Below are 67,407 nucleotides of genomic sequence, written 5' to 3' on the forward strand. Positions count from 1 at the left end.
GTGCAGTAAAATGCAATCGGTACAAAATACAATAAACAATAAGCATGCATCCTGGTACAAATGAGCTAACAAGTGCAGACAAAATAGTTAAGTCCCAGGTATATACTAAAGTAGCATAGGAGAAGTGACAGTAAAATTATAGAACTGCTAACAATACATGAGTAATCAGGAGCATGGTTTACATAAACACATTATATAGGATTTCCCATTCAAAATAAATCAAGCAGGATCTTTACATAACCGTTATTGCGAAAGCTTCTCTGTAACCCATATCATATGACTTTCAGAAGGGATTTCGCATGTTATTCTTTCACATACGGAAAGTCATAACCATAAACAAATTAGGGACCCTGCGGTGACAGTTTTTATAAACGTTATATGTAAATCATGAGAACAGGTGAGCGATTACACAGGTCAGGCCTAGCGACTGACTGAAACCTGGAAACTTGAGAGCGTGGGTGAGTTTTGCATAAGTACTTTCCCCCTAGGTCTCTGTTGAAGAGCCACTGACCCTGGCAACTGGATACTGTTGAATGGCAGTACCACTGAAAAGATATTAGTGCATGTTTACCAACAAGGCAGCATTGGCTAAATGGAAGGATCTATCTTGAATTGTTTCGGGGAAGCAAACATAACATAAAAACTTTATTTTTTTGATTATTTTTTTTTCTCACACTGCTGACCTGCTGAATTTACCAACTGAGCCTTTATTAATACAATAAATACAAGTGGCAGGATATGGATCATATTTTATTTTGAAGACTTAGAATTCCAACAGAATGACAGAAACAATACCTTTAAAGGCTTTAAGTACTTTTATAACACCCATCATAACAATGGCAAGTGTCAACCCCCGAAAATACCATACTAATGATGCCTGAGCATTCGGTATTGCACCACAATTTCCCACAAATGATTTATAAACAAAAATCAAGAAGACAGAAGGTGTTACAAAATACAGTAGGCCCTGAGGAAAATAACAGTATTATTTTGTAATAATATTGTGAAATAGCACTTTCTTTTACTGACTCTCCATTCATGCTGAAATGAAAGTTAAAGTATATGTTAACCCTACATGATTTAGTATAATCACAATGTTTTTCAAGCTATAATGGATTGGATTTTGTTTTTTAAAAACCCATTTAAATACCTGCGATTTTTCTCCTGATTCAGACCGAGCCACCCACTCTTTCACTGACTGGGAATCCTCTGAAAGATGCACCCAGACAGAAACCAGTGAGTTTGGATTGTGTGTTGCAGTGGATTCTATCAGGAAGATAATTACATGTGGCATTTATGTGCTGAAAGCACAAAACAAAGATAAAATGTAGTAGGACTGTTTACACACTTGGCACATCTTGAAAATATGTATATCTTAATAAATGTGAAACCAAAAATGAATGTATTATATTAGGTAAATAGTGAATGGAAAAAAAAAAATTGGATTGTGAGGAAGTGGGATGGGTACCCCACCCACACACACAGCTGGGCAGCCTTCAGATATTAAAACACAACAAATTGAGTAACATGCTACAACACACTGAAATCACCCCATAACGAGACATATGAGGAGGGCCCTGCTATCATGAATACAGATTAGGATATTAGGATATTTTGAGGGGAATTCCTCCTCTTCCTCTAGACTGAACTAATTCTAAAAATGTCAGACAAGAAACACCAGATCAGCTTTGAAATGCACTGAAGATTTGAGTGGGCTGGAGAAAAGTGCGATCTGATCTTAATTAGTGGGTCATAGCTCTTTGTTCTGTGACTCACTGTGGTATGTTCCACCCTTGTGTAACCCCTTGTATGATCAGAAACTTCAAAGTAATTGCTGTACATTTTTCTATCAAGTCCTATATAGACCAGCAATACTAAGCCCAACCCATCCAACAATAAATAAATGCTTTATTTAATTATCTTTGTACTATCTGTAATAGTTTAGTGCATATCTTCTCCAGTCCACAATATTCAATAGTGTAAGAGTATTGATTAAAAACAATGTAAAAGAAACAATATTTTTAATAGGATATTTGTGTTTTTTAAAGGAATCATTTTTATTCTTACATTACATATATAAATACTAATACATTTGAGATACATAGATTATGAATTTGGAATAAGTCACTTCCAGCTGTAACCTCTTCAGACTTCACTGGCAAAATGTGAGCTTCAAATCATCCTACGTTTTCCCACGCCAAGCGCAATGATTTGATTCAAGTATTAGGATGAGGCTTTAAGGAGCGAGACTGAAACTTCTGTACACACACAGTTGTGAGTGTAGGGAGCAAAACTGCTGAACCATATTCTTGTCGCTGACTCCTTTGTGATCCATTACTCTTGCTAAAACTCCTGGTGCCAAAGGCAACGAGCAGCAAGTAAGACAGATGGGTGGAAAGACCTTTTCGCAGCCTTTCAACTGTGAAAATATCAGCTCTGAATTTATAGGAGGTTCAGTTTAGAACAATTGTCCTTAAACATGTAGAAAAATTAATTTAGAACTTCACATGGTAATAATCTTTACACCCCAATATGTGTTTTGATTCTGTTCAGTTTGTAGTGCAAAAAAAACAGTGCTGTTTAATCTGTCCACTATTTTATTTATAAACATACAGAAACAAACACAAAGCAAATACAGCTGTTGGGCTGGGCTTCCGCAAGCCAAAATTCAGTTGAGGTATGTGTGCCAAAGATATATGCGGGCATGCCCTTTGTCAGAGTGACTGGTCAAAGTATTTAAAAAAAATAAGGGTTTTGGACTCCTGCCACTTTAAAATGCTCAGCCTGAACACTGAGATCATATGTGTCCGTTATAATACCAAGCATAAAACGGAGCAGACACTAACAGCAGTATCCACTCGTTTTTCACAGAATTACATTCTATAGCATAGACTCGGGAATATTTGGGACAACTGAATGAATCTGCTATTTTGGGGGCTGAACATTTTAATCTGACCAAGCTCCCCATTTTGTGGAATTTGAGGTTATAACCTTTGTGTCTTTCAAAATTGATTACAATTAAAATATCAAAATGCCACATAGATACCACACCCTCACCGTATAATTTGGACCTATCCCAGATAAAGAAAAACAGTAAGGAATCAAATTAAATTAAATACAATCCACTTGACTCTGTGTGCTAAAAAGAGCGTTGCTGACGAGTCTTAAGATACAACAGAGATGCCTGGCTGGAATTAAAGTGCTGGTCGAGGAATTAAAGTGCATCTTGTGAAGAATACAATGGCAGAAACAGAGGTACAACAGCGCTTTCGAGCGTGTGGGGGAATCCATTCGACTGCTCTCCAGCAGTGTTGGGAAACATCGCCCTCTACAGTCTAGAATCTGCTACAGTCTCATCACAGGCGAGAAGAAAACAACAATCAAACATAATAGAAACATTCCAGTATTCCGAATCTGCTTTTGAAAAGTGCACGTATTAAAGACTTCGCAGATACTGTCTGCCAAGACTATTACTAATTGCAATGTGTGGGGCATACTGCTTTTTCTTCTGAGGCAGGTACCAATATCTGTCCTTGTAATAAAATGTGGCTTTCCAATCTACCCCCTTTCTGACACACTTCTTCCAGTGCTCTCCACTGCTCTGTGAAGAAGAAAGGGCTTTAAATGGGGACTTCCTGAGGCACGTTGACACCTAATCACATCACCAGAGCACAGCTAGGACTGGATAGAGAATGGCAACTAGAGAAATGACTCTCAAATCTCTGATAGTGACTGAGGCACCTGTGCAGCAGGTAGGCATTTCTCTATCAGTTGGAGGGGATTGTAAGACACACACCAGGAGAGCAGAACTGTGTGAAACTCAGTCACAGAGATGCTACGTTTCTCAGAACTCTGCTAGTATTTCTGAAGTGTGGTGAAATGAAGCATGGGCTTGTGTGGTTTCACAGTGCTGTGTGTGTCACAGGTCGCTGTTGTTGTGTTTGCTGTGGAGGTATCTGTCTTCAGCCCTGGATAGCTGGCATACCAATGCCTTTGCCACATTGAAATGGGTCAGGCTGAATTGCAACAGCGGTGTGACACAGACAAGTCCTTGGAGTTTTGTCCGGATGGGCTTGCCGTAGTGCTCTGGGTAAGGTTGAATAATGGGAAACTTACGTCTGACGTGCTTTGAACAGCTGGCACTTCCCTGATGACTGTATTCTGAAAACATGAACTAAAACATAATAAAAAACATGAACATGTGAACATGTTTAGTGCTGCTCTGTTGCACGTCGTTCATTAATGGCACCGCTTGCAGTGCATTCTAAGAGCAATCTGCATGGCAACCACACTGCATAGCAAACACAGTTCTTATACAATACAGCAAGCCCTTCAGGACAGAAATTATAAGTACTTGTCTATGGAGCACTGCTGTTGTAATTTTGCCTTACTCATTTCAATTTGACACTTTAAGCACAACATTTGGCATGACTGACACATGCATGAAAACACAGCCACTGTCCTCAAAACACTGATTACTAACTGCAAACCACCGACTGGATTACTACTGACTGGATACCCTCGGAATTTGAACCCTGACCCAGGTCCATTTGTCAATGGCATATTCTGCTGGTCAGGCCACCCCCACAGTAATTCACATTGCTAGTGTGATGGTTGTTATCTGCACAGCCAATACCCAATACCCAGCTAACAAACGTTGTCAAAACATATCATAATGTAGATCTAAGGTTAATTAATTATTATTATTTGCAACACATCTGTAATAAATACCCATTTGAAATAGTTGTAATCAATCAGTACTGTTTTCCACCTTGTTTAATCATATACTGTATACGATTTTACATTGTCCCAACTTCAGCTACACTGTCACAGCTTCACTGTAATGTCAATGAAACGTTGTAGTCATGTTGCAACAACGTTCTATTTTTTTGGGAACGTTGTGACAAATTAGACATAATGTTAAAGTGTTAGCTGGGTACCAATTTATAGCCGACAGTATTCTACCCACAAGAGACATGGAATCAAGCCCTGAAGAATGTAGACATATTGCCTGTTAAATGCCACTAGCCCACAAATTGAGCCCCCCCCTAGTGCCATGCCACTGGGTTTATTGAAGAGATACATAAAAAATTGTCTGTGTGACATCAAAGATTCTTGTCAATCACAGCGATGTCACTGGCTCCTCAAGCGTCGAGTGGCTGAGGTCCATGTGGATCTCTAGAGTGCCCTGTCTCCCCCTGGCGGTCTCCACTGGTGATGGGGGCCGGACAGTGGTGGTCTGGCACCGCCGGCTGAAAGAGGACGTGGGACGTTCCCCGAGAGAGCGCGCAGAAGCTGAATGGGCTGAGACACAGACAGAACGGACACAGATCACTCGCCAGGCCAGTACGGACACAGGCACACGGACAGCACAGAAACACATCCTGCAGCCCTTAGCTTTTCCAAATACCATTTCAGTCCAAAATTAGTTACTAATACAGCTGCAGGACAATGTTGTCATGTATGAGGCTATCCTACACAGAATACTTTATTTTCTCCTTAGTGCTTGCATATCATTTTCAGTCTTTCAAGTTGTCATGGTGGCTTTAGAAAAATATCTAATCCAAGGATGATCCTTACTATTTGACAGAAGGCTGCATATTTGAAAGGAGGACGGGAATACTTTGTTGTACTTTTCTTATGTTACCTGAGTGGCCGCGCTGAGTCCTGGCGCTCTGTTGCCGGGTGGGCAACTGCTCAACAGTGGTGGGTTTCTGGGATGATGAGAGGTCCACCTTGTCTTTGCTCCTGCGTGTGCCTGGCAAAAACAAACCGATGCAGTCACACCTTGGCCGCTTGGGTAGGCTGTATAACACGAGTGCCCGAGATCTTCGCCACAATGAGGAAATGTACACACGGGCACATTTAAGTACCAGCCAGCAGCGCCTGGGATCAGTCAGTTCACCAATTAAAACCGCAACCCTGACAATCAGTCCATTCATAAGAATCAGTTTCAATTCACCACTATCGTGAGTTCCTTTCATTAACATGAGAATCGTAAATTTGGTGGGAACTAGATTTTATTTGCGTGTGCTTCTCTTATAATCTTCTGCTCTGACAGTTGCCTCAGAGCTCAGCACAGGCGCATCAGGGCTGGAGTCACACCATTACTCTGCAAAGCCCCTGGTCCTGGAGCCCTTGGCGCCTTGTTGTTCCACTTTCTTGCTCAGCATCTGAAGAAGGACTTACTTGGACCAATTACATGTTATGTTCACTCGCTTGTCTCATTGAAATGATCCAGAAAACCTGCAGGGTTGTTTTATATACAAACTACCATCGAATTTTACAGAACTACAGAACTAAAATCTGAATGAATAGTTTATAGCATTATGTGTTACCCTCTCACAGTGAGCATCATACAAAAGCACCATCTGCAGTTTCCTTCCAGTAGAGCATGATACATATACCGAACAAGTAAACCAATATCAGATAAATAAGATTCAATGAAATACAAAATACATTATCAACAGGGGAGACCTAAATACTGTTTTGTACCTCAGTCTGTAACACTTCCTCTGACCCAGTTAAACTCCAGACAGCAATAGCATTTGATAACTTAAAACAGGTTCTTCATTTACATTTTTTACAGGGCTTTATAAAATAGAATTCTCTTTCATATATATTTTTAATACAAAACAACAAAATCAAAAGCTAATACATGAAAAAAGATACCGCTTTCCAGTATGTTCTCCCTTGATCTGTTTCCCCTGCCTTTCCCTGCTTTCCTCGGTTTAAGTTCAGAGTCAATTAAAATAACAACAGGCCCTTTAAAAGGCTTACATAAGGAGGGTGTAGCACTCACACTGTGTCCCAGAGGGTGTTAACCGCCCCCTAATCCTCGCTGTTCAGTATGGCGCCCATCCAGAAAAGCCTCACAGAAAATAGACAGGGCCAAGGACACAGTTGCACAACGCAAACAGCATCGTCTCAATAAGGCTGCATCCCAACTAACCAAATAACACTGCAGCACCATTGCAGAGTGGACACAGAACAATAGGACTTTGTTGCCATGCAAATTTGCTGTTGAAACTTTATAAGATGGCACTGCATTCCAGAGAAGAAACAATATTCACAATGAACAAAATACAGAGAACAAACTAAATCTGACCATTTGGGGCTACTCTCTATTCAGCTAATGAAGAAAATTAATTGTAGTTAAAACGAAAGGGCAAAATCTGTCAAGATACACTGAATAGATGCAGGTAAAATAATACAATTGCACTTGATATGTGCTGACTGCAGAAACGTGCGAAGGGGGAAAAGGTTGTTACTGTGCGACATTAAACATTAAACGACGTTGTGGTCAACATAACAAGTTGCTACAACATATTTGTTACGTCACATTTATCAGAATACAACAACTGTTAAGCCTTACACAACATTGCCAGACATTGCCAGAATGAAATGTGTTTAACGGGGATACCAAGGGGAGAGGGAGAATAAGAGCAACTAAAGAGGAGGCCAAACCGCTTCATACCCTGGTCACACCAGGCCCGTACGTGTATGTTGTGTTGGACTTGCACAGCTTCCAGGTCTGTAGAAATGGTTTTAATACACACAGGAGAGGTTGGACTGCATTTGTAACAAAACACGGATTACAGGATCAGAACTGCGTTGTCATAACAACTGCCTATGTTCCAGGAACAAGGAGAGAAACAAAAGCCTTTGTGTGGGTTCGTTCTGTCCGCTCGACCCTTGCACAGAATCACATTGACACACTCTGTTAAGCTGTCTAATGTGCTGTGAAGACCGCATCATACCGAGAATGGAGCAATTTCAAAAGGATTGTTATCAACCTGAAATGTTTATTATTATTGTTATTTCTGTCACTCGGAATGCACAGTTTTTTTTTGTATTTACAAGAACAAATACATATTATAAATACATCAGTGCTTCTAAACATATTTGAACATCAGGTGGAATGGCAGTATTTTTTTGTTGATCACAATTCATTATTCATACAGCAAAGCTTGTTGTTGCTTCATAATCTCTTGCTGGTGTCAAACAGACTTTTAATCTTGCAACAACTCCCCAGCAGTGACTGAAGTAACAATTGTGGTACAGAGCCTTGTCTTACTAACACAAGACCTCACATAGGGAAAATACAACTGTGACACAACACCAAGCACAAAACAGAGGAGATACAAACCCCTCAGGAGATGAAAGCTGGGGCTTGAGCGTCATGCTTGGGCCTAATGTGGAAAGGCTGATATGTATACCACAAGTACAGATGTACTTTGTCTGAGGGGGATGTTAATATTGTACGGTTCTGTGTAGCTGTGCATGCTGGGATTAAGCTACTCACTGTCTTTGGGACAGATAGTAGGGAGCTTGGAGTCCATCCGGGAGCACGCACGGGGGTCCATGCGGCCTCTGTAGATGCGTCCATCCAGACCCAGGATATCAATCTCCTCGAACTGAGGGAAAGAGAGAGGAACTAGTTAGAGATATGGGCGTATGTTTCTCATTTGCTTTCAATTCGATCATTTTGTGTTTTCTTGACTAGACATGGGCAGACTTTTGCTCATGATCAACAAAAGCTAGATCACTTCATCTCCACCCACTTAAAGGAGAATGCTGGGGGGGAAGGCTAGGGTGACCATAAATATGGTATTTGTTAAAAAACAAAAGTGTACGTTTCCAGATATCGGTTGTCATTTAATCTAGTTTCCTTTATTTTTTTAGCAGCGCGTTTTTAAAACTAACATGTGTGTGACTTCTCCCAGTATCATGATCCCGATTAACATTGACAAGTTAAGAATTCTACATATTTTCCATTATTATTTCTCTGTGGGAGAATTAAACTGCGTTCCAGCATTAAAAGTGCATGTTTTTGTGGCTCAAATCTGTCCTGTGTATATAGCCATGTGTGTTTGCGTAGCAGTATGAAATATACAGTCGCAGGCTATATGTAGCTTTAACTGATTGTAACTAACTTGGCAGAACTGATTCTTAAGAATAACTAATACATTTATATAGTATTATGAATATGGCAAAAACACTCTGGGATCCATAACTTACTCAAAATCTTTCACAAATTCAGTGTCATTTTTTCCTGGATAACATCCACATAAGCTTGATCAATTACAATAAGTGTCTGTTAATGAAATCAAACATCTATAACATTGTGTGTAGCATCAACTTGTATTTTGTATGGGAAAGCTTTAAAAAATATACCTTGTCCTGAAACGGTTGTCAATGGTCATTGATTGTATTCTGCTGTCGTAAATTTAAGAATCATCTGCCTATCATTTGTCAAAATGGCATTGGTTTCACATGCAGCTGGACGTCTCTGTGGGCACACAACTTTAAGCTTTGTTTATGTTGTCATCCAGAAAACTGTGCTAGCATTACTGTATTATATGTAGTTACCAGTAATGTGGGTTTACCAATACAATTAAAATGTTCACTTCTTCCTGCATTTTAATATTTAATTTAGACAAAGGTTTTTCATTTATAAAATACACATACATTTTTTCTTTCATTCTCAGAAGTATTTGAACTAATGTTCTTACTAACTAATTACTAATGTCCCTTTGAATATTCAAATATTCAAATACTCGTGCTCATCCCTACTGTACATACCCCAAGGAGAGCTCTCCTGTGTTTCAGGATGTGATGTTTTAAGACTTTCCAGATAACAGAAATAACTATAGCTACAAGAGGGGATTGGTCTACCCTGCGGCAGCTCAGGTTATAATGACGTTGTACTGCACTTTCTCCTTTGGGGTATTTACAGCAGCACTGATTGTGATGAAGGTTACACTTTAAAGCATTAAAATTAGCTAAAATGATGGAATTGAACATATAAATCTCAGAAACTATTCTTATACACTCCTACTTACACATTATAACATATAAATCAATAATTTAATGGACTGTGTTAAGTCCCCTTTAATGTCATTTCAGGATCAGGAAAAAAAATGGATTAATTAATCTAGATGTGGTCATTCTGTCACCAGGCTGTTAGCACAAAGACCACTAATGTCTATAAAATGCATAGGGATTGATTGATTTTAATTATAAATGTATAAAACGGTCTGTTTTTGTTGAACACAAAACTGATGTCCGGTGACTGTTCCATCTGAACTAAAATAGAGAATACACGCAACACGGGTCGTTGACAGGAGCACAAGACCCAGGTGCGGACAGAGACAGAATGGTCGATCAAGCGGAAGGTCAAAGAAATAGGTACAATGGAGGTAAGGCCAGAGTCCTAGTCAAAGGCAAGCAGAAGGTCAGGCGATCGGGGAAACAAACTAGAACATGTAAGCCAGGAACCAAAGGTCGGAGGAACAGGCACTGGTGAGAATACAAAGGGCAGAACAAGTAGATAAGGCTCTGAATTGACACAAATGAGTACAAGACAAGGAATGGTATATATAGTGACGGGAAGAGCAGGTGTAACTGTAAACAGGTGTGTAGAGAGATGGGAAAATTATGCTAAATTGGGATGATTAAGATGAAGGTGAACAGCAATCCAGGGGGAACTAGTAACCTCTGGTGGTGATCCAAGGATGTTCATGGTGAAGACATCACACCTGCCCTTAGCTCAGACATAGAGCTGCTGTATTGTGGACTACCTGTGAGCTCAGTGGTGGCTGGGCCTCTTCTTCAGCCTGTATGGTTTGTGCGACCTGCTGCAGGCGGGTACCGCGGCGGTGGGGGTAGGTGAGCGTGTGGCTGCCCCCACAGCTCCGGGACACTGCCAGGTAGTCGCAGTCTGACACCTCTGAGATCTGCTCGCTGTGGGATGAAAATTGAAATTATAATTGAATATATAATGGAAATTATAACATTTGGTGCATTGTTTTTTGGCCTTATCCCAGAGTACAGCTGAGACGCACACGCATTTCCACACACAGGTCATAAGGTGCATATCTGCCTCACTGAGGGCCTGATTTTCCAAAGGAATTTACTAATGTATTAAGGCATACGATTATAGTCACTGTATTAAACCTCTTTTACCAACTTTGGAATAACCGGCCTTCACTATGAGCAGTGCCTGCTGGGATTCCCGATTCCTGTGGGGTCTTCACAAGGGTCAGTATGTGTTTCTTCTTTTCAGGACTAAAGCAGGGTGTACAGTTCAATGTGAAAAGTCTTATGGATATGCCCCCGGAAGTGTTGTATATATTAAGAGGTTTCGAATGACCAAGAAGGGCTCAATGCTACCATCCTGTTCTCCTTCAAATGGACAGCACTGCGATGACACGGCACCATTGTGTTCATAGTGTGTCCAAATGTAGACTTTTCTCTTTTAAGTTGTTAAACTGACAATTGTTTTAATTATATCACTTTCTAACACAACTAACAATGTTTACCGCATTGTTCTGGTGTTTGTATCTTGAGGCTGCACATAGATTTATTCCAGTTAGCGGCAGATGACAGAGCGGATTGCAATCAGCTCTGGTTACATATACCGATCAGCCATAACATTATGACCAGTGACAGGTGAAGTGAATAACATCTCATTATCATGGCACCTGTCAGTGGGTGGGATATATTAGGCAGCAAGTGAACATTTTGTCCTCAAAGTTGATGTGTTAGAAGCAGGAAAAATGGGCAAGCGTAAGGATCTGAGCGACTTTGACAAGGGCCAGATTGTGATGGCTAGACGACTGGGTCAGAGCACCTCCAAAACTGCAGCTCTTGTGGGGTGTTCCCGGTCTGCAGTGGTCAGTACCTATCAAAAGTGCTCCAAGGAAGGAAAAGCGGTGAACCGGCGACAGGGTCATGAGCGGCCAAGGCTCATTGATGCACGTGGGGAGCGAAGGCTGGCCCGTGTGGTCTGATCCAACAGACGAACTGTTGTAGCTCAAATTGCTGAAAAAGTGAATGCTGGTTCTGATAGAAAGGTGTCAGAACACACAGTGCATCGCAGTTTGTTGCGTATGGGGCTGCATAGCTGCAGACCAGTCAGGGTGCCCATGCTGACCCCTGTCCACTGCCGAAAGCACCTACAATGGGCACGTGAGCATCAGAACTGGACCACGGAGCAATGGAAGAAGGTGGCCTGGTCTGAAGAATCACGAGTTCAAGGTGTTGAATTCCCCAGATCTCAATCCAATCGAGCATCTGTGGGATGTGCTGGACAAACAAGTCTGATCCATGGAGGCCCCACCTCGCAATTTACAGGACTTAAAGGATCTGCTGCTAACGTCTTGGTGCCAGACACCACAGCACACCTTCAGAGGTCTAGTGGAGTCCATGCCTCGACAGGTCAGGGCTGTTTTAGCGGCAAAAGGGGGACCTACACAATATTAGGCAGGTGGTCATGATGTTATGGCTGATCGGTGTATTAGTGTGGGCTATAATGTAAGTACCTGCTGACAGCCTGTGTTTTTACAGAGACTGATAAAAATATTGAAAATAGCAGCTCTCAAAATGTACGGAGTAAAATAAATGTGAAGCAAAAAGGTTAATCCTATATAACAGGTGCGTGAAGGAAGAAAATTTTATGAGGAAAGTGTAACACCAAAAATGTTTCATGAGAGCCTTCATGTACACTTGGCATTGTGTTGTTACCTGGCTTAAATCAGGTTGATATTAAATCTGTATAAATCAATCTTGCAATCAGTCAAAATTAGTGAACACCAGTACACAGTAACTTCAGTTTGAATTAAAGCATTAGTGACAACTGTTTTAAACATGCAAACATAAAAAACTACATCAATACTTTTCTTTATTAAACTTCCATGTACATTCAACATGCAAATGTAAAATAGAGCACAACGTTTTAAGTTCTACGAGTCAATCCATGTATAGTCAATATGCTCACTTACTGTCAAAACATCATCATGTTTATTCTCTTCAAAACAACCAAGTATAAGTTCCTACATCCTTAACCTAGTAAATGGTGACGGTCTTTATGTTATGGAATCTCCATCAGCTATAAATACTTTGCATTAGTATCTGCTGGTCTCTGCTATTTTGTTTTTTTAATGGAATTACATTATCATAATTGAATACGAATACTAAACCATCAACATGTCCACATACCGCCAAAAAATATATATATTTTGCAAATACTTTGTACTGGACAAATTATTTAGTTTTTGCTAGGGTTAAGCGATTACCTAATTTTAGAAACTTTTTAGTTTGTTTTTGCCAGTGCCAGTGCTGAATGACACTCCTCCCCTGCGAAGGTATCATTGTCTTTTTCTCATTGTGTTGCGGTTGTTCTACCAGTATGCTTATTGTCTGAAAAAGCATATTCTATTGATCTATCTTTCTAGTAATTTAATTCTAATTAAATCAATGTTTATTGACTGTATTTCATGTACAATGATCAATTGAATACACATATGCAACAGTTATTATTATTATTCTGTCTATTGGTTGCGGTTGTGCTTATTGCTGTTAATGTCTGAAAATAAAGGCTTATTCTGTCGTATTCTAGTACTTTTATTGTAATCAGTATGTTCAGTACCTCTCTTTCAAAAGGCAGCATTCCGGCATATTTGAAACAATGGGCACTGATGCCGCGCTGTCTCAGCGGCTCCCACTCGCAGCCCGTCAAAACACACTGACAGATCAAACAGGAGTCAAACAGGGCCGTGGCACAAAGCAATCAACTGGCTCTCTCCAACCACTGTAGTTATATCCCAAAGATAATTAATTTAATCAGATTGCTGATTTATTATGACAGTAATTAGCAAACTTAGATAAATTACATTAACAAAATTCAAGCATTTTCAAGGATTTCAAGCACCTGTACGAACCCTGTATTTAAGAAGAAACAAAGTCAACAAAAATGCATTATCATAGACACCACATTCTATTTCTTAGTGTAATCTGGTCTTAAAGTGCTCAAAAGTGTTCTAGTGAAGACATTTTTGTTGACTATGTTTCTTCTTAAATACAATGTGCGGACAGGATGTGGACAGTATTAAGTATTGGTTTTATATGCATGTTGAAGCGATACACCTGTTTAGTGTGTGTCCCACCTTGCATGGATTCTACCACCTAATTTTAATTTTCTTTTTTTTATGTACTGACACAATATCAATATTACTCCATGAACTGTGACAGCAGTTGCAGCAGCAAATGCATTTTCATTTGAAGTTGTCATTATGTTTTCATGATCCACATGAAAACCTGTTCTATAAAAAATAAAACAATGAAGAGCTAACCATTGGAAGGACAATGGAAGCCAGCACCACACTCTGCTAATTAAACAGACAGACTGCACAGATGAACACGACACGAGTGAAAATCAATTCAGCCAAACAACACTTGCATCCAATGAATCTCAAACAGATACGCTAACAGCATCTCAGTGTGTGTGTCAGCTCCGCTGCTCTCCTCTCCGTAACTTAGAATATACTTTGTGTTGCAGTGCGCCCTGTAGGCAAGGGTTGTCAATACATATTATGTAATAAAAATACAGACGTGCTCAAATCTGTTGGTACCCTTACAGTTCATTGAAATAATGCTTCATTCCTCCTGAAAATTAATGAAATTAAAAGCTATTGCATCATGTATACTTGCATGCCTTTAGTGCGAATTGTGCGAATGGCAGAAAAAGAACCAAGGATAACTGCCCAAGAGATACAAGTTGAAATCCAAGGTGAAGGTACGTCAGTTTCTGATCGCACCATCCGTCGCTTTTTGAGCGAAAGTGGCCTCCATGGAAGAAGACCCAGGAGGACTCCACTTTTATTATTATTATTTTTATTTCTTGGCAGACACCCTTATCCAGGGCGACTTACAACATAAGTTTGAAAGAAAAACATAAAAAAGCCAGACTGGAATATACATATTGACAAGCCACAATCCTTCTGGGAGAATGTCCTTCTGACAGGCCGCTGTCTGTCACGGCACGACCGTAGCTGTGTTGTCCGCTCCCTCGTAAACAGGCTGCGGACTCATGGCTGCGGGCAATGAGCACCGAGGCGACTGTGACGTCAGCGGCAGCTGTGCCTTGTCTATTTAATCCCTCTCCTTCCCTGACGGAGGCAGCTAACCGATGAGAGCGAGGACTGAGTCTGCAACCCCCTTACTGCCCGGAGCACCCTGTTTGTGTGGATGTTTGTTTGGATGTTTATTTTCTTGTTTTGCTTTTGTCTTCCCCCTGATTGTCTGTGTTTCCCCCTTAAGGAGCCTGTGAAGCTCAATAAAGTCGGACACCGCCAAACCCGAAACTCTCTCTCCCTGTGTATTGTGTCCGGCTGCCACAGTCCTTTGGACAGATGAGTCAAAACTGGAGCTTTTTGACATCAGCTCTGTTCACAGACAAAAAATTAAGCTTTCAAAGAAAAGAACACCATACCTACAGTGAAACAGGTAGGAGGCTCGGTTATGTTTTGGGGCTGCTTTGCTGCGCCTGACACAGGGTGCCCTGAATCTGTGCAGGGCACAATGAAATCTCAAGACTATCAAGGCATTCTGAAGTGAAACGTACTGCCCAGTGTGAGAAAGCTCGGTCTCTATCGCAAGTTATGGGTCCTCCAACAGGATAATGACCCAAAACACACAGCTAAAAGCACCCAAGAATGGATAAGAACAAAACATTGGACTCTACTGAAGTGGCCTTCTATGAGTCCTGATCTGAATCCTATCGAACATCTATGGAAAGAGCTGAAACTTGCAGTCTGGAGAAGCACCCATCAAACCTGAGACAGCTGGAGCAGTTTGCTCAGGAATAGTGGGCCAAATTATCTGTCAACAGGTGCAGAAGTCTCATTGAGAGCTACAGAAAATGTTTGATTGCAGTGATTGCCTCTAAAGGTTGTACAACATTGTTTTATTATTTACAATATTATGTTGAAAAACAAAACCAAAAGCAAAGTCTGATTTCTATTAAATATGGAATAAACAATGGTGGATGCCAATTACTTTGTTTATCAAACTGCCAGCCCATAATGCAACAGTAAACAGAGGATTTGATGAAGCTGAAACTGCTAATTATCTACATCCGCATGTTCCTTGAGAAGCCACAGGGAGGCATTGGTGTGTGATGATCAGCTGAGTACTATATCTACTCTGCCCCGACTGTGCTAGGCCACCTGCTGTTAAGTTATAGCCCATGGTATAGCTGGGTTTGGAAAGTTAGATCCAGGCTTTAGGACATAGTGTGATCTGCAGGTGGAGGATTTTATAGATCCACTCAGGAGTTTTGACTTTGAAATATATAAAATAGATTGAGTAGATCTTAGTGTTTACAGGTTTGCCTGAAATGTGCCTATAACTTTTGAGGAGCTGGTTCGGCTGTGCTTGCAAATAGCAGTTCTGTTGGCCACTGCAGTAATAATACAGAATGTGTGTCAGTGTAGTGCAGCGTGTCCAGCTTCACATTGTGCTGTGCTCTCACCTCCTGCTGTTTTGGCGCACCTGGTCCAGCTCGTACACAGTGTAGGGCCTGCTGGACTTGTGGGAGGGAAAGCCAGGGAGGGAGGGAACGGACACCATGTACCTGTACAGGAACAAAATCACAACTGCAACCCTTTCTGTAATACCACAGTCTTCAGTCCCATTTCACAAATTCCAGGCGTGAAATTCCAATTTCATTTAATTATGAAATAGCTGAATACACATCCTCCAAGTCTGCACAAACCAGCAGTGTGTAGAATATTTTTTTTCTTTGTTCTTTTGCTGAGGTGAACAGAGGTATGTATCACCTACCTTCTCAATTAAATAACTTGCCCAGACAGCTAGTCTATATGTCTAGCTCTCTATCCATTCTCCTCCTGCAGACTTTGACAGATCTCCTATGTTTTTCAACATGTTTTTGAAGAAGGGCTGCCACCAGATTGAATAAGAATAAGTGGAGACTTATGGCTAAGTAGACCAGCTCTAATGCATCTGTCAAGCGCTGCAACCACATCCTTCCCTGAAGTGTCAGTGTACTTCATGCGTGTCAGAATGCCTGAGACTTCAGCGAAAAGTCTGTCCACTGTTCAAATCAGCAAGCATGGTACTGGGTATAGTGCTGCCTGTTTCCAATGCCATCTCTAAGAGTGTAATTATTGACACACTCTCTCCACCTCAGTGTGCTTATTTTTTATATAGTACATCTTAACTGAACAGTACATGTGTTTTGACCCAATGTTTCAAAACATATGAAGATGCTGCTTTCAAAATGGGTGTGGAGCACAGGGAGACACTACACTGGACAGAGAATAATGTACTTACGATCCAGGTGCCGCCATGTCCACTGCTCTGTCGCAGGAAATGCAGTGGAATCGAGCCACCAGCTGCCTGGAAGAGAGGAGGAGAGTTGGAGGACTTCACCAGTCAGTATCTGGACGGCAGATTCAATCCGTAGGAAAGGCTATGAGCACAAATCTGTGAAAAAGATCCTCCCTCCGTGATCCCTATTTTTACCTCCAGTTTGACAATTATTTAATCTACTGCTCCCTGCTAAACTCCTGGTATCAGCGTGGACTAGGTGTGAGTCTGTCAGGCTCTGTGTCTTTTGACACTGCAAGCTTTACAGCCCAAAGGCACGGTATCTGAACCAAGGACCTCTGAGCTGCAGGCTCCCACCCAGGGTCATGACCCATACAGAACAAAAATATTTGTAGAAATGTGTGATAAATACCAAAATGGACTCCTCTCTATATATTTATTTATATATGGGAGATATCTGTATTATGTTTTGTAAGTTGAAAATATGGGGAGGTTCATGAATACAATATAATTTAAATATATGAATTAACTGTGAAGGACGAATGATTGAATATTGTAAATATATCTCATATAGTTCAAATATACAAAGAAGTGAGACACTTTAGCTTTGTATTGCTCTTATTTTGTAAGTGACCCTGGACAAGGGCGTCTGCTAATAAATAAATAAATAAATAAATAAATAAATAAATAAAAATAATAATAATAATAATAATAATAATAATATTTAGCATAACTAACTCGTGCTGCATCCCTGATTCCCTAGGTGACTAGGTGAGTAAAAGCCTGGCCGGCTATTGCAGCCCGTGGCCACCAGAGCGGTGCTGCGGTGTCTTACTTCCTAATGCCAGCAGCGTCGTCCACCTTGTACTGGGGGGTGGGCTGCTCCTGTAGCTGTTTGCGGATGGCCTTCCAGCGACTTTCCAGCTGCTGCTTCAGAGGGTCCAGCTCCATACGGTTCAGCTGTGGGAGTCAGAGAGAACACATGGGCACAGCTGAGTCTCTCATTTGGCAAAACATTCTCCCAGAGAATATATCAGGCAAAATGTAAGAAATGCCAAACCCTGACATGAAGAATGCTGCACTGGGTGCAGATTGCCACTGCCATCACCTACTGCAGTGCTCTCCCATCCAGCTCTTATGCATGTTTACCCTGGGAAATTTACCATAGGATCTTTGCAATTTTAACATGATTTTACCAAAGTTTTCCTATGGGTTCTGTTGTAAACTGGACTATGGGAATACTATCATTAATATTTTAAGGTGTGTTAACTATAGTAGACCATGGTTTATTCTTGGTACAGTTTAGTAAAGCACTTTGAAGGCTTGTTAAAACCATAGGAAAGCACTGTAAGCCTATGGTGCAACGATAGTAGAACGTTGTTTAAAGTGCAAAAAACCTATGGTAAATGTAAGATCTTTATAAAGTCCAGGTGTTAAATGAAAGGCATTGTGTTCAACTGTAGATGAGAAACATCCTTCCCTAGTTATCTCAGATTCACTCACAAAAGTGGTATGGGGGATGTCCAGAGAGGAGCTGTACCTTGCACTCCATCTCTGAGGAGATCTTCTCGATGACCTTTTGCCAGTCTTGCTCCTGCCCGGAGATCTTGTTCAGCAGCTCCTGGAACATGCTGTTCAGCTGCTCAGTCGTGGTGTCAAACTGCAGTCGGCTCACCTTGGAGTCCAGAGCTCTCTTGTCCGCTTTCTGTGGGACAAAGTTCCCATTAGCCCAACATGGCCCTTGCCAGCTAGTACATTTTATTCTGGCACAATTGTGTGAGGTGTAGTTTGGTTTTTATTATTATTATTTTATTTCTTGGCAGACGCCCTTATCCAGGGCGACTTAACATAAGACACATGGGCAGGAGAAAAAATTATATAGCCATTGTGTTTATGGTGTGAAACCGGTAGAAGAACTCACAACATCAATGTCCATTTCCACACGGTCTTTGTCAGCCTTCTTTTCTTCCAGCTCGTCCATGGATTTGTACAAATGCTGAAAATACATTAAAAAAGACTTAACAAATCAATTGGGGGGGACAAAATAGGGTGTTTTGAGGTCAGTACTATAGCTTTCAGTATTCAATCTTTATTTCAATCAATAGTATGGTTTCAGGGCTTTCTTTTGAATAAAATATGTCTGCAATGATGACAATGTGCTAGTTATTCACCCTACCTTGTTTTTTTGGCAAATGCAACAACAATTTGCTCCCCAGAGAGTGGGGGGATTAAGCAAAATAAATTATAACTGGAGAAAAAGATAAAGAAGATTACGTAAATGTGCTTGTTTTGAAAATGTCACCATATAATCCTGAAAAACAAAGAAATAAACAAGAAAATAAAGTTAAAAAAAAAACAAGACAAAACAAGAAACCTGCCTCCGACTCACGTCAATGTGTTTCTGTTTCTGGCTTTGTTCCTCCAGCAGGTGGTTGGCTGTGCTGCTCAGCTTCTCGCACTCGGCCTGCAACTGGAGGATGGCCTTCTGAACATGAGCCAGCAAATCCGAGTCCTGCAAACACAAACATGACACTTCCACAACTGCTACCTTGATCATGTTTGTTTGGTCACCCCCACCCCCATCCATCAAATGTAGATATTATAGTAAAGCATTAAATCTTTGTGGAGGGGCTGTATTTTTTTTTTGTAATTGAAATATAGGCTGTAAATGTGTTATAGCTGAAATAAAGCCACCAAACATGCATTTTCACTTCCTCCCGTCCCCTGTTCAAGAGCAAATAGCTGGGGTCATGCACATGCAGTTTTCACTATCAACATGCGTTGCTCCCACATCTTAAAAACTTAATACTTACCCGTTATATTCTTTAATATTTATGTGACCAATTAAAGTAACACTTACTGATATATACTGCCATATATAATTTTTTGAATATGTGGTAAAAAAAAAAAAAAGGACAATCAATTCTAATCACCCAGTGCATGCAGTGCTGATGTAAATATATATAAAAATGATTTAGTTTTTACTGCATCAAAACTCTGAATATAAAAAAAGTGACCTTTTACAGCTTAAATCGTGGGTTATGTGATTCTAGAAAAGGTAAAATGCCAAACTCTGATTTACAAAAGATATTAAAAGCAGTACTAGTCCTACACTGTAAAATGCTGTAAACTTCCCTGAGTATTCCTGTATTGTTACAGGAAAATACTTAATGACTTGTTTGTGGTATGTTACTGTAAATCCTAGTATAAGTGGTGAGGTTAATTGGCCCTCATTATTAAATGCAGCTGGTGCAGGTAACTTCACTAACAGGTTTCCACGGGTATGGGATATATATAAATGAGCTTCCTAGCGTGGGCAGCAAGTCTCTACCTTTCCTTACGCCAGGGTGTCTGAGCTGTTTTCGTGTTGTTGAGAGCTATGTTTTGGTTTAATATGTATAATTGTATTTATGTACAGTTTTATATTGAAAATCTATAATTATTCTTGTTTATAGGTTCTTTTGTGACGCAGGACGTTGCGGTACCATGAGGTAACTTTGTATTGTGTATGTATATATGGGTGTGGGGTAGGGTAAGCCGTATCCCAGACTAAATGTTATACACTGCCACGGTAATGTAGGGCGAGTTGAACTCCCTGAGGTATCATTCTGGTCACTGGTGACATTTTAAATGTTTTTTATATCTTTCAGAAGGAGTGTCCGCTGCTGTTTTCTACGTATTTTCTTTTAAGTTATATATTTTTGTTGTTGTTGTGGATGCATGTAATTGGGAGAGAGAGAGGGGCGGTTCTAGACCTTTTCAATTGCGGGGGCATGGCTGGGGCCAGGTGTAACATGAGGAGGGTCAAACATTTCTTTCCTGTTGTTTAGGGAAGGAGCATATATAGAGAAAAGAAAGATTGCATACCCCTGAATGACTTTGTAGTCGAGGCTCTGACTGATAGGGAGATAACAACTGTAACAATTCAGTTCTTTAATGAAGCAGTGGCAGAGTATGATGTAGAGGTATGGCTGAGGAGACACTGTGAGATTCTGTCTGATAGTAAGAGGGTCATGGATGAGGATGGGGTTTGGACCGGTGCTCAACGGTGGCAGGTATGCCTGCAGGTGGAAGTGGCTGCCATCGGCGGACTACGCCACCAGCCAAGCACCATAGTTTTGAGTGCAAACAGGGGGCTTGTCTTCTACCATAGCATGCCCAAGCGGGTCAAAAATGGAGGCGGAGGGGGAGGGGAAGTGGACAGTAGTGGTGGGGAAAAGGAGAAGGGCAGAGAGGAGGAGAGTGAGTGAGGGGGATGCAATGAGTAAGCGGGTTAATTCTGCCAGCTCTCCCCCCCCCGTCAGCTCCTCCCCTGCAGCTGAGACCCCTCCCCCTCAGTTTTACATGCCTCTCTTGGAGTCTGGAGCGGAGAGTTGTGGGCCTTCTCCACTTCCCCCCAGTGGAAAGGCTGTGGGCAGCCCAGTAGAGGACTGGCCCTCTAAAATTAATATCCTTTCTGCCCCACCTCCCAGACGCTCTCAGGGGAGGGGACAAAAATAAGTCTGCCCTCCCTGTGGTAGTGTGAGAGCCACAGGCCCTCAGGGTAGGAGAATCAGCGCCAGTGTCTTCGATCAGGAAGACCTTCGGGCCATAATGATGGAGTCATTGGCACTGAGGGTGGAGGCCTGTGGCGGCAGACAGCTGGGAAGGGAGAGACTGGCCCCCTCCCCAGTAGTAATAAGATCATCCAGCGGGGTCTATCCAGTTGTCTCCTCGGTCGCACACAGGGCCTCTGCTCTGCCACCTGCTCGTCGGGCCTCGGCTGCAAAGGAACCAGGCAGAACTCCTGATCGGCACCTTACCAGTTATCATTCCAGGTGATTTCAACTGTGCCTGTGGGATGTAGACCGGAGTAAGCCCCGTAACGATAGATCCAGCAGGGATCTCATTGTGTTCGTGGAGGACTTTGAACTCTGCAACGCAGGTCGGGACCTGGTCCCCTTGTTCACCTGGGTGAGGCCTTCTGGCTCCTCCTTCACCAGGATAGATCTCGTCCTCCTCAGTAAGCCATTGGAGAGGACCGCCATGTCTTCAGAGGCGGTCTTCTGTTCAGACCACAGGCTCCTGACGACAGAGGTGCTCATCCTGAGCACACAGAGTCGAGGCCTGGGGTCTGGAAGCTCAACACCTCTCTGCTCGATGACCCTCATGTAGTTAAGACCTTTAGCAGACGCTTCGAGGAGTGGAGGACCCTGAGGGACATTTTTGATTCTCCCATAGAATGGTGGGAGATGGTGAAGGAAAGAACCAAGGGCTACTTCATTCAGCTAGGGAAATGGAAAGCTCCCAAGAGGTGGGCAAGATATTCCCATCTGAACGCCCGCCTCCAGCGCCTGAGTCTGTTGCAGACAGACAGGGCGACGGGGGCTGCTGTGAATAAGGCCAAGAGCAAGGTCTACCTCTCTCAGGCATGGCCTGTTGGCTGGGGCCCACCGACCGTGTTCCCTGTGAAGCCGTTTATGAAGGTTCTGGGGATCACGATCGATGGGACCAACACGGGCACCCAGAGCTGGGAGGAAGCTTTATCCAAAGTTCAAAGGAAGATCCTCGGCTGGAGCACAAGGACCTTGACGATGGCTTGTAAGGTGCTGGTCGTAAAGGCCATCCTCTTCCCAATACTTCTCTATGTCGGCATGATATTTCCCCCAGACAGGCACACCGCAAAACTGGTTAACAGAATTATATTTTGGTTCGTCTGGGGGAGTAAAATGGAGAGGCTGAAAAGAGTACAGATGGTGAAGGACACCCTGAATGGAGGTAGGGGGGTGCCGGACGTTGTGTGGCTCATCAAGGTGCAGGAAGTGGCGTATGTGGTTAAGAACATCCAGACCACTCAGCCTCTGCACCATGGACAACACCAGGCCGCACTCGTGGGATCCCCCGCTGTTCTACAGGGCGCTCCGAGCCTTTGCACTCGAAGTAGGCCTCCACAAAGCCGCGCTGGTCTCCTGGGATTACAAGACCATCTGTAGCCAGATGAGATCTACCCACGAGACCAGCAGAATAGAAGATTTCCCTCCTGAAACCTGCCGGAATATCTGGGCTAACGCTACGCACATTTGCCTCACAAATACACAGAAAGATGTCTCCTGGATGGCCATGGTCGGTGTCTCCCCACCTGAGTGTTCATGTACAGAAGGGGCCTGGCCCTGTTTGACACCTGCCCCTACAAGGGCTGCCTGGGAAGGGAGACAGAGGCTCACATTTTTAGGTACTGTCCCTCTGTTTGCAGGGTCTGGCTCCTGTTTGCTGTTCCTGCGTGGGCGACCGCCCAGCAGATCCTGTATGGACCAGCCAGAGGACTTTCAACATCAACTCTGGTGATGGTGAAACAGGTCCTGTGGGAGGGATGGAACATCTGCCTTTTCAACAAGCAGGAGCTGGACCCAAAAGTCATTGCGCGGAGGGGCACGGTCCTCATCCGAGACTATGTTAATCTGGAGATCCATCAGAGGGGCAAGGAGGAAGCCTTTAAGAACTGGCACGTTCAAGATCTGGGGGAGCTCAGGATCCCATGATGGGATACCACCTCCGGGGACATATATTCCCCTTGCTGGAGCCCGAGTCCAAGAGCTTTTATTCTTTTATTGATGAAAATGGTTGTTTTTTAATAATGATTTTAATTGTTTTTAAAGTATTGCACTTTGAATTCAGTTAATGGTTTTGGTGATTTTTGTTTGTTGTTTTCTCTGGTGCATTGGCCGTCTATTTTTCTTTAAATGCATTAGACTTGTTATTTCCTTAATAGTTTGTTTTCCTTTTTTATTTTTTTGATTTGTCTAATGCATTTCCCATTTTATTACAGTGCACCAGAGTGTTTTGACCTTAGTTGGTTTTGGTATCACTCAAATTTGTTTGCATTAATGGTTATTTTAATGCACTTATATAATGTTGAGTTTACTTTTCACTGTTTTGATGGATTTATTTTAGAATTGTAATGATTTTAGAAATGGGTTTTAGAACTGGATTAAAAAAAAATATATATCATAAGTATTATAATGTTGAATGTTTTTATTATGCAATGTAAAATACTTAAACAATAAAACAGTATTGTTATGTGGAAATCCTTTAGTTTTTCCATGTGTGTATATATAGCTGGTGGGTAGTGCACAAAATCTTGTGCTGAAATAGTGACTGGGCTTGCTGAATGGCATTTTAGTAACTTCAGCCAGATTAGAGTATTTGCCCGAAGTCAAGCTTGTAAACTCTGGAATTCAAACTATCACTAAGAGCTTGGTGGACATTGTGGAATTTGTTCTGACTGTTCTGGTCTCTAAATCACAAAACGGATATTGGTATCTTCCTTACTGTCACTGTAGGGTATAGTGGCTCAGTGTGTTTGTCACTCATTTCTACTGCACTAAATGTTCCAGTGAAAAGGATTATGATCAAATAAAGTGAAACATGGAGCGGCACTAGGGCACACTGAGAAGGAGTCTGAACATATTAAAAATGTCCAAACTGTAAAATGTACATTATGACACTTTACAGCAAAAAATACTACAGTAAAATGGCAAAGTAATTTATTAGCAACTGCCCATAAATTACTGTACATTTTACAGATATTTTTTTTTACAGTAGTACTATAAACCTGTTCCTTACTTTTGGTTTGTGGAAAAACAGCAGAGTCTAACTATGTGATTGTTTACCTGGCCTTTCTGCACCTGGCCTTTAATCCCACCAGTCTCTGGATTTCCTCGCTCTCACCGAGACATGGATCTCCCTGGACAACTCTACCACCCCTGCTGCCCTATCCTCTCTGTTCGTCCTGTCCCACTCCCCTCATCTTACCGGGCGGGGAGGAGGAACAGGGCTCCTGCTCTCCCCTTCTCTCCTCTTCTCTGTCCCCCGCTCTCTCTCCTCTATCTCAACCCACAGCTTTGAATTCCTTGCAGTGGAAATGACCTCCCCCTCTCACCTCTTCCTTCTAGTTCTCTACCGCCCACCTGGTCCACTCACCTCCTTCCTGGATGAACTCAACTTTCTTCTCTCCTCCCTCCCCTCGCTGTCCTCACCTACCATCCTCCTGGGAGACTTCAACATCCACCTCTCCAACCCTTCCCACTGTGCCGGATTTCTTCCTCTCCTTCACTCCTTTAACTTCTCTCTCTCCCCGTCTCCCCCCATTCACAGGGCAGGCCACCAGCTTGACCTCATATTCTCTAGAGGCTGCTCCCCTTCAACACTCTCCATGACACCCATGGACATCTCAGACCACCACTTAATTTCCTTCTCCCTCTCCCTCCCTTCCCTCCCCACACCACCCACTCCCTCCGTCACCTTCCGCCGTAATCTCCGCTCTGTCTCCCCCTCCACCCTTGTCTCCACTGCCCTCACTCTCTTACCTTCCATTGACTGTTTTTCTTATCTATCTGTCAACTGTGCTACCTCCTCTTTGTTCTCCTCCCTCACCTCCTCCCTTGACTCTCTCTGTCCTCTCACGTCTCATCCTGCCCGTCCCTCCCCTCCTCAGCCTTGGCTCTCTGCTGTTCTCCGTTCAACCCGAACTAGTCTGCAGGCCGCCGAACAGAAGTGGAAAAGGATGAAACTCCCAGCTGCCCTCGAACTCTACCGCTCTCTACTGTCCACATTCTCATCCTCTCTCACCTCAGCCAAGAAGTCTTACTTCCAATCTCTGTGTAAATTGTAAATTGGAATTTGTAAAATGTATTTTATTTTGAATCGCTATGTTTTAGTTAAATTGAATTTGTAATGATTGATGCCTTTTACTTAACTGTATTTTTGCACTTTGTTTTGCACGTATGTTGTAAGTCGCCCTGGATAAGGGCGTCTGCCAAGAAATAAAAATAATAATAATAATAATAATAATAACTAGGCCCTGCAGATTCTCATAATGCTGAAAAAGCATTTTTGCTATTTTGCTGTAATTTAAGTACACAAGCTCACTTTGGCGATCATAGGAAACAATATCCAATCTGTGCTCTGCAATTCCACAGTGGAGAATTTGATTATTGTAGTGTGCTATATTTTTGGCAGGGAGGATAATCTTTCAGTTGCAGATCTATTGGTGCAATGATGCATGGGCTATCACTGGATTGTTAATACTGCTCCCTGTCTGTCCTGGTCTCTGCTTGCCCTGACTTCTCTCCTGCTGCTTCCCCTTCAGCTGCCCTATCTCTCTGAAGGTCCTGCACAGCAGATCTGCTCAGCAGTGCAACAAGACACAGTGAGTCCAACGGCTGGGCTGTGGTCTGACTGCAGTCACTGCTTAACTCCCAGTCCAGCTCTGTTCTCAAGTATTTCTCATCTTACACTTTGGAATTACGACATTAGGGGTTAGCCAGAAAGGAAGGCATACTTTCCCCTCTAGAGAGACTGCAAAGAGGGGCAGCGGTCACAAAAAATAAGAACATTACTATGAATTATAAAGAACCCACTTCCAAGGCTGGTCTGTGAATCAGTTCAATTTCATGAAGGCAATTGTATGGTGTCCCTGGTGTCAGATGCACTATGGGTAACCTTTCCATTCTATAGTCTCTCACAGTATAAGCGCATTACAGCAAAACATATCCCATTACAGCAGACAATACGAGCAAATGACATTTGCAGTTAAGTACCGACTGTTACAGATCAGACAAAAGCAGCACTTTTCATGTGCACTGCAATGCCAATCACCACGCCGAATATTGTCTATTGTAATAGGTGTAATTGTTTATGGCACTTCAAATGGCATTGGCTGTGATTGTCGGTGCTATAATGGGACGCTCAGTGATGTTGTGGCAGTCTTTGTTTTCGCTGTAATGTTGTGTAACCATCTCTGTAAGATTTACTCTTATAAATAACAAACAAATATTTACTATAACATCACATGGTAAACATAAAGCTACCCCTGTGCATTTAGTAGAGGTATAGGAAGAATACAAAAAACACTTAATTCTGAGGTGCTTAAATCATGATACTTGATATGATATTATGTGCAATTGTGACGGGTCAAGAAATAGGGTATAGGGTATTACTGATTTAGTTTTGGGGGTTAACTTGACAGATGCAGTTAAATATTTGATATAATTTGAGTATGATTGTGATAGTACTTCTACACCATATCTGTCCTGATTAAATGATTGTTGCACATTTGCAGCTTGCATGTTGTCCCTCAAGACTTAATCTTATGGACTCTTATTCCAGCTGAAGTTGTGTTGTATGCTGCTCATGGTCTACTATCTTCAAATGTGTGTATGTTGTGTTCTGGGTAAGGACATCTGCTAATAAATAAATAGATAATAATAAGAAGTAAAATAAGAATAAGAATGTGTATATGAGATTCAACCTCACTGAGGTCATCTGAAATTCGTACTTCCTGTTGCACTAGTTTTAATCCTCAGCCCTACAAAGGCTGATACTTCAGGTATTCTATCTTAAAAGCCATCTTTCCTTCCAAAGCTTCCTCTCCTTTCCTTGATGGATCCCCAACCAAGGTCTGAATTGAGCACTTTAAGTCCTTCAGCTAAAGGCATAAGAACGACATCACCCATCACTACTGTACTGCTGCTGTCCACCCACCAGGTTTTGCCCCCATTCAATGGCTCTATCCAGGAGACAGCAGCAAATATATCAATGGCATTCAGTTCTACTTTACTTCACTCTTGATTCTGTGCCCAGCTGGAGTGTGTAATTAATCTACCAGACATAATTTTCCTGAAACATGAACAATGAGATGTATCACAGGTATTATTGCAAATATGAAATTCACGATATTTGTTATACATATTGTGAATAATATGATATCCTCTATTCTACCAAGTATTTGCGTCTGTTATTGACAAAAACAAAGCAGTCCTTTTCACGTCTCCAAATGTACATCAAGCCTAGAAACTAAAAAATGAAAAACCCCTAATGTATTGGGAAAAAAAAAAGTAGTATGGCAACTAGGTTTGGCCTTGGGCCAATTTTTTTCTGAGCTAATAGTCTGCGGGCCAGAACATAAGCAGCATATAATATTACTGTGTTTTTTTCCGTTAAGAGCGGGGGGGGGTGGGGGGGGCCTGATAGTGTTTTCTCCGGTGTGGGATGCGGGGGGCGATGTCTGATGGTCTTTTCTCCAGTAACCGCGGGTGGGGTGGGTGATGGGGTTTTCTCCGGTAAGACCGGGGGGCTTTGGGGGGCCAAAAATATTGCTGGCGAGATTTGGCCCGTGGGCCGCCTGTTGCCAACCCCTGGGCTATGGGGTCATGAAGAGTATAAAGACATGTGCACTCACACAGTCAATGCTAAAACGCAATTACAAATGCCACTTCTATTGTCTTCATGAAAGCACCAGGAAATCGATTTTAGGCTTAGCTCTGAATGTGTCTGAAAGCTTGTGTGATTGGGGATCGGAGAACATGAAGTGAGCGGCCACACGTGATCATACCTTCTCCCTCTCGGAAGACAGGCTCTCCACCGTGGCCTTCAGTTGGTTCAGCTGTTCAAGGAGGTTGTCAGGCAAATCTCTCTTGGCTGATGGAGACACAGAGAAGGGAGCATGAGAGAGCGCCACATTTTGAGGAAGAGAATGGAGAACGCGCAGCCCTCAAATACAATAATCATGTAAAATAATAGTGACAATTCTGAGTGGTGAAATGAACTTTTAATGAATATAAACCGATGGATCTTTCAGAAAAATAGGGTGATAGGGCCATCGAAGATACATAAAATGTAATTTATTTTATGATTTTAGTGATTTTCCCCATTGATTTCCAGCAAAGCAGCTCCAGATTTAGCACCCATGTGATGTCATGGCCTATTTTTCGATTTCTGATTTCTGGTACATAGAATGAGCTGGACATGAAGAGCTCACTCCACAGAATATGTTTCTACTTATAGAATAACCTGAGAAAATATGGAGTTCCCCTTTAATGTCCTCCCTGTACACAAGCAATCAACAGCTAAATCTGGATTGTTCTGGAGTTATGTTCTCGAAGCTGTCCTGAAGGAGGCGTACCCATGTCTGCCAGCAGGGCCTGGAGCTCCTGCAGCTGGCTGAGCTCAGCCTTGTTCTTCTCCAGCAGGGCCACCCTGTCCTCCAGGGCCTCATGCCTCTCCTTCAGCTGGCCCACATGCCGCAGGGCCTCCACCGTTTCTGGGTAGAGGTCAATCCCGCTGCTGGCCCGTGATGAGCCCGACCGGGACTTGACCTGGACCCCCACCGAACCAGACAACCCAGGGGAGGAGGCTCTGCCTGGGTGTGGGGGGGTGCCAACAGAGCAGACGGCCAGGGGGCATGGAAGGGGTGTGGAGGCTGAGGAGTCAGGTAGGGTGGTTGGCAAGGAAGGAACAGACCCAGCAGGAGAGGGGTGTGAAGGGTGGGTAGGGGCAGAGTGTATAGAGTTCGTCTCCTCGCCGGGGTTGTCTGCACAGTGCTTCCAGGAGGCTGGGACAGAGGGATCGTAGCCGGGAAGGAGGCTTTCCTGGGGCATGGCGGACTGGGAGGGGGTCTCTGAGTCGGGCTGCAGGGGTGGGGTCGGAGCATGGGCAGAGGGAGGCAGGGCAGGTGCAGTCTGCAGGGGGAGCTGATCACTGGACTGGGCTCCAGATCGAGGAGCCTTCAGCTGCTGGATATTTGACAGAAAGAAAGAAAGAAAACAGACATATGTACAGTGTATATATATATATATATATATATATATATATATATATATATATATATATATATATATATATATATATATATAACTTAACTAATCATTAAAAAGTAACAATAACAATAACCTAAAATATGTTAAAACTAAGCACCTAATAAAACCAGCACTTCTCACGGATTCGAAACAACAAAAATATGCTATTTTGACAAAAGCGCATCACTGTATTATTCATTTGCAGGATCTAAACAGAAAAGGTAAGATTAATAGTATTTTTGTGCACCACCCTGGCTCTATTCAATTTTGCCTAATAAGGGAACAGCACAATGAAGCGGTTAGAGGGGCCCATGAATCCATTGGGGGTAGTAATTTAAGAGATGGCGGTAGTACATACATAACATTAGGAGTTTGTTTTTGTTTGGGGAGAAAAGAGCTGTCAAGTGAAACCCTCGGGCCCTGCATTGCTATCCTGTGTGACTTTAATCTGAATTAGAATAGTAAAATGACTCTGTAATCTATGAGAAAAAACAGAGACGTGTACAAGTACAAGATGACTCCCGAGTCTTGGAAGATGGCAGACTGAAGTATCTGTGGCTGCTCTGTTAAATTTTGCTACCTCCTGAAGATGGGCCCTCTCATTGACCAGGGTGTCTTGCAGGACTTCCCAAGTGACGAATTTGTCCAGATCCTCTGGGCTGGGGTACAGACCCATCTTTTCCTGCAGGTCCCTCTGGAAACCAAACAATCCAATTCAGTTTGCGTTCAATGACTTGAAACATAATCAACAAGTTAATCAATCTTTTATTTTAAATTCAGTATAGCTGTTCTCAAAACAATCTCTCAAGAGATTTCAAACAAATAAGAGTGTCTTCATTTCAGTTAATTTGTCTTATTTTAGACAAAATCATATTCTGAATGTAATATTTCAGATTCTTCATCTAACTATCAAGCTGAAATATACAATATGCCTGATATCAGAATATCTCTTTATTATCTTGCATAGATGTATTGTGTTAAAGGTCTGGTTCAGTGAATCAAGATGATTTTGTATCTACTAGGAACCCAAGCACTACTAGCAGTAATTCTAGTCTTGATAAGATGAAGCAATGAAGTTCTTAATATGAGATTCGTTTGCCTGTATTAAGTATTAGCAGTTTAAGGTGCTGAGTAATTTGTAAAACAGGCTATTGATTAAAACACAATCATATTAAGGTAATTATCTTATACCATTGGCAGATATTTCTACTTAAATAATGCTCAAATCTACTAACTTCATGGTAATGTTTTCTCTTTTTTTACATACTGATTGTTTAACAGTGTAGAGTGTATTTACTTTCTCTAGGTTGTGAGTTGATGTGAACCAGCTTTCTGATTGTGATACAGGGGAACACAGTAGGCATAGAAACTCTAGTCCTTGTGAAACTCACCAGCAGTTTCTCTTGGCTGTCCACTTGGAGGCAACATTTCTCCAAAGATGCAATTTTGTCTTGCAGTTCCTTCATGTTCAACTGAAAGACAATGGCATACTGTCAAATTGTCACTGAATGAAAAGGAGACCCATGTTAATTCCATTGATTCCCCTTGACTGTAAACCATTTCAAAATACTTATTTGTAATAAGCATCCAGGGAATGCAGGGTGACTGTTATAGAAGCTACTGTGTAAGTCACCAATCTGAATTGTCCTAATAGGATACTGGATACCTTCAATCCAAATTCCATTTATTATACAAGTTGATGATCTTGAAGGCACATGCAGGAGTTCAAATTTAAATAAGCTATATTTAAGCATAACTATTTAGCATAGATAATATATCGAGCAGGTGTAATTCATAACAGCATTAACTTTTTTTTTTTTAATGCTCTGCGGGCTTCGTAAAGTGCCTCTCCCATCGCCTTTGAAGATGCCCAATTCTTCATGTGTAGGTCTAAACACATGCAATATATTTTCCACATATGATTTTCCTTTACATATATTCTCCCACACATTAATAGCACTCCTACACCTCTATCCAGTTGACATACTCTAGACATAGTATTACCATACTGGGCAGAACAAAACCCAGTAAACTCTGCTGGGGGGTAACACACCTCAGACAACTGCTGCTGCAGTCTCTGGACATCACCCTGCAGACTGTCTCTCGAGGTCTTCAGCTCATTGATCTCCTTAAGCAAGTCCTGGATCAGAGTCATTGCCTGAGACAGGGGACAGACAGGGGCTTGTGTCAGGTGTATCTAATTGATCAATCACCATCAAACAAATATATACAAAAAATAACAAATACATACATACATAAAACAACTTTCTTTAAATTGATAACTTTTGTACATCTATTAAAAAAAAAATCTTACACACCGGCCTCATGGTTCACCTAAGGGATGCTAGCATCTGTTTTGATAATTTGGTTTAATCCGGTGACAAGTTATTTTCCGTTGTCCATGTGATTCAGTCTGCACCTCCACAGGCTCTGTCATACTGTATCTCTGCTTTTCAACCTATAAACTGTTATCACCACCACAGTGCTACTTCACTCTGGGATCAGTTCACCATTAATGCTAAGTTCTGCATGCTTGTTATTCAAACAGGCTTGAATCTCCATCAATATTGCTGTTTCATCTTGTATTTTGCTTTATTAGATGAATGTATTATTATTATTATTATTATTATTATTATTATTATTATTATTATTATTATGACTATTATTATACAGATGCTTTATCCAATGTGGCTTTAGAAAAAATCTAACATACAATGCACTTAATATCAGCATTACAAGGGTAGCACCTTCACTGTAATAAAAACACTTTACAGTATGAGAATGGTCTATAGGTGTAATAATAATTTCCCACTAACTTCTGGAATAAGATGACAAATGCAATTCTTTAATTTAAATGATTAACCCACCACAACATCCTCAATCCATATTATCATTACCATTATCAGTATTACTGAAATGAACTCTGGGGGCAGTTGATCGATAGTGGCATTTTAATAAGGTGTATACCTGCACTCAGAGACTATGCAGGACAGGACATAGGACTAAACCGTTTACTTAAGAAACATAACTTGGACCCTTTCATTTTAAGTCAATTTAGACACATCTTAAATTTCCCATTTGTGAGCAAAATTCTGGAAAAAAATGTATTCATACAGATACATAATTTCCTTACATTTATGAAAAATATCAGTCAGGCTTCAGGCAAGGTCATAGTACAGAAACAGCTCTTGTAAAAGTTGTGAGTGATTTAAGACTAAGGTATAACGAATAACGTTTCACTACTTGGTACTTCTTGACTTAAGTGCTGATATTGGTACTATAGATATACTCCTAAATCGACATAATAATAATATTGGTATCTTTGTTAATGTTCTAAAATGGTTAAAGACTTATCTTAGTGGGAAGCAGATTTTTGTAAAACTCAATATGTCAATATACAGTGAGGGAAAAAACAATTTGATCCCCTGCTGATTTTGTACGTTTGCCCACTGACAAAGAAATGATCAGTCTATAATTTTAATGGTAGGTGTATTTTAACAGTGAGAGACAGAATAACAACAAAAAAATCCAGAAAAACGCATTTCAAAAAAGTTATAAATTGATTTGCATGTTAATGAGGGAAATAAGTATTTGACCCCTTCAACTTAGTACTTGGTGGCAAAACCCTTGTTGGCAATCACAGAGGTCAGACGTTTCTTGTAGTTGGCCACCAGGTTTGCACACATCTCAGGAGGGATTTTGTCCCACTGCTCTTTGCAGATCCTCTGCAAGTCATTAAGGTTTCGAGGCTGACGTTTGGCAACTCGAACCTTCAGCTCCCTCCACAGATTTTCTATGGGATTAAGGTCTGGAGACTGGCTAGGCCACTCCAGGACCTTAATGTGCTTCTTCTTGAGCCACTCCTTTGTTGCCTTGGCTGTGTGTTTTGGGTCAATGTCATGCTGGAATACCCATCCACGACCCATTTTCAATGCCCTGGCTGAGGGAAGGAGGTTCTCACCCAAGATTTGACGATACATGGCCCCGTCCATCGTCCCTTTGATGCGGTGCAGTTGTCCTGTCCCCTTAGCAGAAAAACATCCCCAAAGCATAATGTTTCCACCTCCATGTTTGACGGTGGGGATGGTGTTCTTGGGGTCATTCCTCCTCCTCCAAACACGGCGAGTTGAGTTGATGCCAAAGAGCTCGATTTTGGTCTCATCTGACCACAACACTTTCACCCAGTTCTCCTCTGAATCATTCAGATGTTCATTGGCAAACTTCAGACGGGCCTGTACATGTGCTTTCTTGAGCAGGGGGACCTTGCAGGCGCTGCAGGATTTCAGTCCTTCACGGCGTAGTGTGTTACCAATTGTTTTCTTGGTGACTATGGTCCCAGCTGCCTTGAGATCATTAACAAGATCCTCGCGTGTAGTTCTGGGCTGATTCCTCACCGTTCTCATGATCAGTGAAACTCCACGAGGTGAGATCTTGCATGGAGCCCCAGACCGAGGGAGACTGACAGTTATTTTGTGTTTCTTCCATTTGCGAATACTCGCGCCAACTGTTGTCACCTTCTCACCAAGCTGCTTGGCGATGGTGTTGTAGCCCATTCCAGCCTTGTGTAGGTCTACAATCTTGTCCCTGACATCCTTGCACAGCTCTTTGGTCTTGGCTATGGTGGAGAGTTCGTAATCTGATTGATTGATTGCTTCTGTGGACAGGTGTCTTTTATACAGGTAACAAACTGAGATTAGGAGCACTCCCTTTAAGAGAGTGCTCCTAATCTCAGCTCGTTACCTGTATAAAAGACACCTGGGAGCCAGAAATCTTGCTGATTGATAGGGGATCAAATACTTATTTCCCTCATTAACATGCAAATCAGTTTATAACTTTTTTGAAATGCGTTTTTCTGGATTTTTTTGTTGTTATTCTGTCTCTCACTGTTAAAATACACCTACCATTAAAATTATAGACTGATCATTTCTTTGTCAGTGGGCAAATGTACAAAATCAGCAGGGGATCAAATACTTTTTTCCCTCACTGTAGGTAAGTATTATAAATTGGATGTTGACTATTTGAAACTAAATAAAGACAAAACAGAAATTCTCCTTATAGGTTCTAGTGTAAAAAGAGATCAAGTTATTAGAAAAAATTGACATTCAGTGAAGAGATTGGGCGTTACTATTGACCCTGTAAAAAAACACATTGACAGCATTACCAAGAATATTTTTTTAAATCTTAGAAATATTGCCAGAGATTATTGCAATGCTCTGTTCACTGGACTCTCCAAGAAAGGCATAAATAAACTCCAAGTTGTACAAAATGCAGCAGCCATACCTATTTATTTTAGGATTTATTTTTAAGTGTTATTAGTTATGGCACCTTTATAAATTTTAAAGTATTTGTAATTGAATGTACCAAATAACACACTCAGACCTTCCAGTGCAGGCCTAGTAAAAGTTCCAAAAATAAATTACAAGAAGTATGGTGAAGCAGCCTTTTATTTTTATGCAGCAAATAATTGGAATAAAATACCATCGGAAATTGGACAAGCAAGCTATGAGAACAGTTAAGAAACAGCTCAAAATATACTTTTATAGTCTTGCTTTTTCTTGACAATGTTGTTTTTATTTTAGTAGTCCACTTGAGTTGTTTTATTGTATTTATTTTTATCTGTTGTATTATTGTATTATTTTATTTATTTTCTAAATCTTTTTGTATTATTCTATTTGATCTCTTTTCATATTATCTATCATTTATATATACACTCACCTAAAGGATTATTAGGAACACCTGTTCAATTTCTCATTAATGCAATTATCTAACCAACCAATCACATGGCAGTTGCTTCAATGCATTTAGGGGTGTGGTCCTGGTCAAGACAATCTCCTGAACTCCAAACTGAATGTCTGAATGGGAAAGAAAGGTGATTTAAGCAATTTTGAGCGTGGCATGGTTGTTGGTGCCAGACGGGCCGGTCTGAGTATTTCACAATCTGCTCAGTTACTGGGATTTTCACGCACAACCATTTCTAGGGTTTACAAAGAATGGTGTGAAAAGGGAAAAACATCCAGTATGCGGCAGTCCTGTGGGCAAAAATGCCTTGTTGATGCTAGAGGTCAGAGGAGAATGGGCCGACTGATTCTAGCTGATAGAAGAGCAACTTTGACTGAAATAACCCCTCATTTCAACCGAGGTATGCAGCAAAGCTATTGTGAACCCACAACACATACAACCTTGAGGCGGATGGGCTACAACAGCAGAAGACCCCACCGGGTACCACTCATCTCCACTACAAATAGGAAAAAGAGGCTACAATTTGCACAAGCTCACCAAAATTGGACAGTTGAAGACTGGAAAAATGTTGCCTGGTCTGATGAGTCTCGATTTCTGTCAGAATTTCTGAGTCAGAATTTGGCATAAACAGAATGAGAACATGGATCCATCATGCCTTGTTACCACTGTGCAGGCTGGTGGTGGTGGTGTAATGGTGTGGGGGATGTTTTCTTGGCACACTTTAGGCCCCTTAGTCCCAATTGGGCATCGTTTAAATGCCACGGCCTACCTGAGCATTGTTTCTGACCATGTCCATCCCTTTATGACCACCATGTACCCATCCTCTGATGGCTACTTCCAGCAGGATAATGCACCATGTCACAAAGGTCGAATCATTTCAAATTGGTTTCTTGAACATGACAATGAGTTCACTGTACAAAACTGGCCCCCACAGTCACCAGATCTCAACCCAATAGAGCATCTTTGGGATGTGGTGGAACGGGAGCTTCGTGCCCTGGATGTGCATCCCACAAATCTCCATCAACTGCAAGATGCTATCCTATCAATATGGGCCAACATTTCTAAAGAATGCTTTCAGCACCTTGTTGAATCAATGCCACGTAGAATTAAGGCAGTTCTGAAGGCGAAAGGGGGTCAAACACAGTATTAGTATGGTGTTCCTAATAATCCTTTAGGTGAGTGTATGTTATCACTTCTATATATGTATTTTCTATACATAAAGCACTTTGAGTTGTGTCTTATGTATGAAAGGTGCTATACAAATAAAGTTTATTATTATTATTATTATTATTATTATTAGTAGTAGTAGTAGTAGTATTATAGGGGCTGTAATGTCTCAAACAGCAGCCATGCTGCAGCAGGTTGGGCTGTTTACTCTCCCTATGGCAACAGCAAACTATTCTCAGAGTCTAGAAGGGAGAGGATGAGAGCTACAGGGTGGAGAAGTGCTCCTGGCAGTGTGGTTAATGAGGCTTTAATGGACAGCAGAAGTCACAGTAGAAAAGGTCTGGCGAACACCGGGGTCAAACAGAGGAAAGAAGCCCTGGTGTCTCTGCGAAGGAATCCTTGTGGAAGGGTCTCCCAGGCAACACAGCTCTGGGTCCCCCCTAGATCCAAGGTTATTATTTTTCACTCCACAGCAAAATCTTGCCCTCTGTTCTGGGTATGAGAAAAGAGAAAAAGACTCCCATCTAGAAAGAGATCTAATTTCATTGATGTATTTATCTAGAGATAGAGACATTTCCCAGAGTTTATTATGATTTATGAGAAGTATTTTACTGTTATGGGTATGAACCTAAATAAGAATAAGAATGATTGGCAAAAGAGAAATTCAAGGATTCTCTCCCACTAAATGGATTTTTAGATCAAATTATATTTTGATAGTAACCCATATCCTTCCTAAAGTACTACAAAGTTGCTTTTATATATATGTGTTATATATCAGACCCTCGAGAACATTGTACATCCTCACTAGACCTGCAGTCTTTGTGTTTGATCTGATTCAAAAAGCGTAACAAAACCTGTTACCATTTTTGCGGAGGTAAATAAATAGACTGACAGATAGTTTCAGTTCAGACTAAATAGGTGTTCACCACAAAGGTGCAATGTTGATGTTAATTGTACCATGGCTTCCACCTAAATCTTTAATTTACCTTACAAGTTATACGTTTACTAAACACAACCAGCATCATTTTATTTTAATTTAGATTTTTCATTTTATCCATTTAGTCCAATGATAAAAAGAAACCAAGAAATATCACTATGTATTACAGATCAGACAGACATCACAGAAATTGGACATGTATTTTGTGGGTAAGAAGTGTAATCAGCTATGGGATTCTTTAAAGCTCTATTGAGAAGACCTCTGTTTTCTTGGATTCCCACCAATTTCCATTTCTCAGCCTGAGAGATGCCCTTCGGCCTGCATACAGCACTGCTCCAAAGCACAACAACAGTGCTTAAGGGACTCCAAAGTGAGTGGGTTTGCCGGCCCTCTTGAATAACACAGTGTTAATCAGTGACCTATCCCCTGCGTAAGCAATCCTGCTGTTGGTGACCTACGCAACGGCACAGCAGTCACGGCATGCATGCAGAAAACAAACCACTGTTTTATTGATCACTTTGCCATCGCCAAGAGACCACACGTAAACACAGAGTACACGATTGATAAACTTAGCCATTGCTCAAATATTACAAAGTCTTAGGTTTCCAATACCAAGATACATTTGGAGAAATTGAATTGAATGTCTTTTCACCATTTGTTTTGTTTGGTGGGGGTGGCATATATTTTTACTATCTTGTCTCTTTAAGTGCATGTACCCACACAGCTTTTAAATGACAGTTAGTTTTGGTCTTATTACTTAACAAAGAGATTCATTTTAATAAGACTTGTATCTATTATTCTCAACTCCTTTGTGCTCTGCCTGTAATTGACCCCCCTGACAACAATGAATGAAGTCACCATATTAATATGTCATCTGTCACCTAAGCAGCCTGATTTCCCACACTTTAGTATACTGATCACTATTTATGCTACTCCGGATTCTAAACAGGCAGCAAACGTATGGGGCAGAGGACTGAAACAAACACGCGTTTTCCCTTACACAGTTCAAGAATATTGCATTTCTTTGAAGCAAATATTGCCCAGGAGCAAAAAAAATAAAATGTATGTGATTTCCTTAGTCAATCAAAAGACTGAAAATCCTAGTGTATTTAAAATTAAATCTACAATTGCCACACTAATAATGCTTTTGAAGTGCGTACATTACTGTGCTCAACCGCAATACCAGCAACACCGAATACATTCCTGAACTATCAGAAAATTCGCAGGATCTGGGCAGAAGACCTTCCCCTTTTCTCAACCCCAGGATTTGGTTGTCAATGGTGACTGATATGGATATGTCAATACCACAGAGCAGCATTTACCATTGGAGCACAGTTCTCCTCATGTGGAGAAATGACAACACAACCACTAAGCCCACCCAAAACACAAAGAAATCAGCATGAAAAGTGTACAATTCCTAGGAAATTAGCTTGGTTCCTGCTTTTGCTTTAAGAAGAAAACTGTGCAAGGCTGTGAGTCACAGAAAGAACATGAGAAAGTTTAAAAATGAGAGGAGGCCATTCGACCCATCGTTAGTTCCACTACAGGGAAGTGTTTTTTTTTTGTGTTTTTTTTTTTTGAGATGCCTTTTGAAAACTGGTGAACTATTAACTGGGATAAATGATAGGCTGGCGTTTTGGTTTCTGAGACTGTGAAAAGACACTGCACTGACAAAGCCACATTCTCATACATACCCTTCAAGGTCTGCAGGAAGCAACAAAAGTAATATGTTACCCACTTAGGACATCCCCTTGGCAACCAGTGCAATGCTTGACTAAAGCATGACAGAAGCAGCAGCATTGAAACTGAGAACAGTTTGGAGTTATATATACACACACGCCAATAAAACTTATTTAAGATACTTACTTAAGATATAAGTACAAAATATGTCAGTATTTAATATCTCCAGCTGGAAGTCTGTGTGCGAACATAGAACCTACAATATTCCAACATCAATCTCCTCTTTAGGTACATAATTGTAATCAAACAGATTGAACTGATATTGTGTTGATTTAATTTGACAAGCAGCTTGGATTGCATTGCCAATTTGTTTTCTAGGTTTCCCTCACTTCTTTCTTCAGATAACCTTTGTAAAGACCTATGCATCTGACCTGTTGGATGGATAAGGGTGACTCCAGGCTGGGGACTATCCTGGATACACAGACAGACCACCAGGGAAGATCCTCTGACCAGTCGAGGATTTTTAATTGGTGAAATGATTTTCACAAAAGCAACAAAAAAAAAAAAAAAGGACTGTATTGTTCCCACCAAGACTGGACAAGGAGGGACTAGACGGGGGGTGGACAGATAACACCATGACCTACCAGTCCCCAAACAGCTGCCATGAATTATTCAGAGTGCTTTAAAAGAAATACCTGTCCCCCACCTGCGAGCTGCTTTTCACATCATCTGAGCCTATTCATCACTAGTCAGCTCGGTGCAGATGAATGTGCTCCACACAGACTGCTACTGCATTAGCAATTACACAGCAGTACAGCAGACCCTCTAGAGCCAAGCTATGCTATACAAGGAAACACACATTAGTTTTGACCATCACAACACTATAAAATAGAAACCTGCTGCATTGTTTCATTTTTTCCCAGAACAACTGGATATAATCTTAACAGAGACATTTGAATAAGGCATTTGAGATGCGGGCAAGAGAGTTTCAGCCCTGGGTTCATTGTGCTCTTATCTTTCATCAGCCGGATGATATGGGCTTGAGGTCTAAAGTTAGCTGTTCAAGGCCCTCCCTCTGGCCTTTTAAACACCTGACAGGTTCTGCCGCTCCAGAGGCCAAGACCAGGTTCACTGAGATCCCAGCACTGGCTCCACTCTAATGGAATCCAATGGCACTAACGCGGGGTAAACCCAGCTGACACATTTCATTCTGGAAATAGGTGTGAGGTTGTTGTTTGGCTGTATGTCTGTTATGACACATATGACGGGAGGAAAAAATTGCAGAAATGTATTACCCTGACCAAACAGTGTCATAAATGTTCTCAGATTGTTGTGTAGTAACATTTATGCACATTCCTCAGGTCCATCTCTAGATCAAGTGATTTTTTTTGTGCATGTGTGTAATATACAGACAGGTGACAAATTAAAGGAAAAGCCTGAATAAATGAGTGGAGGAACATAATGAATGCAGATGCCTCCAAACAGATGTACTGCATGATTCAATTAAGCAATCAACATCCTATCATGCTCTGTGGCATGTATAAAAATGCTGATTTTGGATCATGATGGCAAGAGGAAAGGATCTAAGTGAGTTTGAAAGAGGGGTCATTATTGGGGCACGAATGGCAGGAGCTTCAGTCACAAAGACGCTCAACTGGCTCGTGTTCTCGACAAGTGGGTGACTGCATGTGTGGCGACACCAAAAGAACGGTACAGGCCTGACTGCTTGACCCCTATAGTGAGGGGGTCCGGAGTCTCTGTTATGCTGTGGGGGCATTTTCCTGGCATGGTTTGGGTCCACTTGTCCCCTTAGAGGGAAGGGTCACTGTAAATCAATACAAAGTTATTCTGAGTGATCACCTTTATCCTATGGTGAAACATTCCTATCCTGATGGGTGTGGTCTCTTCCAGGATGACAATGCCCCATGCACAGGGCACGAGGGCTCACTGATTATATATACATACATACACATTATTTTCATTGTACTTACACATTTTATTGTGTGTATTTGGGTAGTTATGGATATTTTTCCCCCTCTTCAATGTAGTTGTATACAGATCATTTCATCATATTATTTTACAATGACTTGACAACATCCCCTGGACTGTACAAATATGTTTTGCCACACCTTCAGATAGTTCTGTGTTACATTTTATTACAATGTTGCTGCAACATTGTTCAGTTAGCTGGCTGGGCAACAAGTTTATAATGTATATAATGATACATCAGGCATTATAGGGATACATACAAATTATATTACAGTATTGTAACAAGTTGATCATGGTGCCTAATAATAATAATAATATGAATCATAATGAATAAGATGGTAGTCCTTACAATTGTTTATGGCAAACTACTGAACCGAGACCACTGGTCTTCAATATTGCCGCCTCACATATAATCAAACTAGCCACCATACACTCGGGAGAAAAACTAATAAACTGTGAATCTATATAGACCCCTAACCATGCCAGCCTTTTCCTTACATCCTGCACCCAGGATGTAAGTCAAAACCATGGAGCCATAGCAAATACACAGCAATCCAGGGTGGCAAGTCATGATTGTGTCACTATGTGCACAGCATGTTGAGCACTTGATTCTGTTGCCATGCGTGATCTTACACGCCTGGAAACACCATGTCTCATTAACAAGTCTACTCCAACAGCAGTTTAGCCTGAAAGGCAGTGTCGGAAATTGTAATAAGAGGAACACATGTACTATGAAAAGAATTGGGCAAGGCATAGGGAGAATGAATCATCCTTTTATGCACAGCGTGTGAGGCAAATAAACACAGTATTGCAGTACAGCCCTACTGTGGCAGCTTGAATGAGCTCCAGGAAAGGACACCAATATTGGCACCACCTCTCTAATCCTGTAATTATGATAGGAATTAAACTGTTTGGACAATTTACCTTTTCGCTAAATCAGCAGTAAATGTATTTAGTCTGATCCTTTGTTCAGTCCACTCCCCATCACCTCTGTATTTGTTTTTCATAAATCTGAGCTCTCACAGTTCTGTACGATTAAATAGCCATACAATGACAGTAAGATCGAAAGAGTGGGGGGGCATTCATGGATAACTTTACACTGGAATAAAAAATAAATGCATGTAGGTATATATTGAACACTTGAATTGTGGGTGTAATTATATGGGTGGGTTTACAAAATCCAAGTTATACATTATGGGTATTAGGTGCGGCCAAATAAACACACTTTATAGCCCTTGTGACTGGGGGGGAGAGCAGCAAAGATTACAGAGGCATATATCTTTCATAGTGGTATAATTCAGACAGTGGTCTTGAGTTTTCACAATCACTTTACTTAGTTTGTGTGTGGGTTTTAGTTGCTGGCAGCATGCACTCTTTGGATGAACTAAGTGAAGGAAATAGAGGTAGACATTTTTATTTCAAAGGCCTGAAGTGACAAGAAGTAGGAATATCCCAGGCTGGGACAGGTGTCTTTTACATGGATACAGAATAATAAGAAATTTACATTCACTGGCAACATACCAGATATCCAGTAGGAATGGGTTTAAATTAGATGCAAGGCATACAGAACAGTTTCCAGTCAGTGTTGGTTAACCAGAAAGGCAGTTTTCACCATGATTAACAATTGCTTACATGCACTGAGAAATTCTGGTTGACTGTTCATTCAAGGCCACTAGTGCTATTATAAACATCAAACTGTGTACGATATCTAACTTTTTACAGGTTGCAATGTAAGCTGGGCTAAAAACTTTGTGTCGTCCATAAAAAAATATAGTATAGGAATCTTAAAACGAAATAAAATGAATACAATTAATATAAAACATACTAACGGAATAAGTATACTTTAGTTAGTACATGTAGAGTTTACTCCTAGTAATCTAAAGTTATACTGTACTAAACTGCCCTTTTTTAAAGGCATAGCGGAAGTAACCCAATTAAGCCCACCAAAATCTACTTTTTACATGTTTTCTTATAAATATGTGAATTTCTTCCCAATACATTTGGTAAGATTAATCTCTCATCTAAACACTTGTGGTAGATTTTTTCATAAATGGACTAAATTAAATTAACTTATTAAATTGCAAAAGTGAAAAGTCTGGAGTGGGTAAGCTACATATGTACCCTTTAAGCCCACATGTCTCCCAAATAAGCCCACAAGAGTTTTAACAGTAAAAACTTCAAATTGTATTGATTAAGCACCTAGTATTTTAAAGATTGTTGAATTCAGACCTCAAATAAACAACCTAACTGATTAAAATTGTATTTTTATATTATCTGAGACTAATTTCCATCATACGGAATTGTTGCACTTGTAGAGACAGTTTGCTCTGCTAGTGTGCTGTGGGGCGCCAAATGTAAAACAGCGTACACTTTTTTTTCGAGTGTCTTTTTTCACACTTAAACCTTAGTAAATCTAGTAAATACTTAAGCCGTTTTTTCCACATTTATAAATATTTCATTTATTTAAATAAATACTTAAATAAATGCTAAATCTCAGTTTTTTAAAAAATAATATCGTTTGATTAAATATTTAACTAAATCCTAAATCTGAGTCACAAAAAAATATATAGTTTTTTTAAATAAATATTTAGTTTAAATGTAAAAGTTAAATATAAATGTCACATCTAAATGTTAAATATAAATATAAATGTTAAATGTGGAATAAAATAAATATATATCTAAATGTAGATCCAGTCCCACCCCTCTGGTCAGTCAGCCTCTCACAGCAGTGGGCGGGGCGTGATCCCTTAAATGGCGGCAGTGTAGTGCAGTGACGGCGAGTGCGATGTATAATGTGTCTGTTATTAACTGAAGAGATCCTGTCCGCACACTGCACTGAAAGGAAACAAAGTCAGACATTTATTTATTGTGGAATCAGGTCTTAAAGGGTCAAGAGAAAAAGCAGCAAACGTGTCAGCTTCATCAGTGCTTAGGAAGCGCAACTCACAAAGCCCAGTTTTTCTGTTATGAAATTAACTTTGGGGAAATTAAAAACATGTTGAAACTTCATAAATGCATGTCTTATGAACCATTCTAAATTAAATTGACTGAATCTCACGATGTTTCCTATATTGAGTGTTTTATACACGCGTATCCCACAATGCATCTGGTTACAGGCATGACCGGCCACTCTCACAGTGCGCTGGTTCAGTGAGTGACCACTGATGAGCAGGACTGTGTGTTATTTATTATAAATCCAATATGAGTGACCACTGATGAGCAGGACTGTGTGTTATTTATTATAAATCCAATATGAGTGACCACTGATGAGCAGGACTGTGTGTTATTTATTATACATCCAATATGAGTGACCACTGATGAGCACGACTGTGTGTTATTTATTATAAATCCAATATGAGTGACCACTAATGTGCAGGACTGTGTGTTATTTATTATACATCCAATATGAGTGACCACTGATGAGCAGGACTGTGTGTTATTTATTATAAATCCAATATGAGTGACCACTGATGAGCAGGACTGTGTGTTATTTATTATAAATCCAATATGAGTGACCACTGATGAGCAGGACTGTGTGTTATTTATTATACATCCAATATGAGTGACCACTGATGAGCAGGACTGTGTGTTATTTATTATACATCCAATATGAGTGACCACTGATGAGCAGGACTGTGTGTTATTTATTATAAATCCAATATGAGTGACCACTGATGAGCAGGACTGTGTGTTATTTATTATAAATCCAATATGAGTGACCACTGATGAGCAGGACTGTGTGTTATTTATTATACATCCAATATGAGTGACCACTGATGAGCAGGACTGTGTGTTATTTATTATAAATCCAATATGAGTGACCACTAATGTGCAGGACTGTGTGTTATTTATTATACATCCAATATGAGTGACCACTGATGAGCAGGACTGTGTGTTATTTATTATAAATCCAATATGAGTGACCACTGATGAGCAGGACTGTGTGTTATTTATTATACATCCAATATGAGTGACCACTGATGAGCAGGACTGTGTGTTATTTATTATACATCCAATATGAGTGACCACTGATGAGCAGGACTGTGTGTTATTTATTATAAATCCAATATGAGTGACCACTGATGAGCAGGACTGTGTGTTATTTATTATAAATCCAATATGAGTGACCACTGATGAGCAGGACTGTGTGTTATTTATTATAAATCCAATATGAGTGACCACTGATGAGCAGGACTGTGTGTTATTTATTATACATCCAATATGAGTGACCACTGATGAGCAGGACTGTGTTATTTATTATAAATCCAATATGAGTGACCACTGATGAGCAGGACTGTGTGTTATTTGTTATACATCCAATATGAGTGACCACTGATGAGCAGGACTGTGTGTTATTTATTATAAATCCAATATGAGTGACCACTGATGAGCAGGACTGTGTGTTATTTATTATAAATCCAATATGAGTGACCACTGATGAGCAGGACTGTGTGTTATTTATTATAAATCCAATATGAGTGACCACTAATGTGCAGGACTGTGTGTTATTTATTATACATCCAATATGAGTGACCACTGATGAGCAGGACTGTGTGTTATTTATTATACATCCAATATGAGTGACCACTGATGAGCAGGACTGTGTGTTATTTATTATACATCCAATATGAGTGACCACTGATGAGCAGGACTGTGTGTTATTTATTATACATCCAATATGAGTGACCACTGATGAGCAGGACTGTGTGTTATTTATTATAAATCCAATATGAGTGACCACTGATGAGCAGGACTGTGTGTTATTTATTATAAATCCAATATGAGTGACCACTGATGAGCAGGACTGTGTGTTATTTATTATAAATCCAATATGAGTGACCACTGATGAGCAGGACTGTGTGTTATTTATTATACATCCAATATGAGTGACCACTGATGAGCAGGACTGTGTTATTTATTATAAATCCAATATGAGTGACCACTGATGAGCAGGACTGTGTGTTATTTGTTATACATCCAATATGAGTGACCACTGATGAGCAGGACTGTGTGTTATTTATTATAAATCCAATATGAGTGACCACTGATGAGCAGGACTGTGTGTTATTTATTATAAATCCAATATGAGTGACCACTGATGAGCAGGACTGTGTGTTATTTATTATAAATCCAATATGAGTGACCACTGATGAGCAGGACTGTGTGTTATTTATTATAAATCCAATATGAGTGACCACTGATGAGCAGTACTGTGTGTTATTTATTATAAATCCAATATGAGTGACCACTGATGAGCAGGACTGTGTGTTATTTATTATAAATCCAATATGAGTGACCACTGATGAGCAGGACTGTGTGTTATTTATTATAAATCCAATATGAGTGACCACTGATGAGCAGGACTGTGTGTTATTTATTATAAATCCAATATGAGTGACCACTGATGAGCAGGACTGTGTGTTATTTATTATAAATCCAATATGAGTGACCACTGATGAGCAGGACTGTGTGTTATTTATTATAAATCCAATATGAGTGACCACTGATGAGCAGGACTGTGTGTAATTTATTATAAATCCAATATGAGTGACCACTGATGAGCAGGACTGTGTGTTATTTATTATAAATCCAATATTAGTGACCACTGATGAGCAGGACTGTGTGTTATTTATTATAAATCCAATATGAGTGACCACTGATGAGCAGGACTGTGTGTTATTTATTATAAATCCAATATGCTGGTGTGATCGTGGCCAGTGTCTCAAAGGGGGAAACTATTCTCTGCCAGTTTATACTTCACACCTTGGGCTGCTGCTCCGCTGGCCGCTCATTGTATATAAACCCTGCCCTGACCCTCCCGCCGCATCCGCAGTTCGGTGATTGTTTTTAATTCAGTTTTTACTGGGAGCCAGTGCCCACTCAGTGATCAGTGATCACTAGCTCTACTGACCGCATCACAGAAACGCAATCCGACAATTTGATGCCCCGACTACGCATCGAAACGCAGCTCTCATTACACGGGTTACTGAAGCCCCGCCCACTGCTGTGAGAGGCTGACCGACCAGAGGGGCGGGGCTGGATTGGCATCTTAGTTATATATTTATTTTACTCCACATAAATATCAAATTTCAAAAACTGAGATTTTGCTTTTATTTAAATAAACAAAATATTTACTAAATGTGTGAAAAAAGACACACAAAAAAAGTGTGCGCTGTTTTACATTTGGCGCCCCATAGTGTGCTGGTTGTTGGAATTGGGACCGGGGCTGTTGGGTCTGTACAGGTGCTTCAGAAAAAGGAGCATGATTTGTGGACACTTGTCTGTCCACCCGGCTCTGGCTCACAGGGAATATTCCAGTGCTCTCAAAGCCACCAATGATGTTTACTGGCTTGAGAGCAGTGGAAAGCACATCAAGTTTTGCAGGGAATTTCTCCTTTCAGATTTTGTCCCTGCTAACACTGGAATGGCAGTGCAGTTCTTCCTCCATTCCTCCATCCAGTCACCAATCGGTATCGGGACGTTATGGCAAACATGTATTATATCAGATATAGGCCAATTGCTTTAAAATGGCCGATATTTCTGACCGATATTTCTGTCTGATGGTGTGGCTTTTATTTTGTCTAACTAAGCATCCGATTTGTTCTATTCTACGCATGTACTTTTAACAAAATATGAATGACGCACACGAACTGTAATGTTTTTCCCCTTTGACCTTCTCTCGTTCGGCCCAGAATTTCCAAATCAGTTCATCCTTACTTTTGACTTCACCAAACACTGTCTTGTCCAGTGGCTGAAGGATGTGGGTGAGGTGAGATGGGAGTCAATTTGCTCTGAAACAGATCATCGTTCTAAAATGTCCTGTCTTTTTTGAATTTCAAAATAAAAAAGCAAATGGGCTTATATGGTACATGGGCTTAACTGGGTCACTTCCCCTACTTTCTTTTACATTGTAATAGTTTTCATGTATCATACAATTTTATATTGAAATTGATAGTTATATTGATCACTAATACATTTACTTATAGAAAAATAATGGTAGGAGGCACATTTGTCAGGGTTACAAAAGGTTGCAAATGAACATATTCCAGCTAAAATATATTTAAACACACACACACACACACACACCAGAAGAGTGGAAGGATTCTATAGAAACCTATATAGTAGTGATTACAGCAATACAGAAGAGGTATAAATTAACAGAAGTGGGATACTGATGTATACTGATGAGGGATACCAGAAGTAGGCTATGCCTTAAAAAAGATGGAAAATTGAAAAACACCTGGAGATGATGGAATCACAGTGGAGATCCTGAAAGAAGTTGGAGAATAAATGGACAAGGTTCTTGCAAAACAAAGTGTCTTAGAATTAATGACATTCCAGCTAAATGCAAAAATGCAACCATCGTTCTCCTTCAGAAGAAAGGAGACAAAGAAGATCTGAAGAACTGTAGGCCCATTGGTCTACTTCCCATCTTATACACATTATCAACAAAGCTATTAACACATCAACATCAAGACACCCTAGACTTCACCCAACCAAGTGCATGTTATAGTTGCTCTCAAAAGAATTCATTCCCCTTGGACTTTTCCACATTTCATTGTGTTACAACATGAAATCAGAATGGATTTTATTAGGAGTTCTTGCCACTGATCAACACAGAAAATGTACATAATGACAAAGTGAAAAATATATACTGCAAAGTGTTCTAAATTAATTACAAATACAAAACAGAAAATACTTGAATGCATAAGTATCCCCTTGAATGCATCCCCTTTTCTATGACACACCTGATTGAGCTGTGGTGAAACCAATTGTCTTTAGAAGTCATGTAATTAGTTGAATGGAATCCACCTCTGTGCCATTAAGGTGTGTCACATGATTTCAGGTTAAATACACCTGTCTCTGGGAGGTCCCACAGTTGGTTAGTACAATTCCTAGCAAAAACTACATCATGAGGATGAAGGAACATTCAAATCCAATCCAAACTTCTCATCCCTGGCCCCTAAATGGTGGAACGACCTTCCCATCGAAGACAAAACAGCTGAGTACTTGACCTCCTTCAGGCGCTTACTCAAAACAGATCTTTTCAGACAGTACTTGTAATATTAGTCCTTTTATTCCCTGTTAGATAGCACTTCACAGCATTTTACTATGCTTCTTGCATTATTAATACTTGTATTACTGATTGATTTCCTTCTCGCTCCCTTTCCCGTAGCCCTTGACTGTGACCTTACATCTTGACAGCACTTAGCTTTACTTTCCAGGATGTATCACCTCACTTACTGTACTTACCTGTGTAAATTGGAAGTTGTAAAATGTACTATATCTTGAATTGCTTTGTTTAATGTAAATTTGAATTTGTAATATTTGATGCCTTGTACTTAACTGTATTCTTGCACTTTGTATTGCACTTATGTTGTAAGTTGCCCTGGATAAGGGCGTCTGCCAAGAAATAATAATAATAATAATAATTAAATATACAACAATACCACATCAACAATCTTGACTCCGCCAAGACACCAACAAGATCAAGATCTGCAAAGGAAACTCTTCACAACAACTCTTGAAGAAGTGTTTAAGACTTTGGAAATGGAAGAAAAAATTTGACGATGACATTAGCATCTTTGCTAAAACACCAGAAGACCTCTTGGAATAACAAGCAGAGATAGAAAAAGACACGAATATGGGGCATCACTGAAAGAGTGAACATGTTAAAATGGCAATGGGCTGGACACATTGGACCAGGGAAACTAATGAATGGATCCCAGGAGATGGATAGAGACCTAGAAGACCACAGAAAAGATGGGAAGACGAGAAACTCAGCAGGTGTGACATGAAAAAGAGAAGCTGTAGATCAAAAAATGTGAAACAACTTGGGGAGGCCTCCATCCAACAGTGGATATTATTATTATTATTATTATTATTATTATTATTATTATTATTAAATACAGTTAAGTAAAAGGCATCAATCATTACAAATTCAATATAAAATAGATATAGGCTGGTGACATACGAGGATAGAAAGATTAGGATGTGCTCCACTTACACGTGCACATGCGCAGTAGCCGGTGGCGACGCCGCTGCAGCGAGGCTCGGACTCACCTGGGAAACGCCGTCTCCGTTCGCCTCCGCGCTCCTCTGCAGCCGCATCAGCTGCCACATGTCGCTGACGGGCGTGCGGCCCGGTCCGGAGCGGCTGAGCAGGTCCTCGCCGCCGGGCAGCTGACCCAGCACGGCCAACTTCCTCTCCATCTCCTGCAGCTTGTCCTGCATGTGTTGGTACGGGTTAAGCTTCTCCAGCGGATACAGCTGCGGCTGCTGCCGGGTCTGGGACCCGGAGTGCCGGTCCTGCTGCTGCCACTCCGCCGTCTCATCTTGGATGTTGAGCTGGCGCAGTATGCGGAGCAGGAGGCTGTGCAGGGCACAGAAATTGACAGAGCCCACCTCCGGGCTCCCGATGGACAGGTTGGCCAAGTCCAGTAGACTTATCGTAGCAGACATAACTACCTATCTCTGAGCGGAGATGCGCAATGCGTGTTTCAAATGGAAATAACTAAATGTGTAGCCTATAGTCTAATTTACTATCAACAATTTTTTCAACCTTTTTTCCCCACCAGGTTTCCAAAATTACGACATATCTGAAAAGCAGCAACAGCAAAGAGATACACATAAATGCATTGCAATATTATTTAATTTCATGTAGCCTAGTATTAAATATGTAGGCTATATATCTTCCCTAAAAATGTTACCGGTCTGTAGTATTTTATTTGGTGCTACCACACCAGATAGACAGTCGTGCAATATTCCAATGTATACTGTGAGCGCCGAGCTCTGCGCCCGCTTTGCTGCAGTCAACTGTCCAAGTTTGTCCAACCTGCCTAACCACTCGGAGACCACGCCCACCTCCAACGCGGATTGGACTTCAAAATCTATCTGAGTCCAGAAGAGCCTCCCATTGGCCGAGCCGCCTGCCACTCTCTCTGCGCCGCACCCGCCGAGCGCAGCGTTGCTGGTTGCTTAGCAACAGCCGCAGTACAACCTAATTAAAGGACAGGCGCTCAAATGCTCCTTTAAAACATATACAGTGTTATATATCGTCTATAGTATATAAAGATATAGGTTCACATTTGAGACCAGTCTTTATGGATAGGTTTGAAAAGGGTATGTCTCAGCCAGGTTCAAGCACAAGTTAGTAGTGGCTGGCAAAGATAGGTATATGAAGAACAAGTTCCCCAGATAAAGCAAAGAAAACAACAAAACAAAACAAAAAGGGAATTGGTCTTGATTAAGATGAAGCATTACTCTGCCAGAAACGTCCATGTAAATAAAAGCGATGCACTGTCAGTTCAAATCATAAGCGTGATTTATTTCTAATAAAATATATTTCTAGCCACAAAAAACGATAAAAGAGACGCAATACAATATAAAAACAAAAAACAAATACAATCTAGGAAAAACAGTGACACTGTCATATACAATACATTCAAGTATCAGATCAGATCTATATCAATATAAAAGTCGCAGCTCTCAATATTCCCGTGTCCAATACTTTACACAGTGAAGAGCATTCTGTACTGAAGCACTGTGAGCCTGCACTCGGATTAACAGTCACAGAGCCACCTGCTGGGAAAGACTGGGAATTGAATGAAGGCTAGATTTGCATTCAAACTTTCTAAGTCTCGTAATTAACTAGGGTGGAAAAAATGAAGGAACAAGTAGGCTATAAATTACTCAATTTGTGTGAAAATAATTTTAAAAATTGACTGAATCAAGTAAAACGAGCAAGAAAAGTCTATTTCATATTTTATTTGCTGTATATTACTCTGTTCCATTTTTACAAACGCATAGATCCTTAGTTTGATTTAGCTTTTCTCCCACTTCCTGAATCACCAGTACAACACAACATGAAAAGACAATGGATTGCATCGATTGAATCCCATGGAGATGCTGACCCCATCTTAAAAAAATAAAAATAACTCCTGCGCTGTTGATCATTGACAATATCACAGTGGTATTCTTTTACAGCTTCTCTCCATGTATGGCTGAACTTTTTGAAAGCCAAAAACATTTCAGAATCTAAACATCTGCAACTCCTCGCCAAACCAAAGGAAACTGTTGTATCATCATCACTCTCTTCTTCAATGATCACAACTGATACAACTAATAAGACCAAGTTTTTTTAGGGGGGAGTTTTCACTCAATGTGATCCATGCTCAGTGGGTACAAGAGTCATAATTTCCCCATCACCTCCACACTTTGGCTCAATCGTACAATTAGTATAATATAGGGTCCCTAGCAGGTCATATAACATGAACACCATGTCCTGCAATACACACAGTCACTCCACTAACATCTTCTCAGAATCACTTTGGTCTGAAACCCTAATAAAACAAACAGCCAAAAGAAAAGTAAAATCAAATCTCAGTGAGCAACATTAATTTTAAGCTACTGGAGTTGTGGATGACCTACAGAGGAAACTAGCTAAGGAATTATTTTTTTAAAGATAATATATACAAATATTTAAATCATGGCAATAACTGTCCCAGCTGGCAAAATTAATTAGAAACAACGTGGTTTCAGTGTCTTTTCTCCACATTGAATTTACATTGAAAATGTATTGGATTTGCAAATGGAATCAACGTTGAATTGTCAATGTTGATTAAATGTTGAATAATAAATGTTGATTAAATGTTAAATAATAATAATAATAATAATAATAATAATAAACATTTAAGCAGCAAATACAGGGCCAGCCCTAGCCCTTTGGGGGCCATAGGCGTGATTTGATTGTGGGGCCCCCCACCTCGCTGCAAATCATTTGATTGGTTGTAATTAGCATACACCGTACATGTTGAAGAAATAGATTTAGTAATACATACAAATATAACTAGTGCTCCATTGAAATAACAGCAATAACTAATAAACAGTTTAGGTAAAAAACACCCACACCAAAAATACTCTATTCCACAGTGCACCTTGAAAAACTAAATTAAATAATAAATACAACACTATCAAAAATCATTATCTGACAATTGGCAACTACACATTGTCATCATTTGTATGGCAGCTGGCAGTAGGCTAGTTATCAAAGTGATGTGATTCTCCACCACAAAACCAGTCACATCACCAAATTATATTACTTCATCTGATTGAGCTGGATTATTGCTTTATACACTCACCTAAAGGATTATTAGGAACACCTGTTCAATTTCTCATTAATGCAATTATCTAACCAACCAATCACATGGCAGTTGCTTCAATGCATTTAGGGGTGTGGTCCTGGTCAAGACAATCTCCTGAACTCCAAACTGAATGACTGAATGGGAAAGAAAGGTGATTTAAGCAATTTTGAGCGTGGCATGGTTGTTGGTGCCAGACGGGCCGGTCTGAGTATTTCACAATCTGCTCAGTTACTGGGATTTTCACGCACAACCATTTCTAGGGTTTACAAAGAATGGTGTGAAAAGGGAAAAACATCCAGTATGCGGCAGTCCTGTGGGCGAAAATGCCTTGTTGATGCTAGAGGTCAGAGGAGAATGGGCCGACTGATTCAAGCTGATAGAAGAGGAACTTTGACTGAAATAACCACTCGTTACAACCGAGGTATGCAGCAAAGCATTTGTGAAGCCACAACACGTACAACCTTGAGGCGGATGGGCTACAACAGCAGAAGACCCCACCGGGTACCACTCATCTCCACTACAAATAGGAAAAAGAGGCTACAATTTGCACAAGCTCACCAAAATTGGACAGTTGAAGACTGGAAAAATGTTGCCTGGTCTGATGAGTCTCGATTTCTGTTGAGACATTCAGATGGTAGAGTCAGAATTTGGCATAAACAGAATGAGAACATGGATCCATCATGCCTTGTTACCACTGTGCAGGCTGGTGGTGGTTGTGTAATGGTGTGGGGGATGTTTTCTTGGCACACTTTAGGCCCCTTAGTGCCAATTGGGCATCGTTTAAATGCCACGGCCTACCTGAACATTGTTTCTGACCATGTCCATCCCTTTATGACCACCATGTACCCATCCTCTGATGGCTACTTCCAGCAGGATAATGCACCATGTCACAAAGTTCGAATCATTTCAAATTGGTTTCTTGAACATGACAATGAGTTCACTGTACTAAACTGGCCACCACAGTAACCAGATCTCAACCCAATAGAGCATCTTTGAGATGTGGTGGAACGGGAGCTTCGTGCCCTGGATGTGCATCCCACAAATCTCCATCAACTGCAAGATGCTATCCTATCAATATGGGCCAACATTTCTAAAGAATGCTTTCAGCACCTTGTTGAATCAATGCCACGTAGAATTAAGGCAGTTCTGAAGGCGAAAGGGGGTCAAACACAGTATTAGTATGGTGTTCCTAATAGTCCTTAAGGTGAGTGTATATAATTTGTTAAAATATGTTAATTCCTCACAAAGTGGAACTACTTGGAATTTACAAAAGGTCTTAGCAATATACACATACACCGATCAGCCATAACATTATGACCACCTGCCTAATATTGTATAGGTCCCCCTTTTGCCACCAAAACAGCCCTGACCCGTTGAGGCATGGACTCCACTAGACCTCTGAAGGTGTGCTGTTGCGAGGTGGGGCCTCCATGCATCAGACTTCATTGTCCAGCACATCCCACACATGCTCGATTGGATTGAGATCTGGGGACTTTGGAGGCCAAGTCAACACCTTGAACTCGTGATTCATCAGACCAGGCCACCTTCCTCCATTGCTCCGTGGTCCAGTTCTGATGCTCACGTGCCCATTGTAGGCGCTTTCGGCAGTGGACAGGGGTCAGCATGGGCACCCTGACTGGGCTGCGGCTACGCAGCCCCATACGCAACAAACTGCGATGCACTGTGTGTTCTGACACCTTCATTAACTTTTTCAGCAATTTGAGCTTCAGTAGCTCGTCTGTTGGATCGGACCACACGGGCCAGCCTTCACTCCCCACGTGCATCAGTGAGCCTTGGCCGCCCATGACCCTGTCGCCGGTTCACCGCTTTTCCTTCCTCAGACCACTTTTGATAGGTACTGACCACTGCAGACCGGGAACACCCCACAAGAGCTGCAGTTTTGGAGATGCTCTGACCCAGTCGTCTAGCCATCACAATCTGGCCCTTGTCAAAGTCGCTCAGATCCTTATGCTTGCCCATTGTTCCTGCTTCTAACACATCAACTTTGAGGACAAAATGTTCACTTGCTGCCTAATATATCCCACCCACTGACAGGTGCCATGATAACGAGATTATCAGTGTTATTCACTTCACCTGTCAGTGGTCATAATGTTATGGCTGATCAGTGTATATCCAGTGGGCCATAGCATAGGCCTATTTGAAGTGTAAACGGAGCTCTCCAAACCGCACACCTCAGGTGCTCAGAGTGCCCCAAATACTGTCTATACCCACTAGGCTAACCAGGTGGATATGTTGAAGCAGAAGACTTAACACTGAACAAATTTATTTGGAGGCTGATGTCACTTTTAATATAATATGCTCATATTACAAGTGATGTTCAGAAAGACTTTTACGACTTTATCAATCTATTTTATGGAGATATTTTGTTATTGATTCATTTGGACATCACCAGGAGATTGCATTCACCTAGAAACTCTTACATCAGCTACGGAAACGACTAATTTCCAATTCCAAATTTCAACATTTCATGGAGGAACCCCCCCACCCAGACCCCCGACTTGAATTACTCATTCCGCTATGGACTCATTGTGCCATTGTCTATAACATATACCTGGCACATTCTCATCCTCTTATCTCCTCTTTCTATTTTCTGCACCCGATGGGTATGTTCTTTTAAAAGATGCAATTTTCTCCTCCACCTAATAGCTCTGTCACATCACCCCACTGTGACTCGCGCCTGACCTGCTCCTCCTGCACATGTTTAGGCTCAGTCACTGCGCTCAGTCAGAATATAGTGCTCTGTTGGAGGTCTTTTTTTTTTTTTTGCACGTGGGACCCTTTGATTTCCTGGGGCCGTAGGCGACCACCTAGTCCGCCTGTACGTCGGGCAGGCCCTGGATTGGCTGATTACCTGATAACCCTTCCTGATACACCTCATCAGCTCAACTGTGTTAAAAAGACTGCTCAGTAATCAACCTATTGCTTTACCTCCGAATCCCTCCTAGTTGTTTTGGTTGGTGAATATATATATATATATATATATATATATACACACACACACACACACACTGCTACAATGTACTTGTTTTTCTTTTTATTTAAGGGTACATTTGCACATTTTCTGAACATGTCACTGAAAATTCACTATTCAAAATTCAATAATAATAATAATAATAATAATCGTAATTCAACTATATTTAAGATCTGATCTGCTTTCATCTGCAAGACTAGCTGTCGATGTCCCAAAGCTACATCTGGCACGCATCCAGTTCAAGACATTGACCCTCACCTACCGTTGTCTAGACCAGACTGCACTGAGCTACCTTCAGATCCTCATCTCTCCGTACATCCCCTCCAGACCACAGCGGTTTTCCTGCGCCAGAAGACTTAGCTTGCTTCCTCTCCACTCCTTTTCATCCCTGGCCCCTAAGTGGAGGAACGACCTTCCCACTTCTGTTCTTGACACGTTCATCTTAAGTACAACTGACATTTAATCTCCCCAAAAACTGAAAGACTGAATGTTTTGGAAGCTTAGCAAATCAATGATTTTTGTTGTTGGACTGTGGATAAGCTTTAGTTTTTTTTTTTTTTTCTTAATGAACTTGAACAGTGTTATGAGGATAAGTAACTGTTCTTAAATCCTATTATGGTTTCCAACTGAAAACACAGTTAGCAGATCATTGAAATCCACACACAATTTTCATAGGGATTTAACTGAACATTTGTAAACCCTGAGGGAAGGAGGTTCTCACCCAAGATTTGACGGTACATGGCCCCGTCCATCGTCCCTTTGATGCGGTGCAGTTGTCCTGTCCCCTTAGCAGAAAAACACCCCCAAAGCATAACGTTTCCACCTCCATGTGTGACGGTGGGGATGGTGTTCTTGGGGTCATTCCTCCTCCTCCAAACACAGCGAGTTGAGTTGATGCCAAAGAGCTTGATTTTGGTCTCATCTAACCACAAAACTTTCACCCAGTTCTCCTGTGAATCAATCAGATGTTGGCAAACCTTAGACGGGCCTGTACATGTGCTTTCTTGAGCAGGGGGACCTTGCAGGCGCTGCAGGATTTCAGTCCTTCACGGCGTAGTGTGTTACCAATTGTTTTCTTGGTGTCTATGGTCCCAGCTGCCTTGAGATCATTAACAAGATGCTCCCGTGTAGTTCTGGGCTGATTCCTCACCGTTCTCATGATCATTGAAACTCCACGAGGTGAGATCTTGCATCCAGACTGAGGGAGACTGACAGTTATTTTGTGTTTCTTCCATTTGCGAATAATAGCACCAACTGTTGTCACCTTCTCACCAAGCTGCTTGGCGATGGTCTTGTAGCCCATTCCAGCCTTGTGTAGGTCTACAATCTTGTCCCTGACATCCTTGGACAGCTCTTTGGTCTTGGCCATGGTGGAGAGTTTGGAATCTGATTGATTGATTGCTTCTGTGGACAGGTGTCTTTTATACAGGTAACGAGCTGAGATTAGGAGCACTCCCTTTAAGAGAGTGCTCCTAATCTCAGCTCGTTACCTGTATAAAAGACACGTGGGAGCCAGAAATCTTGCTGATTGATAGGGGATCAAATACTTATTTCCCTCATTAACATGCAAATCAGTTTATAACTTTTTTGAAATGCGTTTTTCTGGATTTTTTTGCTGTTATTCTGTCTCTCACTGTTAAAATACACCTACCATTAAAATTATAGACTGATCATTTCTTTGTCAGTGGGCAAACGTACAAAATCAGCAGGGGATCAAATACTTTTTTCCCTCACATGCATATGAAGAGAGCAACATCAAAGCTTTTCATATGAATGATATAGATGTATATATCTATAAGATCTTGGTTCCTCTATTTGGGTGTGCACATGTTTCAGATGTGAGCCCAGAAATTGGAACTGTGTGCAACATTCGCATTCATTTGTGACATCGGTTTTCATTTATTGTACAAGCAGATGCAATGAAAAATCAGTCTGTATTTTCAAGTTTGGAATCCAGTTTCATTCGCTTTCTGTAGTGCCTATTTGGGTTTGATTCTGAGCTGGGTAGAACTGTGATAAAAGTTGACAAGATCTCCATTCCACTGCTTCTGGTACCTGTCTCGCCAGCTTGGTTGCTGCCTGTAGCAGGAGCATGTCATTTTTATTCTTGGATGGATAGCAGTGTGGATTCTATTCCACTCTGACACCAATGTAGCATTGTAGGCTTTAGGCTACATGGATTCACCACCAAAACGACAAATAATAGGAGGGAGTTGGGGGTAATGTAAAAGATTTATTAACAGAGCAAACAGCTTTTCCAGAGCAATACTATTTTTAACACTCTCTCACTACTTCTCTCTGGTGGAAATTGGGGCACCCCTATATATTCTCTTGCATCCTGTGACAAATCAAAAAATCACTAAAATTAATAAGCCTTCAAACTCTTTTTCCCAAAGTAATGTTTATCACGAAGGAAGAGAAACAGGGTCTTGGCATGGGGTTCAGGATGCGTCTGAAATTTAGCAAAAATATCCCAAGACCTCCTCAAACTTGTGGATATCTGAAAAGCCCCACCATCTGTTGTTCAGTTAAGCCTACAGACCGATGAAGCATTATGGCCTCTTGCAGAGCGAGGGGTTCAACCAATTTTCTTAGGCTATACACAAAACAGTGCAGTTTCTAGGCACAGGAGGCCACTAGGAGGCCCCCTAGCAAACAATTATAAATAAATTGAATACATTTTCAATGATTTTCTATTACTGATTTTCATAAATGATTTTTGTTTATGAGCGAGTCATGCCTAAATGTATAATGTAATTGTTTGTGCTAGAACATCAGTCTGTGTCTGCATAGCGTATGTGTCCTAATGGTTTAGGGTGGGACAGAACATGTCTGAAAGAAGACCAAGAACATACTGATCTGGCACAAAAAACAAAACAATACATAATATATGCTTTTTACTTCCAAAAAGCATATATTACCAGTAGTAACATTATAACAAGTTTACAAACGAGAGGAGGCCATTCGACTCATTGTGCTCGTTTGGTGTCCATTAATAACCAAGTGATCCAAGCAACCTATCCAGTCAGTTTTTAAATGTTCCCAAATTTTCTGCTTCAACCACATCGCTGGGGAGTTTGTTCCAGATTGTCATAACTCTCTGTGTAAAGAACTGTCTCCTGTTTTCCGCCTTGAATGCCTTGAAGCCCAATTTCCATTTGTGTCCCCGGGTGCATGTGTCCCTGCTGATCTGGAAAAGCTCCTCTGGTTTGATGTGGTCAATGCCTTTCATGATTTTGAAGACTTGGATCAAGTCCCCACGTAGTCTCCTCTGTTCCAGGGTGAAAAGGTTCAGTTCCTCAGTCTCTCAGTAGGACATTCCCTTCAGACCTGGAATAAGTCTGGTTGCTCTCCTCTGAACTGCCTCTAGAGCAGCGATATCTTTCTTGAAGTGTGGAGCCCAGAACTGCACACAGTATCCAGATGAGGTCTAACTAGTGCATTGTACAGTCTGAACATCACTGCCCTTGTTCTCAATTCTACACTTTTGACAATATACCCTAACATCCTGTTTGCCTTTTTTATTGCTTCCCCACATTGCTTGGATGGAGAAAGTGAGGAGTCCATGTAGACTCCTAGGTCTTTCTCATGCGTTACTTCATCTAGTTCTATTCCTCCCATAGTGTAATTATAATGGACATTTTTTTACCTGCATGTAATACCTTGAATTTCATCTGCCAGGTGTCGGCCCACAACTGAATATTATCCAAGTCCCTTTGAATAGCCTGTGCTGCTGAGATTGTATCTGCTGAGCCACCTATTTTAGTATCATCTGCAAATTTGACAAGTTTGCTAACTATCCCAGAGTCCAGATCATTAATATAGATTAGAAAAAGCAAAGGCCCTAATACTGATCCCTGTGGAACTCCACTAACAACCTCACTCCAGTTAGAAGCGACTCCTCTAATCAACACCCTCTGTTTCCTATACATCAACCAGTTCATAATCCATCTACTTACATTACCAAGTCAATATTACATTACATTACCAAGCCAATATTAAGTCAAGTATCAGCAAAAACAAAATGACAGCAGACAGTAAATATCTCTGCGTGTGTGCATTTCTCCCGATAATCTGTTCTATGTCACTAAATATTTTAATTAAATACCTATACGGCGTTTCAGCTGTGAACTCCTCAAATGTAATAAATTATAAACACTTTCTTCTGCAACCGCGGGGCCTGCAGTTCATGTGGTAGGATATACTGAATACAATATAGCCGACAATCTGGGCTTTGTGATAAAAAATAGTCATTGTCAAAGAGTTATAATCTGTTGATTGCTGAAACGTGATTTTCTACAAGTCATATATTCATATATTATTGTTATTATTTAATGTATTGGCAGATTTGCAGCTGCTATAGCGATCGTGTGCCTGCCCTGTGATCGGCTCAGCCAGTTTCTATCTTTCCTTCGGAATTCAATCTCGATCACGTTGCAAACCCAGGTCTCTGGATCAGTGTTTGATCAGTCACCTGTTTGATGCAAATTATTTTATATTATAGGGCACTGTAGTATTGAAAAGCACGTTTACTGCACTGATGTACACAGCGCTTTCACGTTGCATAATGCTATAGGCCACGGATGGCGAACCTATGGCACACGTTTTTTGTTTTTTTTTACTTGCCAGCCCGCCCCTCAATTGTCTAAACTGATTGGCACTTCAGAAAACCAGTCAGTATATTATATTGGTTTTTTATATTTATAAATTGACAATAATCTGTGAGCAAAAATGGAACCTGTATATTTTTTTGGGAAGAATATGTGCCTCGCTTCATTCAGCTTCATATTCTGTAGCTGCACTTGCTCTCCAGACTACAGAGGGATACAAGGGTGGGTTCAAGGTGGGGGGGAGGTTGGCAGTGGATGCAGGATGGGATCTATCTGTCCTTAGTTTTTAGATTTTTCTGTATTGCAGTTTGTTTTATTGGAATGTTTGCTTAATAACTTAATTACAAATATGTTATATATGTATAAACTTTTATATCCCTAATTTATCATTGGCACCCTTTGGCACTTGCAAAGTATAGAAACCAGACTTTGGGCAAGGTTCGCCATCCCTGCTATAAGCTATGTAATATTTCAGTTTCATGCTCATTTGATAACTGGTTCTTTGTTTTATAATTGTATATGTCTTCTAAGATATCTGCATACCAATTTATATAATTTATTGTGTAAAGCTTGTTTTATTATTATGTGCACGTTTTGATACACAATTGAAGAATGGTAGCTGATCTAGCCTGTCTGCCTGTCCTCTGACTGGCTCAGCGAGTTTCTAACGCTTCTTGGAATTCAGTCATGATAACTCCAGAAAAACTGTTCATGCAAATCTAGAACTACTAAAGTCCATTAAAGTGAATTTTAGAAGCCCTTACTGTTAATTTACTGTTAATACTGTTATTGTTGATTTCCTGGTTTGCAGTGTTAACATTGTTCGATTTTTATTAAAAAGGGTTATTCATTTGGAGACAAGTGTGTGAAGAAAAATAAGTTCAATCAAAGATTGATGTGTGAAATCATTACACCCCTATTAGTGAGCAAACATTTGAAGAGCTTTGTGGCAAAACGTGATAATTAAGCCAATTCCACACATAATTGTGGTTCTTGCTATGGATATACGCCTAGAGGGTACCCTTTTCATGTTTAATCTAAAACGAGATTTGTTTTGTAATCCCAATGCTAAAAACTGCTTTTTTCCCCCCAAAACACAACGTTTGACATTCCATTTGATTTATATCAAAACGCAATATATCCATTTTCAAATTAGCACAGATCTCTGAAACGGAAAACGCTCACACAATCACAATAAATACATCACTCAGCAATGTTGATGAAATATCAGACAAAATTACACATTACAAACCCTTACTTAATAGCAATTTGTATGTGGCGAAAAAAAAAAAAACCTTCTTCCTTCCTTTATGTGGAGACTCCTGGAATGCTGCAGTCCAAACACCTGCTCTTCCATTCACCACTGGCAATATCAAATACCTTGGCAGCAATATCTCCACCAATTTGTCAGACTTATTCCATCTCAATTCAACTCCACTTATAAAAACCATAGAAGATGATCTGAACCGACGGATGAACTTACCACTCTCTATTATTGACAGAATTACAACAGTTAAAATGTCTATTCTACCCATAAAAAAATATTGGTTATGGCCACTATTCTTTGATTGCATGGAAAAATGAAGGCAGCATTTATTATCTAACACATTCATGGCCAATGAGCTTATGAGTGCTCCGGGCTTACGAGTGCTTCCGGTACAAGGGCCACTTGTGCCTGGTGTTCGAGATGCTGGATCAGACCCTGTATGACTTCTTCAGCTTCGGGCCCCTGCCCCTCAAGCACATCAGGCCAATCCTGCAGCAGGTCGCCACTGCCCTGATGAAACTGGAGAGTTTGGGGATGATCCACACCGACCTCAAGCCTGACAACATTATGCTGGTGGACTACGCCAGTAAGCCCCTCCGAGTCAAACTGATCGACTTCGGCCTGGCCATCCATGTCTCGGAGGCAGTGCGCTCTGCCTGCATGCAGGCCACATATTTCAGGGCTCCAGAGATCATGCTGGGCCTGCCCTACAATCAAGCCATCGATATGTGTTCGCTGGGCTGCATCATTGCAGAGCTGTTTCTGGGGTGTCCTCTGTACCCCGGGGCATGTACTATCAAATCCGGTACATTGTTGAGAATGCAGAGTTTGCCTATTGAGAACCTGCTAAGTGCCGGGACGAAGACAGGAGAGTTCTTTAAGAGAGACTCTGCCGACTCTCTGTGGAGACTGAAGATGCCAGAGGAGCATGAGGGAGAGACGGGGATCCAGTCAAAGGAGCAGCGTCTGTACATGTCCAGTGGTTTTGATGACATGGCACTGCTCCATATGCCAATGGATCTGGAAGGGAATGACTTGCTGGCAGAATTGACAGACCAGCTGCAGTTCATCGACCTGCTGAAGAGGATGCTGAAGATGAACCCAGATGACAGGATTACCTCCATCCAAGTCCAGAACCATCCATTTGTCACTTTGACACATCTATTTGAGTTCCTCCCCAGCACATATGTCATGTCTTGTGCCCAGGACATGGAGGTCTGCTATAGTCGAGTCAATACCAACACAGCCCCCAGCACGACCTCCAACAGCCAGCTCAACACTGCCCCCAACACGACGTCCAACAGCCAGCTCAACGCTGCACCCAACCAGGCACAGCAACTCGTGGTTGCAGAGGGGAACGAAGGGCACCGCGGGCAACCAGATATCATCACCCCCACCATCGTACAGGCACCGGCAGCAGACGCCCAACTCTACAACCCCCCCAGGCCGGGCACTATGGGCTGGGCTCGGCTCACCACGTGGGCCATGAGAAACATCCCGCCTGCCCCGGGCACTATGGGTAGGGCTCGGCCCACCACGCGGGCCACGAGAAAGTGCATTTGAGATGCTGCTTCACTTTTTCACACAGGGCCAGTATTTTCCTTAAATAGATAAATTGATCATTTAAAACAAAAAAAGTACTTCGTAGCACAGGGTTCCCACTTTAAGTCAATTGTCAAATTCCCTGACTTTTCCCTGACTTTCACCGACTAAAAAGCTGAATTTCCATCACCTATAAATAACGGAGAAACAGGCCACCTTTGTGCTGAGCACTGAGCAGACAAAAACCAGCCACAGTATTTTAAACCCATCAATTTGCAAGCTTTATTTACTAGTTCACAGACATTTTCAGTACAAAACTAAGTTTTCACTGCTTAAACATAATGCACAATTATGATCACATACGGCTAGGCCTATACACCCTTATAAACACACTGGCCTTTATATGCAACAAACTTTGAGCAAAATATTTGTTCTTAAATGGGAACAAAATTAATTAATTTACACAGATATTACTTCTTTGAATACTTACATGAACTTAGCTCTGAAGTATCAAAAACTTTAGATTAACATTAAACACATGATGTTTTGATAACACGGCCTATAACAACAAATAGCACAATAAAACTACCCTTCAGAAACACACATACACACTCTCTCTCTCTCTACTTTTTTTGGTTTGTTTGCTTTTACCTGCTAAATGCACTTAGATCTTTTTCTGTACTATTTCTACAGAAATGTATTTATCATTCAGTCTTTTTATTTCTTCACATTTCGTTTTTGCAGTCTGTCTTAGACTGTTTGACTGGGCAATGTATGTAAGATTCCCTACAATTTCTGCCTTTAATGCAAGGTCATCAGCAGATTGCTCCATGGCTGAGGCATCTTTCTGGAGGCGTGCTGTCTTTTTCTTTAGTTCATCGATCTCATCAGAGAGAGTTTTCCTTTTCATGTTTTGTTTTTCTGCTCCTTTAAGTCTTCTCTGTTCCCCAAGATGAGAGAGGTATCGCTGTCTTGCCGAGGATGCAGACTGAAGTAAGGCCTTATTTACCACAAAGTTATCAATTCCCCCCACTGACCTCAAATGCTCACACACAAGACGCTGTGCACTGTAACTGCTTTCCTTCATGTTTTCAACCTCTACTTGTCTATTGACTGAAAAACCTCTCGCCACTGTTGTATTTCCATGCGAGAGCATTAGGAGGAGTGCCACAACATTCCACAGTGTTTCGTAGACCTTCTCTCCTGCCATTGTTTCATAGAATAGGGTATCTACCTGGCATGTGGCAGGATTGAAGTAAGGGAATTCTGCCCTTCTCTTTGGCACAGTCTCATTGATGAACATCCGGTACTGTTTGGGAAGATCATCACAATTTTCATCTACTCGTTTGGTCTCAGTGAGCAGCTTGAGGATTCTTTTCAACTTGTTGATACATGTGTCTTTATTGCTTGCCATCCTCCTTGGATCTAGGCAATCTATGTTGTGCACAAGAGTATACTGTAGTGGACATTTTTCTTGTAATTTCCCTGCGACTGTCAGTAAGCACTTTCTGCAATCCATCCTGAACTCCAACTCTCTCGTCTCACTAATCCTTTGATGACACCAGACCCTTCAGCATTTTGTCTGCAGAGAATCCCACATGAACTTTACTTGCATGAATGAGATTGTTTTTGTCTGTAACATCTATTGATATCAATTTTGATACTGTGTTTGTATTAGCCATCACATCAGGCTTGATAAAACAATCCATAATTGACGTGATAACATTAGAAAGATCCACAGCCAGAAAAGGAATCATAGGTCTGTCTGTTTGATATAGATTCAAGAATTTTGAAAATTACAAGTGAAAGGCCAACTTTGCAGGCATCAGTGGGTCTCTGCACCCTTCTTTGACAGTAGCATAGGATTTAGTTCCAGGGTTGGGGAATTTGCCTGCCTCTACTGCATTCACATATTTCTTCAAGTCTGGCAATATCTTGATCATTCTCTCTGTAACTGGGACATTCTCTACTCATTTTGTTTTACAGAATTTGAGTGGCATAAGAGGAGATGTTTCTCCAACAGCTTCGGCATAATCCTCTCTTCGGGCAGGGGAATCTTTCAGTAGCCAATAAGCATTACTTGGTCTACATTCCAATCTGAGGCATCTGCACCTTTTTATAATGCCCCGTGCCAAATATGTAGGCCACAGCTACCCACATTTAGTAACACAGTATTGACATCTCATTCAAGTTCAGTTTGTATACGGTCTTGGAATTTAAAATTGACATTAGGTCCATCCATTGAAAGCTGTACAAGACCTTTGTAATGTAACCCCTCTGTCGACTTGTGGAAGACCTCCACCATGTCCTCTCCTGTGGCGTGGCCCATGAATTCAGAAGTGAAGTAGCGTGTAGCTACAGCATCATTGGACATTCATTTAAGATTTTGGGACATTTGCTTTATTTGGGTCTTATGATTCAAGCTTTCATCAAAATTCATAAGAGACCTTATCCTGTCCATCAGAAGTGACTTGCAGTATGGTGCTATGCCAAAAATCTCTTGAAATATACATTTTCCTGGCATGTTTGTCTTCGTTAGCAGGTACAGGAGACTGCATCTTGACTGAAGTGATTCCCAGTTGGCGAGCGGGGAGAGGATAAATGGGCGCTGAAAAATTAAGTAGCCTAGCTATAACAATATGCAATACGGGAAATGCGTGAAATAACCCGATAAAGAAAAATACTGCAAGGAAAATATTACATTTTGATAAATGGCAACTAGAATTTAAACATGCTACAAACACAATTCCGAGATATTCCATGATATTCCAATACATTACATAATCCCCTGACTTTCCATGTCTGGAATAGACTTTTTAAAATTCCAAGATATCCCAGAAATTCCGTGACCTGTGGGAACCCTGGTAGCGGTTATACTTATGGGGAGAATAAAGAAGCATGTGACTTATTATTATTATTATAATATTTAATTCCCACAATCACTAGTCACAACTTTGTGCTATGAAACATCATCAGAAACATTGGCTACATACATTTTTTTCCATTTACCATTGTAACTAATGCTTCATGCACACACACACACATTGATTTACAAGCAGGTCTCACAAATGAAATACTGATGTTGTGTGGTTTGTTGAAAGGCATATGGCAAGCCGTTGTAACATTTAATCCATAATTGCTGATATCAAGAATTCAATTTCTGATATCCAAAATATAATTTCTGATATCAAGAATGATCTGGTATATTTGATATCAGAAATTGAATTAATGATATCAAAAATTGAATTCTTGATATCAGAAATTGAATTCTAGATATCAGCAATTATGGATTAAATGTCACAACGGCTTGCCATACCCTCTCTAGGGATGGGCGGATCGATCCAAAGTACTGATACTTACGATCTTGATGTTTCATTTTTGATAATCGATCATCAAATACAATATCGATACCAAGTGCTTTCTTGTTTTTTTTTTTTTTTTTTTTTTTTTTTTTTAATGAAAGTGAATGTGTATCAGATATTGAAAAGTGAAAATCAAATGAAATGTAGCAAAATGTTGTTTAGGATAGGAACTTCTTATCCTTCCGCCATCTCCCTCCGCTCTTCATATAGCCTATAAGGTTTAAAAACCTTG

General features: G+C 40.9%; 1 protein-coding gene across 1 annotated transcript; it reads right to left on the reverse strand.

The window, feature by feature from the left end:
- Positions 1-737: 737 nt before the first annotated feature.
- LOC136750051 (uncharacterized protein C16orf96) lies at positions 738-51,087 on the reverse strand. Its single transcript, XM_066704800.1, has 16 exons — positions 50,323-51,087; positions 31,801-31,905; positions 31,139-31,219; positions 30,328-30,441; positions 29,075-29,684; positions 28,505-28,590; positions 19,523-19,645; positions 19,055-19,129; positions 18,674-18,838; positions 17,969-18,093; positions 17,137-17,202; positions 16,316-16,417; positions 10,584-10,746; positions 8,306-8,417; positions 5,648-5,758; positions 738-5,304 (listed from the first exon to the last, which is right to left on the reverse strand). Exons 1-16 carry the CDS (start codon positions 50,719-50,721, stop codon positions 5,123-5,125), a joined length of 2,619 nt encoding a protein of 872 aa, XP_066560897.1. The 5' UTR covers positions 50,722-51,087; the 3' UTR covers positions 738-5,122.
- Positions 51,088-67,407: the final 16,320 nt, after the last annotated feature.

This window comes from Amia ocellicauda, chromosome 5 (assembly GCF_036373705.1).
Source record: "Amia ocellicauda isolate fAmiCal2 chromosome 5, fAmiCal2.hap1, whole genome shotgun sequence".
Taxonomy (NCBI): domain Eukaryota; kingdom Metazoa; phylum Chordata; class Actinopteri; order Amiiformes; family Amiidae; genus Amia; species Amia ocellicauda.

Bases quoted from the DNA above. Each gene is read 5' to 3' on its own strand.
- LOC136750051 (XM_066704800.1), bottom strand. From the start codon at position 50,721: ATGTCTGCTACGATAAGTCTACTGGACTTGGCCAACCTGTCCATCGGG. The intron at 30,442-31,138 runs GTGAGTTTCACA...TTTGGTTTCCAG, and splicing joins ACAGCCAAGAGAAACTGCTG to AGGGACCTGCAGGAAAAGAT. The intron at 18,839-19,054 runs GTGAGTTCTTCT...TTTGTCCCACAG, and splicing joins TGGAAATGGACATTGATGTT to AAAGCGGACAAGAGAGCTCT.